Genomic DNA, 56,760 nt, shown 5'->3' with positions numbered 1-56,760 from the left:
TAATATTCTTTGAGGAAAGATATGAAAATGTAGGAATGAATTCTATCATTATAGATAGAAAATATTTATCTTATTTGGTATTGAAACAAACAAATATTATTCTAATATTTGATAGTACAAAATTAGTTGAAAGCTCCAGAAGAGCTACTATATCAGTATCTAAAAAGCACAAAATTTGTGATGGTTAACGCATTACTTTTAAAAGTTATTTGTAATGGATCTCATATTGAGATTGTGAATAAGGAAATGATTATATTTCATATGAATAAAAAAAGGGGATTGAGTTATTAATTTATAATATTTATGATATTCTTTTGTCATCATCCTTATTAAAGGGTTAAAAGCAAAATATTTGACTGTGAAAGATATACTTATGAGCAATAGAATATGATAATTCTATCTAAAACTTATTATGGTTGGATGCACCTAAAGTTGCAAGTTTTTTTTTTAAAAACTGTGAGTATAACTCTACAATATTCAAAATAAGTTCTCAATTAAAATTATGTAGTAAAATATTACTGATGGGAACTTGTAAGAGAGAAGACTTATATATGAAAAGTTATTGGTTATGTACCTGTTGTACACCTGGAAAATAGATTTTTGGGCATTTGAAGATTTTGGCATATGAATAAAAAAAAGAGGATTGAATTATTAATTTATAATATTTATGATATTCTTTTGTCATTATCCCTATTAAAGGGTTGAAAGCAAAATATTTGATTGTAAAAGATCTGCTCATAAGCAATAGAATATGATAATTCTATCGAAAGCTTATTATGGTTGGATAAATCTAAAGTTACAAGTATTTTTTAAAAACTGTGAGTATAACTCTACAATATTTAGAATAAGTTATCAATTAAAATTATGTGGTAAAATATTACTGATGAGAACTTGCAAGAGAGAAAACTTATGTATGAAAAGCCATTGGTTATGTACATATTATACACATGGAAAATAAGATTCACTCTCAAAGTTTGCTATTAATAGATTTTTGGGCATTTGAAGATTTTGGCATATTCCCTGAAGCGAATATTGCATACAATTATTTGGAAATTATATTTATTAACTTGGTGGCATTATAGACTTCACATTAATTTAGACATTTCCAGTAGTAAATGTCACAATAGTACTTATATGTGGATACAAATTAAAAGGACTGATAATAAAATTATCATTTTGTTACAATTTAGTACAATTGAAACATATGTTAAAGCAAACCAGAAGTTTACTAATACAAATGTGTTTACTACTTTGCATGACCATTTAAACCATCCTGGATTGTATATGATGCGAAAATTAATTGAGAATTCATATAAACATTCAATTAAAGAATCAGAAGATTCTTTAATTTAAAGAATTCTCATTTGTTGTTTGTTCTCAATGAAAATTGATTATTAGAAAGTCACTAGCTAAAGTTGAGATTTAATGTCTTGCATTTTTGAAATGAATATGGGCCCATTCATCCACCATGTGGATGATTTTGATATTATATGATTTTGGCAGATGCATCTACAAAATAATCACATGCGTTATCAACTCGCAACCTGTCGTTTGCGAGATTACTTGTTTAAATGATTAATTTCAGATTATTCAATTAAAACAATTCATCTTGCTAATGTTGGTGAGTTTACATCCCAAGTTTTCAATGATTATTACATGTCAGTTGGGATAAAAGTTGAACATCCTGCAGCTTATGTTCATACACAAAATGATTTAGCTAAATTGTTTATCAAATGCCTCCAACTAATAGCTAAATCATTACTTATGAGAACAAACTTTCTATTTCAACATGAGATTTTATTGATTTACATGTTGTACGCGTCAAGCTAATAAATTATAAATATTCCCCATTACAATTTATTTTTGGTTAAGAGCCAAATATTTCCCATCTTAAAATTTTTGGATGTGCGGTATATGTTCCAACTGCTCCACTACAATGCACAGGTCATAATAAGAGATTGGGAATGTATATTTATATGAGTCTCCTTACAATACTTTTGACCAATTAATTCGATATTTAATTGTGACATTAGTTGTCAGTTTTCCCAACATTAGGGGGAGGGAAACAATAACTTGTAATGAGTTAGGGGGAGAGTAATTGAACCAGAAGTTCAATAAGGATAACTCATTACAAGTTAACTGTTAGATGTATTTACAACCTTAATGAGAATAAACAAGTGTTATATACTATCTAATATTTTAATTTGAATCAAAGTCCTAGTAAGACAATCAGTTAGAATAAATAATAGATTGATCGGTTCCAAAGATGAAAATTATTCTAGATGGTCATATAGTGGAGGCGAGTGCTCCAGAAGAAACCTAAGACATAACTAATAAGTAAAACCTCAGAAGATATTCCGGTACCTGAAACTGAATTTTAAAATAATGAAAATAAGAGATCTCAATAAGTTATGTCAATTCGAGAAAATGTGGAACCGAATAATAAAAGTGGTCGACAATGATTTTGTATGCAGTATTATTATAATGAAATAAAAGGAGGATCCTGAATAAACCTGTTGAGAAATATAGATATAGAATAAATTGATCAAAATAGAAAGACGCAACTCAAGTACAATTAAATTTGTGGAGTTTTTGGACCAATAGTCCAAATATCTAAAGGTATAAAGCCAGTGAAAGTGCAATTAAAGTAGTTTTGCAAAAGCGGAATAAAAATATGAATTTTTTCCCTAAGTCCTGGCATTGATTATGAAAAGATATAATATTCTTTTGTGGTAGATGCAATAATCTTTAGATATATTATTAAATTGACAATTCATAAAAGATTTAACTTGCGTCTAATGGATATTGTTACAAACTTTTATGAATCACTATATAGTAAAGTTTATATTAAAATCCTTGAAGGATTTAAAATGCTAGAAGCATATTGAATTTCTTAGGAAATTTATCATTTATATGAATTGAAATAATTGAACATATGTGGTAAATTTGACTTAGTCAATAGAAGTTGAAAGAGGATTATAAAATGATTCAAAATTCCTATTTGTATTTTTATAGAAAGATCATGATTAAAGTTTGCTATGATTATTGTTGAAATTCCTGAAGAGATCAAAATATGTTTCCCCAAAATTTTCCCTCACTCATGATTTTCAAAAGAATGGTGTTATAAATGCTTAGCAATACATTCAAATAGTCATTTAAAAAACTAGTATTCAAGATTGAATACGTAGAATATGAGAAAGTATGTTATGTTTTCATGAGGGGGAGTAAATACGCGTTGTACTCTTTTTCCTTTAACAGAGGTTTTGTCCCATTGGGTTTTCCTGATAAGGTTTTTAATGAGGCAGCATATTATGCGTATTATAGATTGTGTACTCTTTTTCCTTTATTAGGTTTTTATCTCACAGGATTTTTCCTAATAAGGTTTTAACGAGGCACATTATCTACCAATGGACATCCAAGGGGGAGTGTTATGAATATCCTATTAAGTGGATGTCCATCATGATCAAGATAAAATTTTAATGTACTTTAAATTCTAATAGTTATTAGAATTAGATCTCTACTTCTTTTATACTTCTTATGCCTATAAATAGAGACTCTGATCAAACATTGTAATCATCCCTTTTGATCAATAGAGTTCATTCTCTATTGCTCTCATATTTTTTTGTTTTTTAATCTCCCCATCTTTCCTTATTTTATAACAGTTAGATCATTTTAGATTTGTGTATTTTAAAATTTTAATTATTTTTTATTTACGTCAAATTTTCACTAGTTATTTTTTGATTTCAATCAAAAAGAAAATCAAATTACTAATTTTTTATAATAAATTAAATTGTACCAAAATCAAATCCGATGAAATGATAAAAACATAATAAAAGAAGTCAAACTTTTCAGCTAAATTGGTAGATTTCTACACAAATACTCACTCCCACTTCCATTGGTTGGAATGATTGGGATTTGAAGCACTCAAAAAGAAAAAGAAAAAAAACAAAACCTATAGTTGGGAACAATTGGACCATTACACATATATAATCAATACTCATGCAATGGACATCAAAATACAACATATTATAAAATTAATAAGTTGAAGTTTTGGGTCTTAAAAATTTAGGTGTAAGTTTTCCATTGCAAGTAAATATGTGTGGATTTTTAATTTTATCATATGTTATTATGTATATGTAGTTTTCTTTAAATTATCTTTTATTCTTCATCCACCTTGTATTATAATAATTTGATTCAATTTTAGGCACTGTACTTCCATTGTATGCAAGGCGAATTTGAGAAGACAAGTCATAAAATTATCATACAAATCCTTATTAAATAATTAAATTAAAAATAAAAAAATTATGTTTAATTTCTTTGAAAAAGATAAAATCATAAATTAATATATTATAAAAATAAATTTTAATCTCATAAAAATTTATCATTTAATTTCAACCCATAATTTTTTTTTGTATTCGCACCCAATTGTATATACACTTGTAAAATATTCTTCCTTTAAAGAAAAATAGATTACAAAAGGTGGATCGCAATTTCCTGCCACTACTAAAATACACCAATGCACGCACATTCTCACCTCTCTGCCTTTTTTTTTTTGTTTAAATATTCTCTGTCTATTTTTTGTTATTAGTTTTTTTTCCCTATTTTATTTCGAAGAACATCGTTTATGCCATTTTTAAATCCAATTAATGTGATACATACGATTGAGTTTTTCAATTTAATTAATTATTACTTTAATTTAATGGTAAGGATGAGATATTGAAAATATTAAGATTTCGAGTTTAACTTTCATCATGTAAGGGTGAAGTTAGTTTTTTTTGTCACGAATTTGAATTATAAAATTTTTAGAAAGTTAAAATATAATTTTATTATTATATTAATGTAAAATTTCGCCATATTAAATTATAAATTTTCTTTTCTGAAATGAAAAAAATGCAATTTTATAATTAAATTAGTTTAAACTTTTACAATGTTTAAAGTGACCATTGGGACAAGGTCCTACTTGTTACCCTTAGCTCTATCCCTACACAAGTGGATGTTTGTAGATGAGGAAATGAGGAAAATATTCTCAAGGGATGGTTTTTAGGAAATGAGGAGAATAAAGTAATGTTTGTAGATGATTGTTTTGGTTATTAACTGTCCAATCAAAAGTAATTTCGTGAAATATTATTCCTTGCATGAGTACCTTTGGAAATAACTTCAGTAGGAATGATTTTTTGGAAATAACTATAGAAAGTTGGCGGGATTTATGAGTTATTCTATTCTTAAGATGTTTTAGAGAGCATGACTTTGAGGTTTAAATACGGAAATTGTTAAGAATTTTTTTTTTATCTTTTTTTTGAGAATGCAAGTACTTCCTTCTTATTTCTTTAATGAACAAACGCTGTACTGTCACTTTAAAGTCTTTCATTGCTAAAGTATTTCAAGTGAGTGCAACTTTCATTAACCATCATTATACCTATCATCTATATAAGTTACTTTCTATTTTTTCACGTTCAAGTAACTACTTTCAATCCTGTTACCCACCATTTTAGCAGGTTCATGCTCACTCACATTCTCTTTATAACTTTCCTTTTCAAGGTTTATAAATAGAAGTTTGAACGTCACATTCAAGACTTTTTTTATCTTTTAGCAAATTTAGCTCTCTAAATATTATCTCTATAACTTTTATTTTCTACAATCACAACCACCACTGTAGTTTTCATTCTTCTCAAACCCTTATTACTTTCACCACCACCGCTTGCCACCGCACTTATTTCTCAGAATTTGCTTTGATCTTCCTCTGCACTATCTCTCCACAACATCTTATTTTGTTAAATTGTTACGGCCCTTCACCTTACCAAAAGAACCCTAAACAATGTTTAACACAAATTGTTCATAAATTTCAATTTTTTGTTCATTTATATTAAATTAAATTAAATCAATGATTATAAACATGATTGCAAGATTTGTTTGCTAAGCCCAAATTGAGTGAAGTTGTTATCCATAGATCCACTTTCATTTATTTTATATAATAGACAAACAGCATTAGTCAGCAAATTGTGGCTTTTTCTTTGACAAATAGGCTAGGCTACAAGATACTATTCATAATTTTATATTTCATTGTAGAAACTCTGTATAGACTAATAAATTATAATTGCAAGTTCAAGTTGAAAATATCATAAGATTGGGTGGAGAAGAATGGATCTAAAAAAGTAGACAAAGTGCATTAATCTCAAAATGGAAAGAGCTTATATTTCTTTGCTTTCAAGTGGCACATTTCTCATAAACTAGCTATTGAATCTGATTGCGATCTTGCTGTCAAGTGATGCACTCATCCTTATCTAGCACAAGATATTAGTGGGAATTTTTTAAGAAGATTCACTAGGAAGGATTACCCCAGATTTTGGTTAATTTGTCATATATCTCACATTGCTTATATAGATGCTGATAACCTTGCCAAAGTAGGGGCTAGCATAGACTCTGATCTTTGCAATATTTTGCTTAATCCATTTTGTTAACTTTCTTGCTTTTGCTACCCGAGTGTGTTTTTTGTGTTTATGATAGGCGTGTGGTTGTTTTCCTTGAGCCCTCGTGATTAATGGGCTAGACAATGTACTTAGTTTCTGCGAATCAATAAATTTAAAATACCTTTACTCAGAAAAAAGAAGTGAGTGCACTACACATTTGATCATATTTATAGTTTTTGGAAAGAGAGTAATGACTTGTCACAAAAACTCCTACATGTCTGATTGGCTTCCATAGTTGTACCAAAAAATAGATGAAAAGCATTTTCTACACAGGCTTCAATGTTTCATCTTGTCAATTAGCTCAATCTATAGAAAATTAGACAAAGGTGGAGCAGTGTCTAACATATATAGCTATTGGAACATGGGTCAAAGTGACTCTTTAACCAAGATGTGAAACATAGAATTTTTTTTATTAAAAAGTTTCAAGCGAAGTAAAATTGATTACCGATCATCCCCCTATAATAAGCCTAAAGACTGCACAAACTATAACCCAAAACTATGGAAACAAAGTCACAGCAGACAACACCATTTGTATTTTTGTGGATCTCATAGGAAAAGGGTGGTAAAAGTTGTGTTGGATTTTGTATTAATAGTTGAATTGCATTTTATCCTTTCTACTTAAAAAATGGTAAATGAGTTCTTGTAATTTGAATCAAAGAGCAAATTGGTTCATTCTTTTAAAAAATAGAAAATGAGTTCTAGTTATATTTTTAGCTATGCCAGTTTTTAATAGTAAAAATATATAAAACTTTTAGTAGAATAAATTACTTTGATCCAATGTATAAAGATTAATTAATCTATTTTTTGAGTAAATGGGCCAAAATGTAAACTCTAAAATGCAAACTAACTCTTAGTATAGGGCCTACATAATACTCTTACCGGAAATTGTAAAAGAAATGTGTTACAAGCACAATCATGAACAATAAACAGCTGAAAAATCTAAACCAATATTTGCAAGTACAACAAGAGCAACATTAGAAGCAGTGCTAGTGATTAGTGTCAACTGCTTCAGACACTAAGTATGAACAAAGTAGAAAAAACAATGAACATTCAATATGTTTACGCAATTTGGTTTCCTTACATCAGCAGAGTCTTGCCCAAAGAGATAAATCCACTATCATAGCAACATGTAAAACAAGTGATTACAATCTTTAATACTCATCAAATTAGAATTCTCAATTTTGTACATAAGATCTAAGCAATTCTCCTCTATATTTCCTCTAAAAACTTATAACATTAACCAAGAAAAACACTTAATTTTTCACTCAACAAGCTCAAATGAAACATTCATCAATAAACAAGATTAATTGCTCTCAATTTAATATATAACCCATATATGTCTTCACAATTGATAAGAAATTAAAACTTGCTAACATACTACATTAATTACAATCAATCTTCCATGAAACTAGAAAGATAATAAGTAAAAAAAAAAATTCTTTGTTTAGCTCAGAATAAGTCTTAAATCTCTTGTCTATACTTTCAAATTTTACCTAATTTGATCCGACCAATTAAACTTGAAAAGTTCATAACTTTGATTCAAATCTGAATCAATCTCTAAGATATGTTATTATGAGTAGTTAATCATAACTGAAACATCACAAGACAAACCAATCACCAATTGACATCTGTCTTTGGTACAGCTAAAAAACTGCGTAAACAACAAATTTTCTACAAAGAGCCAAACCAGCAGAGATCAGAAGTGAAATCCGAAATCGCACTACCGGGAATACGGGTGAGCGTGGAATTGACCACTTCAGATGAAATGGTAATGGCACGAGACAAGAAGCCCCTTAGCTGTGTGAAGGTTTCTTGGCTAGCATGCTTGCCTTTGTTTCCCGGTTAGTGTGCAAATGGTTTTGTAAGCATACAATTATGTTTAATAGATTCATATCTAAATTAACTAAATAAATAAAAGAAACAAACTACAATTCTTCACTATTATAGCTAAGAAATGAAGTAATATCATGAAGAACATCACACCCATGAGGCCTATCTTCTATTCCAACATACCCTTTTCCCTCTTCTTCTCCAAACTCAGTTAAACCCACTTTCCCTTTCCTCTCCCAAAGCCTTTCCCCAAAGCTCCTATGGGCGAAATACGCCTCAGCAGCAACCAAAACCCCTTCTTTCCCCTCTTCATACAGTTCAATAGGCAACCCCTCATAATGCCCTATGCTGATTCCTTCCAGTTCGTCGAGTCGGACCAGTCCACGAGTTGACACGGAGTATAACTCGCCTTTGACTTGGTGGCCATGTCCAGGGAGGTTGATGAGGTAGGGGATGCCGTGTGGGCCTATGACGAGTGGGTGGGGTTGATGAGTGACGTGAAAGCCTAAAAAGATAGCGTCTTGTTGGAGGATAAGGTCTTGTATTAGATGGTGGTTACCATGGCCTTGTTTCAATGTCCCGTAGGTAAAGATGAGGGCTTGGGTGGTGGCTTCAGCCATGGTGGTTTGCGACGGACATTGGGAGAGTTAAAGCTGAGTAGCAAACACCAAAGCTACACAAAATAAAAATAAAGGAACAGTTTGTGGGAGTGCAATTATTGAGGATAAAAAGTGAGAATGGGTAAAGCCAAAAATATTCACCTAATCTATTTCTCACGTTGGTTAATTATTGGTTATTAGAATTAAAAAATTAATTTTTTAAGTGGTACAAATTTATTTTGCTTCACCTGTATAAATATCACTTTCAATATTAATATTTTTGTGTATTTTATAAGCCAAAAAAATAAATTTTGAGAGTAGAAGGTAGTTATGTCATTCTTAATAGCACCACTAAAGTGGTTATACCAAAAAAAATTACACCACCAAAATAAAAAAAAAATTCTTTTAAAAATATAATTTAAAAATTTCAAAAAAAATGTCGACAGCATGATGATTACATCATTTTGTATGGCACCACTAAATAAAAAAAATAATTGAGTTTTAAAAAAATAAAAATCACTTAAAAAAAAGTCTGATCCAATAAAAGAGGTGACGCCAATCTATTTGGCCCCACCATTATTCTACCATTGGTCGTACTAAATAGAATGACACCTCCCCAAAATTTATTTTTTGGCCTATGAAAATATTAGTATTGGAGGTGATATTTATATAGGTGACATCAAATAAATTGATAGTATCTAAAAAATTAATTTTTTAATTCTAACAGCTAATGATTGGCTGACGTGATAAGTGAGTGACATCGACCTCTTTAGCTCCACCTATTTTCATTATTCATTTCAAGTCATATACATACATAATAAAAAATAGGTATTTTTGTAATTAATAAAAAAATTGAAGTTATTTTTTATAATAAAAAAGCCAATAATTGCCGTATTTGAATTGGTTGCAGAAAAACAATATTTTTTATAACATTTAAATTTAAAGTAGAATTAATTATAATACATTTTTTATTAAATTAACTCTTTATAATAACATATTATTTAAAATTTTAAGTAAAATTATAACTATTTTATATAAGCAAATCTATTAATTATAATTTATTAAATAAAATTGATCTTAATTAAATTATTATTTCAATAAAATGTTTAAATTTCACTTAGAAATCTATTAATCATATTTTATTAAATAAAAATAATTTTCAATGAATGGAAATAGAATTAAAGATATTAATTTAGTAAACTATTAAGTTTCCTAATTAAATATTTTACTATGAATTTAGAACATTGTAAACTTATAAATTGATTTCTTAAATTTATTAACTCATGAAAAATTAATTAATTAATTAAATTTAATAACCTATATTGATTAATTGAATTTATTAAATTTATGAACTTTATAATTAATTATTTGAAAGAATGTAAAATAGAAAGATGCATAAAAGCAATAATGCATGTACCTGCTATACATTATTCAATTTTGTTGATTTGATTTTCACTTTTTTTAATTTATTTTTTTATTTGATGAAAATTCATGATATTAATTCTATTTTAGGTTTACAATAATTATCTCTTTAAGTTATAGGAGTATAACAATCTCCTTTCTATAATAGACAAAATTTTGATAGAGAAATAGGGTTGTTATAGAAAGGGTTAACTTCAAGTACTTTCGGTTCATATCCAAGATTTATATGTTAGGCTTGTTCATATATATTAAGAATGATGAAAATTGAACTTCCCAATAAATTTCAAATTGGTTCATTCTGAATGGAACGAAGTTTTTTTTATTTAACAGTAAATATGAAGCTATTATAGTAATTGTTGTCTCACATCATTGTGTTCCGTTAAATGAAATTATCTTGCCCTTATATATAACTATTAAAATGGTAAAAAATGAAAAAAAAATAGATGTGTTTGATTTTTTTTATGAAATTTTATGTTTTGTGTTTAGAAAATTGTGGAGGATGTTTTATGTTAATTTTTTTTTTGTAAAATCATACTTAAATATTTGTTTGTCTTTAAATAGATTGAAAGTATCAATAATAATTGACATAAATCAAATTGAGATGGGGTGAAGTGGGATGGAGATGAATATCTTTAACATAAAGATGATAATAATTTTTAAAATTATATATCTATAGTGAAATGAAGCGAACAATAGACAAAACATACCAACTACAAGGCTGATGAGAGATTTGGTAACATTTGAACATGCCTCACTCCATTATTATCTCTAATATATATTCACTCGCAGGCACATATGTTTGGTAAGGTTTGTTGGCGTAGACATTTGCATAGATATTTTCTTTAATTGACAGTACTTAAATAACCTCCAATATGAATCATTTACTATTATCTATTTTTGGATAAACATATAATTTATTTTTAAAATAAAAATTTGGGGACTGCACTGGAGACTTAGAAGGTTAATCCAAGAACATAGTGTGGAGTTAGTTTTTATCTTTTGTTTTGAATGTGAACTTTATTTGATTATGGTGTTTTGATAGGTTGGTGTAATAGCTTTGTTAAGGTTGAAAACTAGGCAGAGGCGATGGGAGAAGCGGGATTGGGAGCGTTTAATATCATTAGGATATCTGGGTTGATGGTTCTACTGGTCTTTACTAGTATCGAATGTACCCTGAAAGATGATAAAGAAATACTGGATAAATGGGTTTGAAAGAATCCAGGTATGGTCCGAATCCATCATAGTAGAGCAAGGAAGAGTATGGCTATCATGTTTCGGTATTCCAATACATGCGTGGAATATCTTAAACTTTTTAAAACATGGCTGAAAAAAACAAAAGAGCCCAGCTCGTTTATGAGAGGAAATATACAGATTGTTACAGATCGTTCCAAACGTATTGATGAGGTTCTAGACTTGCATGAACGGTGTCTCATCCATGTTCTCGATTGAGAGAACCAGTAGAGGTCCAATCTGAATGTGAAGAGTCAGCTTCACCCAGGAAGAAAGCAGTCGATAATGGGAGTAAGAATCAAGACAATGATGCATGGGAAAAAAAAGGGAATGTCGGGATAAATGTACATGACATAAATATTAAATGTGTTAAAGCTCTATAAAAAATAATCATTAATATGTCAAAATTTATTTAAATTTGTACTACTTAGAATATAAAAATGATAATATGAATATACATATTGAATCAGTATGAAAAATTATGTAAAATATGAGATAAATTAAGAAATAATACCATTACAACCAACAAGTGTTGGTTGCAATAGTAAGTCACATTATATTCCTAAGTAGGAGGTTCAAACTTTGGAGACGATATTGTTAGGAGGGTAACTACAATCTTCAAATATGAACAGCAAAATATATGTATTCTTTAAATGAATTCTAAATATGAAATGAATTATGACCTAATATATACAATTTAAAATAATTAAAACAAACGACTTGAACACAATATCAAATTTAAAAATACATTAAAAACTATATATAACTAATTTGTAACATGTATAAACTCAAAAAATAACATAAATATAAAAAAATGCAAATATATATTAATTAACTCTTAATATATTTTTCTTAATTTTTTGAAAATATTATTTTGGATTCTTGCCCTTTTGAGTAGGGATATTTTCGATTCGAATTATTTAAATTTTTTAGAATCAAATCATCTTCAATTCAAGTCATTTATGATTACTTGTTCGAAATCATTTTATGCTTGGATAATTTTACTTTTAGGTTATTTGGAGATGAAGTTATTTTAAATTATGATATTTCTTATTTAAGTCAATTATAAGTTCCATTTGAAAAAAAATTAGATTATTAACTTTCTATAATCAAATTTAAATCCAGATTAATTAAAATTTATTGATCCAAATGAAACCAATGGGCCTACTCTCATCTGTTCCTACTTGTCTCTTTGAGCATTGCCAACAACTAACCCATGGGCAATTTTGATTTCTAGTTTAAGAAACCCATGGGCCTATTCTCATTATGTTAAAGCCTAACTCATTGATTATTCTTTTAAGAAACATTTGCTAACACAAAATCTTGAATCTATCTAGGCAATTTAGATTTTAAGTAATTGAACTTAACATATATGCATTTTGAATGAACTTTTTCATAAGATACTTAATAGAGCGAGTATAAGTGAATTAATTAGTAATAGAAACTCAATGATGTCAATTTGAGTAAATTAGAGTTTGTAATTTGTTTAGTAATTTTGTGTAACTTATTAAAGAAATATTCAGGTATTTATATATATTATCACTGTTCATGATTTGACTTCACTATTCATGACTTAACTTCACTATTCATAGGACTGACACTCTGAGCAGGCCTCGGACATGTTGGACATGTGTATCGTTCCGAGTAGCATGCTGGAGCTCGCCGTCCTCTCCATGCGAACTCCTTGGGTGTATGCAAGCTGGGACTGCAAACTCCCTTCGACTCTTACGAGCTAATATCGCGAGCTCCCCTAATTGTCCTCTCGTTGTACATCTCGTGTGCATCCATCTGGTTGGGTCTTGTAGGGTTGCAGGTCAGCGACCCGAAGCTTATTTGGGTCTCGAGTTGGTGATTATTACTGTATGACAAACTTATATCTATATTATCTATATTATTATTGTGTTACAAGTCAATAAGACATCAACTCAATTAGGAAATGATTAAAAGCTTATTAATTTATTAAGTAAATTTATAATGTAACAAACATTATGCTTTTTTTTTTGGTACAATAAGACATTATGTTCTTTTGAAGCTTCAATTTAATATTTCAATTAAAGCCACACTTGATTTTATATATTTTATAAATACAATAGTTTACATAATATTTTTCACTCAAGTCGTGGTTGTGCCATAATTTAATAAAAAATTTTATGTTAAATTAAGTGATTTAAAATATAAATGGCCCAATTTATCATATTGAAAGTTTATTATTCCAGGATTCATGACTACCGCTTATAATAATATTGTTTTCAAGATTCGAATATAAACTCTTTTATTGAAAATGTAATATATTTTACTACTATATCTATTTTCGATTAGAAACCCAAACTAATAAAAAACCAAACCTTAAAACTATTTCAAATTATCTGAAAGACTTTTAAGTCTAAAAATTGACATTAATATTCATAACTTCAATTTTATAAAATTTATTCCCTATTCCGAATCTCAATGTACGAAAAAACATATCGCCATGGGACCCTTAATTTGGGTAAGCTTCAAATAAGAAGACAAGGTCAAAGCTAGGCCACAATATTTAAATCAATGGCACTAACATGTTTAGTCCAAGTCAAATTCTACACACAATTATATGAGATAACCTCATTGGGTAGAACCCAAACCTACAAAAACTTGGTAGATTAATTAGCTATTGTGGAATGGAGTGGAGTGATAAGGATTTAACAGATTTATAGATAAAAGAAACTAATGCTTTATCGATTTAATCAAAATTCAAAATAAAATAGTGAAAGAAATTAGAGTAGATGATTTTTTATGTTGGTAATGCCGGCCATTAGATTTCTCATTTCTCAAATTATCAAGATGGTGAACCCTTGGAAGAAAGAAAGAAACAAAAAAACTATGGCAATTGTGAGTTCCACAAGAAGAATGGTAAAAGTGGATACCAAGCTTTCACAATGTCCTATGGAGATCACTATTAAAACCAAAAGATCATAACTTCTTGTTTGGATCAAAGCGAGGGAGAGGAAAGAAACGAAAATTATCAAGAAATACATCATTTTTTTATTCAAGCTAAGACAATTGAATATCCTTTGCATTCCTAAGTTATCATTATTAAATAAAATATAATATTCATGTTGTTTAATATTTTACAATAATCTTCATTACTAAAAAAATATTTACAGAAAACATAATTAAATAAAGTTAATTTTGTTTTAATACATTCTCTTACACTTATCTTTTGTATGGGAAAGTAATTTTTCGATCTTTTATTATAAAAATCATATTGTCATGTTTATGAGAAAGGAGCTTCAAAGGATAAAAGACTTTCAAAGAAAGTAAATAGATTTTAGCATACAATTATTGGAATCATATCCCAACTGATTAAATTCATTAGAAATTAATTACATAAAACTCATAAATAGATTCATTTTTACACATTCTTAAAACTTAAACCTAGTAGTGAGCATATGATGTTTAGACATTTTAATTCTATAGGTTCCTTCATAGGTAGTTTACAAAATGTTATAGGCTTCTTGTGCTGAGGCCCATTTTAGAAATTATCGTGTGTTTCCACCATTAAATATAACATACAAAGCTTTAGAGTTATAGTTTGCAGTCTTATCTTTTTTGACAGTTCAATTTGCTTCGGGTTTCTTTGCAGTTTTTTTAGCAATTTGGGCAGGATCTCATCCATTCAACACTATTTTTCATGCTTTAATTTCTATAATGATTTGATAAAAGCATTGATTTGAGATTTATGGTAGACATAATTGTATCTACCCAAGAGTGGTAGCTATATAGTCGAACTACCTTCTTTCATAAACTTCATTACTGATTGCTATCTCATCAATTACTTTATGTGGGAGGCTCTGATACCAATTAAAAGTTCATCTAACTAGACTGTTATATAAGTTGTGGTACACGAAGCTTTGGCTCTAGTATTGGCACAACTGTATGAACAAAGCAATAAATAATGGAATAAACACAAGTAAATTGGTAAGTAATTTAGTGCATCACCTATCTCTTTAGGGTTTTGCTCAAAGAAGAAATTCACTATTAAATTCACGACACAAGCAATGATTCAAGCCCAATCTACCATAACCCTTGGATAATTGTGGTCCCACCCTAATACATTTAATATGAACTCTCCCAAAAATATATTTTTAAAAGGTTTGTTAACTAATCAATCAAAGGTGAATAAAGTAATAAAATTTTCTAACATAACAGTTATTAATAATGAACATATCTACTCTCCCAAACTTCATCAACCTTACATCCAATGAACCATTCATATATATATATATAGGCTTCAAATATTCTTAAAATTGCCTCATGTAAAATGGGATAAAAATCATTTAAATTCAAGAGGTTTATCTAGATATTTTATCGTCTGAAGGTTTCAAATAGAATTTGTCTAAGAATTATCTTCTATCTTTAAAAATTATCTTCAATTACAAATTTCATACTTAGACTAAGACTCTTCAAAATTTAATATCTGAATTCAATTTGATTTAATTCAAACTTTTTTTCAAAATTCTACTAATAAATCAAAATTTATTCATTCCTATATACATATACAATATCAATGGGATTTGGTGGAGGGGATTTTTTTTTTTTGTACAAGAAGAAGGATAAAATCACAACTAAACTAGGCAAGACCAAGTTATGCCAGATTTATCATCATGCAGCAATAGTAGAAATTCATCTAGTGATTGCATAAAAATATACCTACTTAAAGGCCTTGAAGACGCTATTGATGTCAATTCATTAATTACCTTGTTGTCTTCTCTAAAAACATATGTAATTTGAATCATCCAAGTTGAAGTAGCCTTAATTGTGTAATCAATGTGGCAAAATGGAGAGGATTTTTTTTACTAACAATTAAAATGAGAAAGATTCTATGACAGGCCTAACTTGACCCTAGTCGGAATGTGGTTTCGGGACCACAAAATTGAGTCATAAAAATTTATTTTAAATTTAATTGCATATATTTTATGTATGATAGTGTATGTGTGAAAAATTTAATGTTTCAATTTAATCTTAGGAATGTGAATTTTCTTGAAATGACTTAGTTGAGAAACTTGGAAAATATGATAGGAAAATTACAAAGATCGAATAACTACAAAGTGTGAAAGCTTGGGTTTGCATGTCAAAATGCCCATAATGCATGAAGTGGCTGGCCAAGTAATGATGTTCCTCCACTAAGTCCAATTAAATAAACTTTTATGTTAGCAAATGATTAAATAATCCAAATAAAAATGAATTAATAAGAAAATATGTGTAAAATAATTTATTTAGTAAAGTTATTAATATTATAAAGAAATAAGAAAAAGGTTTGCATGTCTTCATCCAAGATATTACCGAAAAAAAAAAAAGAAGAAAGAAAGAGCTTCAAACTTTCGGTTATATGTAAGCCTAATCTAAGGTATGTTGGAGTTGGTTTTCTTATAATTTTTGCATATTTTTAATTGATGTTAAGCAGTTTATCTAGCCCAAGTGATAATTTTTGAAATGGTTATAGATTTTGCAATCGGCCATTGATAGAATTTATGAAATCCTTGAGTTTGATAGTACAAATTTAATTATAAGTGTTAGATGAATATATTTTGGGTTGAAATTTTATATGATTTTTAGCATTTAAGGATTAATTGTAAATTAATTAATAGTGTAACTAAATTTCAAAAAAAAAAATTTGGGAGGACTCTTATGAACTAGAAGAGCATTCGGCCTAAGTGTGTCTTGGAAAATAATAATAATAATAATAATTGCTTGATGTTTTAAATGTTTTGGACCGATTTGTTTAAAGCATAAAATGAGAGGGGCAATTGCATAAATTAACCAATTAAGTATTTCTTTAGTGTATTGAGTTAGATAATTAATTAAATAAGTTTAAATTTCTTTTAACTAGCTTAAAATCAAAAGAGAGTTGATTTGGATCGGGGGAAGTCGAAGCTAGTTGAGTAATCGTTTTTATCAAAAGTTAATACCCAAGGTAAGTTTTTAAGCAATTAAGTCAAATTAAATTTATCATTAATGAGGTTTATGAATTTATTGAAAGTATATATATGTATATAAAGGCTATTATTATAGTTGAATGTGATATTTAGGTGAATGTCTTATAACCGAATGTGATAGATACATGGATTGATATAGTTGAATATGAGATATTTATATATGTAAGTAATTAGCAAGGGGTGGTTACCGTATATACGTACATATATATATAGGTGTTTTATTGAAATATTGATTGGATTATAGAGAGTAATGTGGTCTTAGGTGATCAATAGCCGAATGGCTTAAAAGCCTAAGGTGAAAAAAAAATAAAAAATCAAGTTTTAGCCGTGTGATTCTTGTGATATGAAATCATTAATGTTATGGGATATAACTAACTAGCCATGTAATTAAATTAGTTAATTTATTTATTTTAGCTCAAGAACCCAAAGGAGGGGAATCAAGCAAGGGCAAAGCAAAGAACATCGAGTAGACGATTGGAACTGTTTCATCCAACACAAAGTAAGTCTAAAATCCATTAAGCTTGGTTATTATATACATAATTGGTATGCATATCGTGAAAGAATTTCTCTCGTTTACGTATTCTTTTGATTGAAAGGCATGCGACCGATTATACTTAGTTAATTAAATAAATCACTTTGTTAAAAACGAATTGACTTCGGCACTATGTGTGCGAATTTGAATAGCACTATGTGTGCGAAATTGTATGGCACTATGTGTGCGGACTTTTATAGCACTATGTGTGTGGATTTAAATGTCAATACGTATGTGAATTACTAAGGCACTATGTGTACGGGTTAACATGGCACTATGGGTGCGAATTTCCTTGTTTGAGCATTACATGAGCGAAATTAGTTGTTGATAAAAATAAGAGATTGGAGACATGAAAATTGAATCATAGGTACTTGGATGCATCTATTTCATCGTTGTTAAATATTATAGGAAGGAATTAAGGTATTCGGTTATATGATACTTTGAGTTAATGGTAAGACTTGACTAGTAGTTGAATTGATAATTTCTGTAATCTATGGACCTTTCTAGTTTCTAGATCGACATATTCAGTTAATTGTTTGCATTATATGGCTTACGACTTACTGAGTTGAAAACTCATTTGGTGTGCTTACTTGTCTCTTGTTTAGATTTCTTTTGATCTGCTTCATGCTCGGAACCATCCTCGGAGTCATCACACCTGTCTGCAACGTTTTGATACCCCTTCTTAGTAATCTTAAGTTAACATTATGGCATGTATAGGATAATAGTTTGGGAGATTTTGTTGTTTTGAAAGCATTGTACATAAAGGCCATGAGAAAATGGCTTAATTGCTATGCTTGAGTTCGATGTTGGTTGAATATTAGTTTAAGTTTATTTTGATTATTATGTCGAATACCATGGTTGATTATAAGTTATGTTATGTGCTTGTATTCGGAAATGATATGGATTAATAGGTTATGTTATGTTTGAATGAATGAAATTTGGTTTGATTATTGATGGTTTAAAAATGTTAACGAGATACGTGGATGTTCGAATATGAATTGATTTTGTTGGTATGGTTTGCATGGTAAATGTATGTATACTTAAAGTGATTTAATGTTTATGAAAGTTGTATAATGTATATGTTAGTACTTTAATTACAATTATAAAAATTGATTGTACATGTTATAATGTACAAATGCCGAATATAAGTTGATCAAATTGAGTGATTATGTGTATATGATTTGTGGGTTCTATTAATGTATAATTTTGGTATGCTTTTGTTCATTGCGTGGCAATGATATATATATATAAGTGCATGACTTCTAGATATATATTGTAAGGCCCAAATTTTGCCCGGGGCCCAATAAACCAAATAAATAAATACAATACCCAATTACAGCCCAAATATTAAAACCCTAAAACCCCAATTAGCCCACAACCTTAACTAATTTTCAGTAAAAAAAAAAACCTAGCCACCTCCACTTGCTCCACTTACACCTGCAAAAGCCAAAAGAAGAAAAAACAAAAAGGGGCAGAAAAGAAGCAAGAAAACAAGAAAATAGATAATAGCAAATCCATGGTATTTCGGCTATAAAGCCTGAAATCCCGGATTTTTTTTGGATACAAAAACAAGAATATTGTAAAAGGAGGGGGGATTTTTTTTAAAAAAAAAAGAGATTGAAGAAAAAAAAGTGTAATCTCTTTATAGATTTTTCTTTAAAAAAACAGCAAGCAATACAAAAAAAAAAGATAATAACAAAGCCATCAAAAAAAGAATAAGTACAAACCGGCTTAAGGTTTTTTCTTTTCTTTTTTTTTCTTTTTTATTTTATTATTCGAATCCATCTCTTCTCATTCATGTATTAAAATATATCAAGGTATATATATAAGAAATATATATAATAAAAAAAACCTTTTTGAAATTTCCGGCCACCGGGCGCGGTGGCCGGCGACGGTGGCCGGTGGCAGCAGATGGCGGCGGACGGAGCTGGAGTTTGGTCGGAGGGAGACGCCTTGAGAGAGTTTGAGAGAAAGGGGTTAGTTTTTTTTTATGAAATGGGAAAAATGAGTTTTTTTTAGGAACTTTGACTTATATAGCCCCATCAAAACGACGTCGTTTTGGGTTTAAGCCACTAATGCCAAAACGACGTCGTTTTGGCTCTTAACCCATGGCCGACCCGCGACCCGACCCGCTCCAACCTCAGGGTCCGTGTGTTTTCATTGGAGGGGCTATTTGCGCGTTTAGCCCCTCCGTTTTTTATTACTTTGCAATTAAATTATTTTTTATTTTTAATTTGGCACCAAAATTTGTCGCAATTTTCAATTTAATCCTAGCTGATGCTGTGCATTTTATAAAGGGCGTTATTGCACTTTAGGCCCTCTGTTGTTTCACGCGCATTTAAATAGGCCCTTTTCCTTTTTTTATTTTTAAATTTGCCCCAAAACTTCGTTTTTAATTCGAATTTAGTCTCTTTTTTAATTTAAGTTGATTTTTATATTATCTTTGCTACTTTAATTTTTAATATTAGTTCCAATAATATTATATATATGCTTTTAAATACACTCTTTTATTTTCTTTTATTATAAATATTATTATTTTATTTTCTTTACGTTATTATTATATCGTATCGTTTTTTTTATCATATCATTATTATTTTTCATGTACACATTATTTTCATGATTATTATTGTGTTTATTTTTACGACTATTATTGTATTTATTATTAGTATTAGTATTATAATTACTATTATCATACTTATATGTATATATATTTATATGTAAAGTTATCAATGGTTATTTTAATATTATCATCATCTTAATATTAATATGTACTTATTTTTAACATATATATATATGTATATATTTATGAAGTATTATTAATAATTGTTTTCTAACATTGTTATTATTATTTTCTACGTTGTTATTGTTATTGTTATTATTATTATTATTATTATTATTATTATTATTATTGTCATTTTCATTGTCATTGCCATTTTTGTTGTTCCATGTTTTATTCATTTTCATTTATTCGTTAATTTGCTTATGTCTTCGATCATTTCATTTTCCTCATGCATTTGTTTATATTTACATATTACTAGTCTTGCTATTACTTCATCTTTTATAATTACTCATATTATCGTTTTTGACACTGTCCCACCTATTATTTTATTATTCATATTAATATTATAATTTGCTTTTATGTTTTACTATAAATCACGTTGTTTTTCTTACTCAATATATTAAAACAATTCTTTCATAAAAGTAATATTCCGTATTAGGTAATTCGAGATAATTGTACCCTAACTTACTGGGTTTCGAATTTTCTTATTTAACCTAAATAATGGAATATTCCTTTTAATCACAATGTGAGTTTAAAAAAATGTTTATTTTTGGAGATACGAGGTGTGGTAACCTAACTTACTGGGTATGACATGTTGTTACCTCGAAATAAGATTTTTAGCAAATAAAGGCAATACTCGATGTTTGATGATTCGAGAATCATACCTTATCGTGCTGGGTTGTGATCTCTCGTTTGCTCAAAAACAATCGAATATTCCTTTAGGTTTTCACCCATGCTTATTAAAAACCTTTCAAAACAAAGGATGTTCGATGATTGGATATTTGAGAATCGTGCCCTATCGTGTTGGGTTGCGCTTTTTTATTTATTCTAAGCAATCGAAGATCCCTTTGAAGTTTCATCCACGTTTTCTAAAAACCCTTTAAAACGAAAGAAGTATTTGATGTTTGGGCAGTTCGGGGAATAGTGCCCTATCGTGCTAGGTTGCAATCTCCCGTCTGACCGAAATAATCAAATATCTCTCCGGGATTCCACTCGTAATTTCCAAAGTGAGGCAATGATCAATGTTTGGGAATTCGAAGAATCGTGCCCTACTGTATTGGGTTTCGATTTTTCGTTGGACTAAATAGTTGAGCATTCTTTCGTGATTTTCGAATTATAAATTTCCGGACATCGAAACAAGAAGATTTTTGACGATTAACTCGGGTTATTCAACTTTTATTAAAAAAGTCACATTTCAAAAACATTTTTAATTTTAGACATAAGGACAGTATTTAATCGATTTGGTACCAATTTTGGGCGTAGTGAGGGTGCTAATCCTTCCTCATGCGTAACCGACTCCCGAGCTCGTTTTCTAAAATTTTTGTAGACCAAAATTGTTGTTTTAGTAAATCATAAATGTTTTATTAAAATAACCAAACTTTTAGGTGATCCGATCACACCAAAACAAAAGATCGGTGGCGACTCCATGCATTTGTTTTTCAAAAGTCGATTACCCTTTTTTTAAAATTTTAAAATTTTTAAATCGAGGAATGGTTTCGACAGCTTGGCGACTCCACTGGGGAATTTGAGAGTCGAGCCATAAAAATCAATTATTTACTGTCTTTTTTTCGAAAATCAAAAATTCATTTTTAAAAAAAATCATGTATCTTTCGATTGCATTTGATTGCGTGATTGTTTTAGTCTGGGTCTTGTAAAAAAGCACTGCATTTCATTGCATGACCACTGTGGTCACACCTTCTAAGTAGGAGTAAGAAACTACACTTTCGTGAGGTTTTCACCTCCGCATGGGATAGTAGATTGCTTCCGGGGTACATCCGTACCTATGATTTCGTGAGATTTTCATCTCCACATGGTCATAGGGAAATGTATCCCCCTGAACCGAACTCGACCTATATGAGCCTATAATGGGTGAGGATTGAGGAATCTGCTGGTTCGGGTACCTTATCTCTAGAACTAAACCGCATATAGTAAACCTTAGGAACCATCCTTGGATGAAGCCGCGTCGAGCCTTAGTACTTACCCCTATATGCGTCATAATTATCGTTTATCTGCTTGCATTCTATCGCTATTATTTGACACTAATCGGTGTCATTAATATGAAATCCTTAAAAGCCTAAGGTGAAAAAAAAATAAAAAATCAAGTTTTAGCCGTGTGATTCTTGTGATATGAAATCATTAATGTTATGGGATATAACTAACTAGCCATGTAATTAAATTAGTTAATTTATTTATTTTAGCTCAAGAACCCAAAGGAGGGGAATCAAGCAAGGGCAAAGCAAAGAACATCGAGTAGACGATTGGAACTGTTTCATCCAACACAAAGTAAGTCTAAAATCCATTAAGCTTGGTTATTATATACATAATTGGTATGCATATCGTGAAAGAATTTCTCTCGTTTACGTATTCTTTTGATTGAAAGGCATGCGACCGATTATACTTAGTTAATTAAATAAATCACTTTGTTAAAAACGAATTGACTTCGGCACTATGTGTGCAAATTTGAATAGCACTATGTGTGCGAAATTGTATGGCACTATGTGTGCGGACTTTTATAGCACTATGTGTGTGGATTTAAATGTCAATACGTATGTGAATTACTAAGGCACTATGTGTACGGGTTAACATGGCACTATGGGTGCGAATTTCCTTGTTTGAGCATTACATGAGCGAAATTAGTTGTTGATAAAAATAAGAGATTGGAGACATGAAAATTGAATCATAGGTACTTGGATGCATCTATTTCATCGTTGTTAAATATTATAGGAAGGAATTAAGGTATTCGGTTATATGATACTTTGAGTTAATGGTAAGACTTGACTAGTAGTTGAATTGATAATTTCTGTAATCTATGGACCTTTCTAGTTTCTAGATCGACATATTCAGTTAATTGTTTGCATTATATGGCTTACGACTTACTGAGTTGAAAACTCATTTGGTGTGCTTACTTGTCTCTTGTTTAGATTTCTTTTGATCTGCTTCATGCTCGGAACCATCCTCGGAGTCATCACACCTGTCTGCAACGTTTTGATACCCCTTCTTAGTAATCTTAAGTTAACATTATGGCATGTATAGGATAATAGTTTGGGAGATTTTGTTGTTTTGAAAGCATTGTGCATAAAGGCCATGAGAAAATGGCTTAATTGCTATGCTTGAGTTCGATGTTGGTTGAATATTAGTTTAAGTTTATTTTGATTATTATGTCGAATACCATGGTTGATTATAAGTTATGTGCTTGTATTCGGAAATGATATGGATTAATAGGTTATGTTATGTTTGAATGAATGAAATTTGGTTTGATTATTGATGGTTTAAAAATGTTAACGAGATACGTGGATGTTCGAATATGAATTGATTTTGTTGGTATGGTTTGCATGGTAAATGTATGTATACTTAAAGTGATTTAATGTTTATGAAAGTTGTATAATGTATATGTTAGTACTTTAATTACAATTATAAAAATTGATTGTACATGTTATAATGTACAAATGCCGAATATAAGTTGATCAAATTGAGTGATTATGTGTATATGATTTGTGGGTTCTATTAATGTATAATTTTGGTATGCTTTTGTTCATTGCGTGGCAATGATATATATATATAAGTGCATGACTTCTAGATATATATTGTAAGGCCCAAATTTTGCCCGGGGCCCAATAAACCAAATAAATAAATACAGTACCCAATTACAGCCCAAATATTAAAACCCTAAAACCCCAATTAGCCCACAACCTTAACTAATTTTCAGTAAAAAAAAAACCTAGCCACCTCAACTTGCTCCACTTACACCTGCAAAAGCCAAAAGAAGAAAAAACAAAAAGGGGCAGAAAAGAAGCAAGAAAACAAGAAAATAGATAATAGCAAATCCATGGTATTTCGGCTATAAAGCCTGAAATCCCGGATTTTTTTTGGATACAAAAACAAGAATATTGTAAAAGGAGGGGGGATTTTTTTTAAAAAAAAAGAGATTGAAGAAAAAAAAGTGTAATCTCTTTATAGATTTTTCTTTAAAAAAACAGCAAGCAATACAAAAAAAAAAGATAATAACAAAGCCATCAAAAAAAGAATAAGTACAAACCGGCTTAAGGTTTTTTCTTTTCTTTTTTTTTCTTTTTTATTTTATTATTCGAATCCATCTCTTCTCATTCATGTATTAAAATATATCAAGGTATATATATAAGAAATATATATAATAAAAAAAACCTTTTTGAAATTTCCGGCCACCGGGCGCGGTGGCCGGCGACGGTGGCCGGTGGCAGCAGATGGCGGCGGACGGAGCTGGAGTTTGGTCGGAGGGAGACGCCTTGAGAGAGTTTGAGAGAAAGGGGTTAGTTTTTTTTATGAAATGGGAAAAATGAGTTTTTTTTAGGAACTTTGACTTATATAGCCCCATCAAAACGACGTCGTTTTGGGTTTAAGCCACTAATGCCAAAACGACGTCGTTTTGGCTCTTAACCCATGGCCGACCCGCGACCCGACCCGCTCCAACCTCAGGGTCCGTGTGTTTTCATTGGAGGGGCTATTTGCGCGTTTAGCCCCTCCGTTTTTTATTACTTTGCAATTAAATTATTTTTTATTTTTAATTTGGCACCAAAATTTGTCGCAATTTTCAATTTAATCCTAGCTGATGCTGTGCATTTTATAAAGGGCGTTATTGCACTTTAGGCCCTCTGTTGTTTCACGCGCATTTAAATAGGCCCTTTTCCTTTTTTTATTTTTAAATTTGTCCCAAAACTTCGTTTTTAATTCGAATTTAGTCTCTTTTTTAATTTAAGTTGATTTTTATATTATCTTTGCTACTTTAATTTTTAATATTAGTTCCAATAATATTATATATATGCTTTTAAATACACTCTTTTATTTTCTTTTATTATAAATATTATTATTTTATTTTCTTTACGTTATTATTATATCGTATCGTTTTTTTTATCATATCATTATTATTTTTCATGTACACATTATTTTCATGATTATTATTGTGTTTATTTTTACGACTATTATTGTATTTATTATTAGTATTAGTATTATAATTACTATTATCATACTTATATGTATATAGATTTATATGTAAAGTTATCAATGGTTATTTTAATATTATCATCATCTTAATATTAATATGTACTTATTTTTAACATATATATATGTATATATTTATGAAGTATTATTAATAATTGTTTTCTAACATTGTTATTATTATTTTCTACGTTGTTATTGTTATTGTTATTATTATTATTATTATTATTATTATTATTATTATTATTGTCATTTTCATTGTCATTGCCATTTTTGTTGTTCCATGTTTTATTCATTTTCATTTATTCGTTAATTTACTTATGTCTTCGATCATTTCATTTTCCTCATGCATTTGTTTATATTTACATATTACTAGTCTTGCTATTACTTCATCTTTTATAATTACTCATATTATCGTTTTTGACACTGTCCCACCTATTATTTTATTATTCATATTAATATTATAATTTGCTTTTATGTTTTACTATAAATCACGTTGTTTTTCTTACTCAATATATTAAAACAATTCTTTCATAAAAGTAATATTCCGTATTAGGTAATTCGAGATAATCGTACCCTAACTTACTGGGTTTCGAATTTTCTTATTTAACCTAAATAATGGAATATTCCTTTTAATCACAATGTGAGTTTAAAAAAATGTTTATTTTTGGAGATACGAGGTGTGGTAACCTAACTTACTGGGTATGACATGTTGTTACCTCGAAATAAGATTTTTAGCAAATAAAGGCAATACTCGATGTTTGATGATTCGAGAATCATACCTTATCGTGCTGGGTTGTGATCTCTCGTTTGCTCAAAAACAATCGAATATTCCTTTAGGTTTTCACCCATGCTTATTAAAAACCTTTCAAAACAAAGGATGTTCGATGATTGGATATTTGAGAATCGTGCCCTATCGTGTTGGGTTGCGCTTTTTTATTTATTCTAAGCAATCGAAGATCCCTTTGAAGTTTCATCCACGTTTTCTAAAAACCCTTTAAAACGAAAGAAGTATTTGATGTTTGGGCAGTTCGGGGAATAGTGCCCTATCGTGCTAGGTTGCAATCTCCCGTCTGACCGAAATAATCAAATATCTCTCCGGGATTCCACTCGTAATTTCCAAAGTGAGGCAATGATCAATGTTTGGGAATTCGAAGAATCGTGCCCTACTGTATTGGGTTTCGATTTTTCGTTGGACTAAATAGTTGAGCATTCTTTCGTGATTTTCGAATTATAAATTTCCGGACATCGAAACAAGAAGATTTTTGACGATTAACTCGGGTTATTCAACTTTTATTAAAAAAGCCACATTTCAAAAACATTTTTAATTTTAGACATAAGGACAGTATTTAATCGATTTGGTACCAATTTTGGGCGTAGTGAGGGTGCTAATCCTTCCTCATGCGTAACCGACTCCCGAGCTCGTTTTCTAAAATTTTTGTAGACCAAAATTGTTGTTTTAGTAAATCATAAATGTTTTATTAAAATAACCAAATTTTTAGGTGATCCGATCACACCAAAACAAAAGATCGGTGGCGACTCCATGCATTTGTTTTTCAAAAGTCGATTACCCCTTTTTTTAAAATTTTAAAATTTTTAAATCGAGGAATGGTTTCGACAGCTTGGCGACTCCACTGGGGAATTTGAGAGTCGAGCCCTAAAAATCAATTATTTACTGTCTTTTTTTCGAAAATCAAAAATTCATTTTTAAAAAAAATCATGTATCTTTCGATTGCATTTGATTGCGTGATTGTTTTAGTCTGGGTCTTGTAAAAAAGCACTGCATTTCATTGCATGACCACTGTGATCACACCTTCTAAGTAGGAGTAAGAAACTACACTTTCGTGAGGTTTTCACCTCCGCATGGGATAGTAGATTGCTTCCGGGGTACATCCGTACCTATGATTTCGTGAGATTTTCATCTCCACATGGTCATAGGGAAATGTATCCCCCTGAACCGAACTCGATCTATATGAGCCTATAATGGGTGAGGATTGAGGAATCTGCTGGTTCGGGTACCTTATCTCTAGAACTAAACCGCATATAGTAAACCTTAGGAACCATCCTTGGATGAAGCCGCGTCGAGCCTTAGTACTTACCCCTATATGCGTCATAATTATCGTTTATGTGCTTGCATTCTATCGCTATTATTTGACACTAATCGGTGTTTTGTTTGGTTTTGTCTTTTTTGCATAATATTGCATACTAAAGGAGGCGTTAATCCGTATTCAATTACTAAGTTAGAAAATTTGACATGGAGAATGAATTTCTTAGTAAAGTCGAGGATAATGCGGCTGTTCGTGCATGGTCGGAGAGGCTACAATCAGAGAGAGGGGATAGCTTGGCAGAAGGGTATGTATCGGAGTTGCAAGATTTCACTCGCGTCAATGTAGTACAGAACGAGCTGCAAGAGTTGAGAGACATTTGGGCTAGTTGGAATAAAGGAATCAAGCAATTGTTTTACCAAAATTATGGTGACGTATCCTACCTGCTAGACATTAGAGTGGATAAGAATTTGTTCCGAGCCTTGGTGCAGTTTTGGAATTCTGCGTACAAGTGTTTCACTTTTGGAGAAGTGGATTTGGTACCTACCATGGAGGAATACACTACTTTGCTCAGGTGTCCCAAAATTCAGGTCCGGAAGACTTATGCTCGGGTTTTTAGTAGTCAGACTTTCGTGAAGAAACTGATGAGCATTTCTGGGATGAGCGAGCCTTGGGTCATTACTCGGATTCAGCAAAAAGGAGATAGCAAATGTATCCCTTGGGAGAATTTGCAAGATTTTATCTTGACACATCCAGATGAAAGAAAGAGGGTTGATATATTTGCCTTAAACGTCTACAGATTAGTGATCTTTCCTAAGGCTTTGAGGCACGTAGACGAGGCAGTCATTGACTTGTTTGATCGCCTTGAAAAGGGAATCACACCAGTACTGGTAATATTGGCAGAAACGTTCAGATCTTTGAGCTCATGTAGGAAGACAGGCAAGGGGCGATTCATTGGATGTGCACAATTATTTATGGCATGGTTCCACGGGCACTTTTGGAAGGTAGACAAAGTTTCCTATCGAGTCTTCTCCAAGGGTTATTTCCCATTGAAAGAATAAGCAGCTATACAGAGGAGAGAGGATATCTCAGAGGAGAAGTGGATGGACATTCTTCAGAACCTCAAGTAGGTGGATATCGAGTGGAGAGCTTATTGGATGGTTCCTGACGAGATCATGTACCGATGTGGTAACTTCGATTGAGTGCCATTGTTAGGAATTTGGGGAGCTATCGGGTATACTCCACTGTTAGCCTTGAGGCAATATAAGTCGAGGCAATTTGTACCCACGACCTATGGGCTTGCTCAAAGTGAATTCTCATTTACAGGTGCTCATTATAAGAAGAGAGTTCGGGAGTTATCGGATGCTTGGAAGCAAACTTGTTGGATGAAGAGGTTAGCCGTCAGTTCCATAGTAACGCCCGAGTATAGCGAGTGGTTTAGGAAGAGGATTAAGGATAATATTGCTAGGCCAAGCTTGGAGAATACTCGACCTATCGGGGAACAATTACAAATTGCCCCATCAGAATTGGAAATTATAAGGCAAGATTTTGATAAGAAGAGTTCGGAGCTCAGGAAGAAGATCGAACAGTTAAAAGAAGAGAAGATGCATCTAAGGTTAGACGCTGATGTTCAGAGGTCAGAGGCTGAGAAATGGAGAAAAGGAAAAACTAAGGCCGAAGAAGACCTAAACAGCTTGAAGATAGACTACAAGAAGCTGCGCCTATCTATGAGGACTGCGGGTTTAGGTAAGACTTTTGAACAATAGCGCCACGAAATTCGAGAAGAAAAAGCCAATACCTATCGGTGGGAAAAAAAATTTCGAGAAGCTCAGGCACGAAACGAAGATTTGGAGAAGAGTCTGTCGAAGAGCAGAAACGAGCGAGGTGAACTAAGGGCTAGGGTGGCAGAACTCGAGAAGTCTCTGCATCAGTACCGAAACTGCAACACCGCAATAGAGCTGAGGGCAAGCTTGAGCCAGATAGAAGAGATGAAAGGAAGAATAGGAGAGTTAGAGGCATCACTGTAGAACTGTGAGATGCGGATCCAGTTTTTCGAGGCAAACGAGGATGCTTCACCATGTGCAAGACCAAGTCAGAAACAGAGATTACCTTATGGGGGAAGCCAAAACCCAAATTCGGGAGGTAGCAGACTACTTGCAAACTTTAGCGGTTCAAGCAAACATACTGAGCGTGAAGTATGAGTTGGAGTCGGATCGCGAACAAGAGCTGGCCTCGTTGCTTAGAAAAATTAGGACTCTAAGTGTTAGAGCGAAATTTTATTTGTAATTCGACTTTATGTAAAATATTTTACTTTCGAGTGAAATTTTCTAAGGGCAATTGAATCAAAATTGATGCCTCCTTTACATTCATGCATTTGCATTACATCGTATCATTATGCATTAAAGGCCATAAGAGTTTTCTAATTAATTAATTAAAAATTATTTCAGTAACCTGGAAACTAACGAAAACTAACCAGCTACGCACTCCTACGGTACAAGAAAAAAATCAATGGATAAGAGACTCGAGAAATTGGAGCAAATGCAAAAGGACATGCAAGAACAAATGTAGTCTCAGATGGAAGAGCAGCTAGCCAAGATTCAACGAGAGATGAAGGAGCAAATGATGGAGTCCCAGAGAGAAATGATGTCCCAGTTATCCAAATTGCTGTTGGAAGGAATGGATAAGAGAAAGGGCCCCATGGACCAAGTTAAGGAAACGAATGAAGATCTCCAATACCCCCCTGGCTTTACTCCGACGCATGTATCGATGAAGCCCGAGATTAACCTACAAAAACCATCGGTCACAATCATACCCCAGCAAGTTTAGGCTGGAGCTTCAATTCCGATGAACTTCCAAGCCGGCTCAGGCTCTAACTTTGTCAACAACCCGAACTATCCGCCCGTTCCCGACTTGGATGAAGCTGCTGAAGAGGAAAAGGTGAGGATGGATTCGCAAAAACAATTGGAAGAACATTGTAGATGGCTCGAGGAAAAATTCAAAGCCATGGAGAGCGCAGATCATCATCAAGGGATTGATGCCAAGGATCTGAGTCTGGTCCCAAATTTAGTCCTCCCCCCTAAATTCAAAATGCCTGAATTCGAGAAATACAATGAAACAAGTTGCCCTGAAGCACACATCACAATGTTCTGCAGGCGAATGACGGGATATGTTAACAATAACCAGCTACTAATCCACTGCTTTCAAGATAGTCTGGTTGGAGCGGCGTCTAAGTGGTATAATCAATTGAGCCGAGCCAAGATTAACTCATGGAAAGACCTGGCTCAGGCCTTTATGAAGCAATACAATCATGTGACGGACATGACCCCCGACAGAATCACTCTCTAAAATATGGAAAAAAAGTCAAATGAAAGCTTCAGACAGTATGCACAAAGGTGAAGAGAGGTGGCCATACAAGTTCAGCCGCCACTTCTAGAAAAGGAGACGACAATGCTCTTTATCAACACCTTGAAAGCCCCTTTTATCACCCATATGTTAGGAAGCACCACAAAAAGCTTCTCTGACATAGTGATGACGGGGGAAATGATCGAGAATGCTGTGAGGAGTGCCAAAATAGAGTCGGGAGAGAGTGCCAGAAAGTCAGCCCCAAGGAAAAGGGACAATGCAGTGAACAACACGAACACATTCAACAAGGGGCAGTCCAAGTCAATTACCGTGAATCAACCCAAAACGGTGACTACCAATCAACAAAGCTCTATAAGACAAGAATCTAATTCGATGAAGAACACAGAAAGGCCACAATTCACCCCTATATCCAAGACATATAGGGAGTTGTACCAGAACCTGTTCAACGCTCATGTAGTATCCCCTTTCTACCTAGAGCCACTGCAGCCCCTGTATCCCAAATAGTATGACACAAACACCCAATGTGAATACCACGCGGGAATTACCGGGCACTCAATCGAGAATTGCACTGCGTTCAAGAAAGTAGTCGAAAGACTCATTAAGGTGGGGATTGTGAGATTTGACGACCCAGCCACGCCCAATGTAGTAGGAAAACCACTCCCCAATCATACCAACCAAGGAGTGAATGGGATAAGTGAAGGCTTGAATAAGAAGACCAAGTATGAGGTGGCAGAAGTCAGGACCCCGTTGAGGCGGGTATGGAAGGAGATGGCCAAGAGAGGATTCATTGTGTTAGACTCGAGGGAAGAATACAAAGAAAAGAAAACTATTGTGAGTTTCACGACAAGGTGAGGCATGAAATCCAAGATTGCATGGAGTTCAGAGCCCTAGTACAAAACATGATGAACAATAAAAAAATTGAATTCTATGAAGAGACCGAAAACCCCGTAGAGGGAGATATATGTGCAACGGGGAGAGAATCGACGTCACAAAATCGAACACCTAACTATCTCGTGGTGATAATTTCGAGACCCAAAAATAATGAAGCTGGAGTACAAATGCCACCGAGGGTCATAATCCAAAAACCTGCAGTTTTCCCTTATAAAGACAGCAAAAAGGTCCCATAGAATTATGATTACAGTGTAATGATGCCGGGAAAGGAGAGCCCGGTTGACGCTTCAAGAGGGGACCAAGGCAAGGGTTTCTATACACGTAGCGGGAGGCGTTACGATACGGCGAATGAGGAGGTGCAGCCCACAAAAAGAAAAGCCCAGTGGTTGAGGAAATGAAGGGAAAAGCAACCAAACCTATTAATGAGCCAGTTAACGAAGAGGAGGCCAAGGAGTTTTTAAAATTCCTAAAACATAGCGAATACAGCGTGGTGGAACAGCTACGTAAACAACCAGCCCGTATTTCGGTGTTGGCCTTACTTCTAAGCTTGAAAGTTCATCGTAGCGCACTAATGAAGGTCTTAAACAAGACATACGTTGCCAATGACATCTCCGTTAACAAGCTGGACCGTTTGGTGAACAACATAAGTGCTGACAATTATATCTTCTTTAATGACGACGAGATACCACCCGGGGGCATGGGGTCGACTAAAGCTCTACATATCACCACGCGCTGTAAAGGGTACATGCTACCAGGCGTACTGATTAACAATGGGTCGGCTTTGAACGTCCTGCCTTTGACCATGCTGAATAGATTACCTATAGACAGCTCTCACATGAAGGAGTGCCAGAACATCGTAAAAGCATTTGATGGTATGGAGAGAAAGGTGATGGGTAGAATTGAGGTACCTCTTCAGATTGGGCCAAACACATATGAGGTGGATTTCCTCGTAATAGACATCAAGCCCTCATACAATTGCTTGTTGGGAATGCCCTGGATACATTCGGCTGGGGCAGTGCCTTCCTCGTTGCATCAAAAATTGAAGCTAGTATCGGAAGGGAGATTGATAACGAACAAGGCTGAGGAGGATATTATTGCAACTGTGAGCAATAATGCACCCTATTTGGAGACAGATGACGAAGCAATCGAATGCTCATTTCGATCTTTGGAATTTGTTAATGCGATGTTCATCGCCGAGGGAAGTAAAATTTCGGTGCCAAAATTGTCCAAAACCACGAGGATGAGCCTCCAGCTGACGATCGGAAGAGGGGCCCTACCCGGAAGGGGACTTGGGAGACATCTGCAAGGAAGGGTTGAAACGCCAATGTTGAAAGACAAGAGAGACTGCTTCGATTTAGGATCTAAGCCGGATGCGAAACAAAGGAGAAGGGAGCTGGAAAAGAAGCAAGAAAGAAGAAGAGCTCGATTAACGGAGGAGGAAATCAAGTGGGAACCAATGACATTCCCCCATATATCGAAAACATTTATGTCTGGAGGAATCATTCATCCCGAGAGAGACACACCAATGACGGGAGCTATAGAAGAAAGGCTGGAGAGCTTGGACATTAACGTCATATGCGAAGAGGAGACTGAAAGAGAGAATTTGTCGGGCATTTGCCTCTGCACGCCTGGAAGTGTTCTGGACAATTGGACTGCGGAAGAGATTCCTGTAGTTTTTAGAATGGATTCAGAGTACTATCCAAAACACACTTATTGCTCTAGGCCTAGGAGTAATAAGAATCTTTTGTAAAATAGGCCGATGTTTAAAAATGACATTTCAGTAAAATGCACGGTTATTATCATTTTTGAGCAAATGTTATCTCGTCCTTTCAATTCCATTCATAACCATACAAATGATTACTTTCGAATTCTTTTATTCTTGAAACATTCTTTTAAATATTCTTTCATTCTTTCATTCGTCATTCATAATCATATCACGCAAATAAATGTTTCGAATTCTTTTGATTCTTTGTATCTGCCTTCGTCCTCATAACAGGTCCCCAGATATTAATGATACGAGTGACACTGCTAGCGACTCAGAATTTCCTTTCGAGCAAGATGTGTGTATGGATGATTATCAGGATTTTGAAGATGACCAAGGTTGTAACCTATCTCCTGATTTGTTGAGGATGGTAGAACAAGACGAGAAACAAATCCTACCTCACAAAGAATCAGTCGAAATTGTGAGCTTAGGAGGAGGACAAGAGGTGAAGATCGGAACATGTATCACTGCGGAGATGAAGCGAGACCTCATTGAATTACTTCAAGAATTCAAAGATGTCTTCGCATGGTCATACCAAGATATGCCCGGGTTGGACACTGACATTGTGGTGCACCGACTCCCCATAAAAGAAGAGTGTAAGCCTGTTCAGTAAAAACTCCGAAGAATGAGGCCCGACGTCTTGCTAAAAATAAAGGAAGAAGTTCGAAAGCAGTTTGATGCTGGATTCCTGAAGGTGGTAAAATACTCAGATTGGGTAGCCAACATCATCCCTGTCCCTAAGAAAGATGGAAAAGTGCGAATGTGTGTGGACTACAGAGATTTGAATAAAGCCAGCCCAAAAGACAATTTCCCACTACCTCATATCGACACCCTAGTGGACAACACGGCGAGACACTCACTGTTTTCATTCATGGACGGTTTTTCGGGATATAACCAGATTAAGATGCATCCTGAAGATACGGAGAAAACCATATTTGTAACTATGTGGGGCACGTTCTGCTACAAGGTGATGCCGTTTGGACTGAAAAATGCGGGGGCAACTTAAGAGCCATGGTAACCCTTTTTCACGACATGATGCATAAAGAAATCGAGGTCTATGTTGATGACATGATAGCTAAGTCTCGAACAGAGAAGGAGCACATACAAGTCCTGGGGAAATTGCTCTTGAGGTTGAGGAAGTTTCAGCTAAAACTCAACCCCGCCAAATGTACCTTTGGAGCCAAGTCTAGAAAGTTGCTCGGATTCGTGGTTAGTGAGGAAGGGATCGAGATTGATCCAGACAAAGTTAAAGCCATACAAGAGCTATCCCCGTCGCGCACTCAGAAAGAAGTTCGAGGCTTTCTAGGAAGATTCAATTACATTGCTCGGTTCATTTCACAACTGACCGAGAAATGTGACCCTGTCTTTTGCCTCCTCAAGAAACATAACCCAGGTGAATGGAATAAAGAATGCCAAAGGGCTTTCGACAAGGTCAAACAGTATTTATCCAACACCCCGGTACTGATGCCACCTAACCTCGATAAGCCGTTGATACTATATTTGGCAGTATTCGAGAACTCCATGGGATGCGTATTGGGTCAGCATGACGAGTCAGGGAGGAAAGAAAAAATATTTACTATCTCAGTAAAAAGTTCACGGAATGTGAGGTAAGGTACCCGCCGATAGAGAAGTTGTGTTTTGCCCTAATTTGGACAACCCGAAGACTGAGGCAGTATATGTTATATCACACTACTTGGCTTATCTCAAAATTGGACCCTTTAAAGTACATGATGGAGTCAACAGCTTTGAATGGAAGGATGGCCCGATGGCAGATTCTACTTTCTGAATTCGACATAGTCTATGTGAACCAGAAAGCAGTAAAAGGAAGTGCAATAGCAGATTTTCTGGCCAGTAGAGCCTTGGAAGACTACGAGCCTTTGAACTTTAACTTCCCGAATGAAGACCTAATGTGTGTTGCTACCACTGAAGAAGGTGCCCTGGAAGAACTTCCTTGGAAATTGAACTTCGATGGGGCGTCAAATGCTGTGGGCAATGGAATCGGGGCCGTCTTGGTATCCCCAAATGGAGATCATTACCCATTCACTAGTAAATTGGATTTTGATTGTACGAATAACATGGCGGAATACGAGACATGCATCATGAGAGTCCGTGCAGCTATAGAACGCAAGATTAAAGTGCTAGAGGTGTATGGAGATTCTGCACTAGTGATTTATCAACTCAAGGGAGAATGGGAGACCAGAGACCCCAAGTTAATCGATTATCGAAAGCTGGTCTTGGAATTGGTTAAAGAGTTTGATGACATTACCTTCCACTACCTTCCACGAGACGAAAATCAGATGGCTGATACTTTGACTACCTTAGCCTCCATGATCAAGGTGAACAAACAAGAAGATGTCAAACCTATCCGGATAAGCATTTATGGAACTCCGACCCACTGTTATAATATTGAAGAAGATGAAGAGAGAGATGATCACCCTTGGTATCACGATATATTGCAATACATGAAGAATCGTGAATACCCGGACCAGGAAAGCGAGAATGACAAAAGAACGCTAAGAAGATTGGCCATCGACTATGTCTTAGATGAAGATATCCTATACAAAAGAAGAAAGGATCAAGTGCTACTAAGATGTGTAGATACTGTAGAGGCTAAGAAAATCTTGGAAGAAGTCTATGAAGGCGTCTGTGGGACACATGCTAATGGCTTTACAATGGCCAGGCAAATTATGAGATTCGGGTACTATTGGTCCACCATGGAAGGAGACTGTGTCAATTACGCTAAGAGATGTCATAAGTGTCAAATCTGCGGAAACAAAGTTCATGTGCCTCCTTCACCGCTGCATGTCATAGTTTCTCCATGGCCATTCTCTATGTGGGGCATGGATGTGATTGGACCAATATTGCCGAAAGCTTCCAATGGGCATCGGTTCATCTTCGCGATTATCGACTACTTCACCAAATGGGTAGAAGCCGCTTTGTATGCTAGTGTGACCAAGTCGGCAGTGAGCAAGTTTCTGAAAAAGGAGATTATATGTCAATATGGAATGTCAGAGAAGATTATATCTGACAATGCATTAAACTTGAACAATAGTACGATAGCGGAAGTCTGCAGTCAATTCAAGATCAAACATCACAACTCGTCACCATATCGCCCAAAGATGAATGGGGCAGTGGAAGCGGCCAATAAAAACATTAAGAAAATTGTGGGGAAGATGACCGAAACCTACTGAGACTGGCATGAGAAGTTACCATTTGCCCTCTTTACTTATCGAACGTCAGTCAGAACCTCAACTGGGGCAACCCCTTTCTCTTTGGTCTACAGAATGGAAGCGGTGTTGCCAATCGAAGTTGAGATCCCGTCTCTTCGAGTGTTGTCAGAGTTAAAGTTAGAAGAAGCTGAATGGATCTAGTCTCGATATGATCAATTGAACCTAATTGAGGAAAAGAGGTTAAGAGCTATCCGTCATGGTCAGATGTACCAAAAGCGAATGATGCGGGCTTATGACAAAAAGGTTCGCCCTAGAGAATTCCACGAGGGAGACCTGGTTTTGAAAAAGATCCTTCCCATACAGAAGGACTTTCGAGTGAAATGGATGCCTAATTGGGAAGGGCCTTACGTGGTGAAGAAAGCTTTCTCTGGAGGAGCATTGATTCTAGCCAAGATGGATGGTAGAAACTTGCCCAATCCTGTAAACTCGGATTCGGTCAAGAAGTATTTCACCTGAAGAAAGGGCAGCCAGAGTGAAAACCCGCAAAGGGCTCTCTGAATTCGCAGAAAAAAAAGGAAAGGTGAAAACCCGCAAAGGGTACTTTGGAACCAAAAGGGCCTTTGAGTTGAAAACCCGAAATCGGGTAGCTCAAATTTTGAATATGGGGCATATGATAGTCTTGTCCTCTCGAAATTAGCAAGACAGAAGAATGTTACATCTTGGAGCATCAACAAAAGACACGGGATCTCCTGAACACACATTTGGTACGAATGAGCCTTTGAGAAACTAGAATAGTGAAGCTCGTGCTGCAATATCTAGGGCACCTTTCCTCATTTTATTTTGAGCCTTACCAGATTTGTTGTCCTGTTTAATGTATTCACTTCAAGTTTTGCTCAATAAAATTCCATCTTGTCCATTATGATAATCTCTTTCGAGCATTTTTTTTGTCGAAATCACGATTTTTGGACTTATAACATTCACATAAAAGAGGTTACGCATATTACTCTGGAAAGTTTCTAAACAGTACAAGGACCTGAAGCAGGGCCACTAGGCAGAATTAACCAGACTCAAAAGCGGGAAACATTGGAGAAAGAATAGTCCAAGTTGTGACTATTTCTTTGAATCTTCTATCAAAGATAACGACTAAGTAGGAAGACACGATAGTGCATCGATGATAGAACACGGATGAACTATTAGCAACGATACCTTAAACGTTTAAAAAGAAACCACTCTCATGATATTTATACATTCGTAATCATTCATTTAGTTAGGAGCATTTGGCTCATTCGAGTCATGACATCCTAATCATTAGGCATGAACTAATATGCATTATACAGGTTAAGTCCTTCAAGGGACAATGAAGATCGATGTGCCTTTATCCCCTAAACAGTAGGGTAACATGCTAAAGCATAGTAGATCTGACTTTCCTTGAAACAGATAACAGATTTGGCGTCTCTGTAGTGGCGGAGAGCAGATCGAAGATGATTTGGCATCTCTGTAGCGGCGGATAGCAGATCGAAGATAACAGATTTGGCATTTCTGTAGCGGCGGAGAGCAGATCGAAGATAACAGATTTGGGCAGATCGAAGATAACAGATTTGGCGTCTCTGTAGCGGCGGAGAGCAGATCGAAGATAATAGATTTGGCGTCTCTGTAGCGGTGGAGAGCAAATCGAAGATAACAGATTTGGCGTCTCTGTAGCGGCGGAGAGTAGATCGAAGATAATAGATTTGGCGTCTCTGTAGCGGTGGAGAGCAGATCGAAGATAACAGATTTGGCGTCTCTGTAGTGGCGGAGAGCAGATCGAAGATGATTTGGCATCTCTGTAGCGGCGGAGAACAGATCGAAGATAACAGATTTGGCGTCTCTGTAGCAGCGGAGAGCAGATCGAAGATAACAGATTTGGTGTCTCTGTAGCGGCAGAGAGCAGATCGAAAATAACAGATCGGTGTTCCTGAGTTTTCAAGAATCAAGTTGAAGATAGCAAATTTGACACTCTTGAAGACATCAGAATACCTTTAGGGAAGATGAAGAGCAAGATTTTGAGATTTAACCAGACCGGGCAAATTTGGTCCTTTTTATAGTCTTTGCTCTATTCTCATTACACGACAATGAGCAAAGAGGGGCAGCTGTAAGGCCCAAATTTTGCTCGGGGCCCAATAAACCAAATAAATAAATACAGTACCCAATTACAGCCCAAATATTAAAACCCTAAAAGCCCAATTAGCCCACAACCTTAACTAATTTTCAGTAAAAAAAAAAGAAAAAACCTAGCCACCTCCATTTGCTCCACTTACACCTGCAAAAGCCAAAAGAAGAAAAAACAAAAAGAGGCAGAAAAGAAGCAAGAAAACAAGGAAATAGATAATAGCAAATCCATGGTATTTCGGCTATAAAGCCTGAAATCTCGGATTTTTTTTGGGTACAAAAACAAGAATATTGTAAAAGGAGGGGGATTTTTAAAAAAAAGAGATTGAAGAAAAAAAAAGTGTAATCTCTCTGAAGATTTTTCTTTAAAAAAAAGAAGTGCAAACCGGCTTAAGGTTTTTTCTTTTCTTTTTTTTCTTTTTTATTTTATTATTCGAATCCATCTCTTCTCATTCATGTATTAAAATATATCAAGGTATATATATAAGAAATGTATAAAAAAAAACCTTTTTGAAATTTTCGACCACTGGGTGCGGTGGCCGGCGACGGTGGCCGGCGGCGGACGGAGCCAGAGTTTAGTCGGAGGGAGAAGGCCTTGAGAGAGTTTGAGAGAAATGGGTTAGTTTTTTTTTTTTTATGAAATGGGAAAAATGAGTTTTTTTTTAGGAATTTTGACTTATATAGCCCCATCAAAACGACGTCGTTTTGGGTTTAAGCCACTAATGCCAAAACGATGTCGTTTTGGCTCTTAACCCATGGCCGACCCGGGACCCAACCCGCTCCAACTTCAGGATCCGCGTGTTTTCATTGGAGGGGCTATTTGCGTGTTTAGCCCCTCCGCTTTTTATTACTTTGCAATTAAATTATTTTTTATTTTTAATTTGACACCAAAATTTGTCGCAATTTTCAATTTAATCCTAGCTGATGCTGTGCATTTTATAAAGGGGGTTATTGCACTTTAGGCCCTCTGTTGTTTCACGCGCATTTAAATAGGCCCTTTTCTTTTTTTTATTTTTAAATTTGCCCCAAAACTTCGTTTTTAATTCGAATTTAGTCTCTTTTTTAATTTAAGTTGATTTTTATATTATCTTTGCTACTTTAATTTTTAATATTAGTTCCAATAATATTATATATATGCTTTTAAATACACTCTTTTATTTTCTTTTATTATAAATATTATTATTTTATTTTCTTTACGTTATTATTATATCGTATCATTTTTTTTATCATATCATTATTATTTTTCATGTACACATTATTTTCATGATTATTATTGTGTTTATTTTTACTACTATTATTGTATTTATTATTAGTATTAGTATTATAATTACTATTATCATACTTATATGTATATATATTTATATGTAAAGTTATCAATGGTTATTTTAATACTATCATCATCTTAATATTAATATGTACTTATTTTTAACATATATATATATGTATGTATATATTTATGAAGTATTATTAATAATTGTTTTGTAACATTATTATTATTTCTAATGTGTATGTATTATATATATTTTTAATACTATATTATGTATATATTATATTATATATATTTATTATATTTTTATGTATATATTTTTAATATCACATTATTCATATGTTTTTTTATATATATTATCCCATGTAAATACTTTCAATACTACATTATGCATATATTTTTGTCTCTATTATATATATACTTTTAATATTCAATACTATTATTATGAATATGTTTTTTGGTATAAGTATGTATATTTTTTTTATTCATATATTATTATCATTATTTTCTACATTATATTATTATTATTATTATTATTATCATTTTCATTGTCATTGCCATTTTTGTTGTTCGATGTTTTATTCATTTTCATTTATTCGTTAATTTGCTTATGTCTTCGATCATTTCATTTTCCTCATGCATTTGTTTATATTTACATATTACTAGTCTTGCTATTACTTCATCTTTTATAATTACTCATATTATCGTTTTTGACATTGTCGCACCTATTATGTTATTATTCATATTAATATTATAATTTGCTTTTATGTTTTACTATAAATCACGTTATTTTTCTTACTCAATATATTAAAACAATTCTTTCATAAAAGTAATATTCCGTATTAGGTAATTCGAGATAATTGTACCCTAACTTACTGGGTTTCGACTTTTCTTATTTAACCTAAATAATGGAATATTCCTTTTAATCACAATGTGAGTTTAAAAAAATGTTTATTTTTGGAGATACGAGGTGTGGTGCCCTAACTTACCGGGTATGACATGTTGTTACCTCGAAGTAAGATTTTTCGCAAATAAAGGCAATACTCGGTGTTTGATGATTCGAGAATCATACCTTATCATGCTGGGTTGTGATCTCTCGTTTGCTCAAAAACAATCGAATATTCCTTTAGGTTTTCACTCATGCTTATTAAAAACCTTTCAAAACAAAGGATGTTCGATGATTGGATATTTGAGAATCGTGCCCTATCGTGTTGGGTTGCGCTTTTTCATTTATTCTAAGCAATCGAAGATCCCTTTGAAGTTTCATCCATGTTTTCTAAAAACCCTTTAAAACGAAAGAAGTGTTTGATGTTTGGGCAGTTCGGGGAATAGTGCCCTATTGTGCTGGGTTGCAATCTCCCGTCTGACCGAAATAATCAAATATCTCTCCGGGATTTCACTCGTATTTTCCAAAGTGAGGCAATGGTCAATGTTTGGGAATTCGAAGAATCGTGCCTTACTGTGCTGGGTTTCGATTTTTCGTTGGACTAAATAGTTGAGCATCCTTTCGTGATTTTCGAATTATAAATTTCCGGACATCGAAACAAGAAGATTTTTGACGATTAACTCGGGTTATTCAAATTTTATTAAAAAAGCCACATTTCAAAAACATTTTTAATTTTAGACATAAGGGCAATATTTAATCGATTTGGTACCAATTTTGGGCGTAGTGAGGGTGCTAATCCTTCCTCATGCGTAACCGACTCCCGAGCCCGTTTTCTAAAATTTTTGTAGACCAAAATTGTTGTTTTAGTAAATCATAAATGTTTTATTAAAATAACCAAATTTTTAGGTGATCCGATCACACCAAAACAAAAGATCGGTGGCAACTCCATGCATTTGTTTTTCAAAAGTCGATTACCCCTTTTTTTAAAATTTTAAAATTTTTAAATCGAGGAATGGTTTCGACATATATATATGTATATAATATTCTTTGCACATATGTTTTGGTTATAAAATAAAAATATGCTTAATTATGTGGCTTGTTAATTATCCGAAATCAGTAAGTTTGTATAGGTAATTGCACAATCGAATAAGTAAAAGATTAATGTGATTTTTGTTTTAGTTTAAAATATTACATTATTTGTAAATTTTGTTTTAAGCATTGAATAGCTTAATTAGTTACTTTAATGATATATATATATATATATATATGAGTATGAACTGTGTTAACATGAGGATGTTCGGAATTGTATTTATGTTCAAGTAATACTCTGTAACCCCAATCTGGCGACGGATACGGGTTAGGGGTGTTACAGATTCCCATTTTCCTTATTTAAATTTTTTTTTCTTATTTTCTTTTTAAATATTAATTTTCTCCATTTTCAGCCGTTGTTTATTTCATTTCATTTTATTTTTTAGGAAGAAAATGCTTACTTTGCTTGATTTGCTTTCCGATTTCATTGAAAAAAATTTGGGAAATTAATTAGAGGATAATGTAGAGAGTTTTTGTTGGTTAGCATGACGGCTATAATTGAGTTTAGTTTGTCTTTATTTTTGGTCAAATGAAGGGTTGCAATGATATAATGCTACTTTTGTTCATATCCTATATATATACAAACTTACTAAGTAATTTCGAAAGAATCTATCTCGTATTTTAATATTTGATTAAATCGGTATCATTGATTAATTAAATTTTATTTTAATTATAAAACTAAATAAAAGTCTTTTTTTTTACAAAGTAATAAATATTATATTGAAGGTATGTTTGTCCTTTTATACTTTGATAAATGTAGAAAAAAAACACATAACATGGTTAGAATGATGGGATTTCTTTTTGTATGGTTCATTTTATTATTCATGTTTGGGGTTTGTAATTGTTCCTTTCAACACTGTCATCTTCAAGTTTTAAATCTATGTTCTCCCTCAAGAGTTTAATGTTCCTTACCATTGCACTCAACACTTGTTACTTAAAATTATGATATTTGAACTCAAAATATTTTAATAAAAACCACATTTAATTTCTGCATCAATTTCTTTTTATGAATTTGATACATAATATTTTCACCCACATCGTATGTATACCATAATCGAATTACCATTTAAAAATTTGATTGAATTGACATTACTGATTAACCTAATCACATTTACTTTTATAAATTTATTACTTTACACATCATATAAACTTCCTTTCTCAAAGAAAAGGTTGATAGCAGTTTAGAATAAGTTGTATTTAAGCAAAGAAGATAAAATAAAACATGTTTTCCAACATACATATAACCATGTTATTTTTATGTTCATGCATTTAAATTGTTTATTCTCTGTTCTTATCTCTTCGGAAAACATGAACCAACATAAGATTATCCAAACAATTAAGTCATACATGCATAAATAATCAAACAATTGCTTTTAAAATTTTATGTTTAATACAATATGTGAGTTTGATTGGTCACTCTTATTTTTTAAATTTAAAATGGCAATTATATTTAGTGAAAATTATATATTTCGATATAAAAAATAATCACACTAATTTTTTAGAATTTAATTTGAATTTTAAAATTAATTTAGTGAAAATTAATTACTAATATTATTAGATTTGAACTTGATTAATACAATTAATTTTCATGAAAATAAAAAATTAATAGTTAATATTATAATTTTGGTTTAATAGAAATTTCATGAAATTAATTGTTTTCCAAACACGTGGCTATCTTGTTTACACGTGTTTATCGTCTTACTTCTTTAGTTATAAGAAAATGATCATATTCCAATTTCAACCTTTTATTATGTTTCGATTTGAGATTTAATCTTATAATTTAACTTTTAATATAATATAATTTTTATATTTTTATAATATTATTAGTTAGTTTAAATAATTAATATTTTTAATTATTTAAATTAAAATATTAACGCGACTTTTATTTAAAAACCATTATGGATTATATTATAATTTATGAGTTGGAATAAGTGTCTTAAAAAATTCACATCAACCACTAAAATGATTAATGATATTAATTATTTGGACCAACCACTAATATTATAAATAATAGAGGGAGAAAATTAGATAAAATAAAAATATACAAATTAATCATAATTTTAAATATAGTAAAGTGATCAATACCATCATATGACTTAAAGATAATTTATACCTAATACAATCTCTATTTATATATAATCATTAAATGTATAATAGAAAATTAAATATTCTACACTTTTTAATCTATATTTTTATCGATATCTATATTACATATTTGAGTATTCATTCTAAATATTCTATTTATATCGAGATGTTAACACCAAAATTGAAATTTAAAATTTAAATTATCGGTAAAATTTAAGTCAATATATAGAAATTGTATGTTAAGTTTGAACTTGTTCAACGGCCGCAGTATCTGTCAATTTCCAAAGACTTACTCAAAATTTTGAGAGAATTTGAACAATAATATTAAATTTAAAAAATGAATTTAGATAAAAAAAATTTTAACCCGTTTCAAATATGAATCGAGCTTGTATTTGCATATTAAATCAAAAATCTAATCTTACCCATTTTCAAGTTTATAATATGTTTGTTTTATCATATATATTTTGGAAATTATATTATATGAAAAATTAAATATACCATATTGAAATGAAAATATTAAAAATATGTTTGATTGTTTATGTTTAAAATTTTAATAAAAAGAAAAAAACATGTATTGTAATAAAAATAAATAATAATTTTTTTAAAAAAAATGGATGGGTTTAAACGGGATTGGATTTGTTGGGACGAATTCGAACCTGATGAAATATTGTGAAAGCACAATTGATATTCTTTTGTTCTTGGAAAATCAATTTGATAATTATTATAAATCTAATAACACAATATATATCAACAATCGAAGCAAATAAATCACAATATCGCAAGGAAAAGTAGTAAATCGAGGCACATAATTTTTACATGAAAAAATCCTTTAAAGCAAAGGGTAAAAATCACAGTATTTTGAAAGTTCAAAAATTCTACTATAATCAAAGTCTTGCAAGATTACAACTAAGCCACAATAAAAAGTATAGAACTCAAACAAAACTATTAACAAATAATCTCAAGCAAACTTCAAGAGAAAAATTGAGAATATCATCGTAATGGAATTGACTTTGAAGGCTGAAAACTCGAAGCTACAGCACCCCAAACGAAAATCGAACCGTACACATTAAATATCCTCAAGTCTTTTACCTACCGTAAAAAATCAACTCCAATAGATATCAAGTGGAGCTTTGATCAAAGAAAATACAAAGGCCAGTCTATGTAAAAAAAAAGATTGTTTTTTCTCCCGCTTTTCTTTTTTACTTGCAGCACACACATATTCTTGTTTTTTTTCATCAACCCCACAAATTATATATGTACACACTTATGGAAGTAGGCTCCCACAAAATGAGACTACCCACGACCCAACAAGATTTACTATTTATAAATATAGATGAATATGGATAAAATTTAAAATTTATATTTAAAATCTAATCAAACTTAAGTAATTATACATAATATTAATACTAAATATGAACTAACTCAAATATGTAGAACCCATAAACACCTTTGGTAAGGTTGATAGTTATAAATTTCATGTGCATGTTAAAAGAAATTTCATACCCAACATTAAAAAATATAAATAGTTGGGTGATTTTTTTATTTGGAAGAAAAAATAATTACATCCCTTCTTTCACAAGAAATCTCATAAAAGATTTGTGAAATTTTATTGTATTAATTTTACTATAAACATATTGTATCGACGTAAAAATTTTGGTTTTGGGGTCGCTAATTGTGGCGATTTATTAGAAAATTAGAAATTGAAATTTGATTTTAAAATAAACCGGGAGTCGCCACCGATCCTTTTTCTAGGTGTGATCGGACACCTATTAGATTTCTTTTTCTTTAAAACGAGAAAAAAAGGCCGAGTTAAGGTCTACGTTAAAATCCAGAGAAAAAAAAATAGGGTTCGAGAGTCGGTTACGCGCGAGGAAGGTATTAGCACCCTCACGACGCCCAAAATTGGTATCTCATGAACACATGTTGTCTTAATTTTCAAAAATGCGAATTCAATGTAAAGTTTAGTTGTGATCTGAAAAAACGAGAAATTTTAGTTTATTCCGGTTTTTGAGAAGGGTATATCGCTTTAACACGAGTCAATTGACGTTCACCCAACGTAGCGATGAACTCGATGACTTAATGTTAAATCGATATGTTGCCTTGATTATTGAAATTAATTAGCAAAACAAGAATACGATTTTTGAAATAATGCAAAGTAAAATCATATGAAATAAAAATCAATAAATGAAAGAGCTAGGGATATATTGAAACAAATAATCGAGGTGACAATAATATTAGAAAAGATGAAGGTATAATGTAATAATAGAATTGAACACGAAATTAAAATAATGAATGTATACACATAATAATAATATTAAGAATGCGTGTGTAAGATGAAATATATATTTAGCGATATTAAAAATCCATACAACATACATAGAACATATATAGTATATGCATACCTTAGAAATGATAAGAATAATAATAAAACTATTTTGTACACTACACAAATACATACACACATATATATATAGATATATAAACAATAGTATTAAGAATCTACAATATAATATTAGAAACATGTATATAATAGTGTAAAAGAAAAATATGACAAGTAAGATTAAAATATATATAATAATATATAAAATATAGTGTTAAAATCTTATATACATAACGTATGTGCAAAACACATATAAGATTAAAACATTTATATAATATATACATATACAACGAAAATACATATATAAAATAACATGAGAAGTATACGTAGGAATTTAGTATACAAAACTAACAATTAAATAAAATCATATATATACACGAAATAATGCGTATAAAAATATAACCAACAATATAAGAATATGTACATGAAACGGTATAAGTATATATTATTAACATTTAAATGCATACATAATATATAAAATATACGTAATATATATTAGAGACGATCATAATAATATAATATATAATAAAAAACTGTTCACATATTACATAAGTATGTACATAAATATATATAATAATGGTACTAGGAATATACCTATAATAGCATAAAAGATAATATTAAAACAGATATATGGGGCAATATGCAAACTATATACATAACATAATTATAAAATGCATGGCCTTAAACATACATATAACGTATGCATATGTAATAACATAAACACAAACATAATAAAATAAGATAACGATAATATTAAAATGAAGTAATCAAAAAATTATATAAAGGCTATATGTACATAAAAATATATATATGTATATATAAGTAAAGATAAACCATAGTAATAAAAATAATATAATAATAATAATATAAAAAGTGGATAAAATATAATGATATAAAAATAAAATAAGAATAAAGTAATAGGTAATAATAAATACAATAACATTAAAAATGAGAAAAGGTAAGAAAAAGGACTAAAATTAAAATAAAATCGAAGTTATGGGGCCAATTTAAAATAAAAACAAAGAAAAGGGACTTAATTGTAACACACGTGCAACTTGGAGGGTCAAAAGCGCAATAAACCCAGGTATTAAAACGCTGCGCAGCGTGGGGGACCAGAATGAATTCGGGGCAAAACCATGGGGCCAAATTAAAAATAAAAAAACATTGATTGTAAACTCCCAGAAAAGCGGAAGGGCTAAAAGTGCAATTAGCCCTTCCAAAGAAAAACACGCGGATCCTCCCTGGTGCGGGTCGGGTCGACCCGACCCTGGGCCTAAACGGCGCTGTTTTAAGGGTTAAGGGGGGAGGACCAAAACGATGCGTTTTGGTCCCCTATATAAGACAAAAAATTTTAAAAAAAATCATTTGGGCATAGCAGAGAAGAAAAAAAAGAAAGAGAAGGGAGAAAAGAGAGAAGGGAGGAAGGAGAGGGGGGAAAAGGGGAGAGCTCCGGCCATGGGTCCAGTCGCCGAACGGTCGCCGGAAGCTCGCCAACGCCGGCGCCGGCCACCGCACGCGGTGGCCTGAAAGGTAAAAATTTGATTTTTTTTATTTTTTTTATTTTTTTATATTTTTATATGTTTTATATTTTTGTACTATATATGTGTATAAATATGAGTAGAAAAGGAAAAAGGAAAGAAAATAGAAAAATATGAAGCCGATTCAATAAAAATTTAAAGTCACCTTCTTTTTTGATTTTGATTTTCGCTCTTGAAGATATCAGTTCTGGTGTAGTTCCTCTATTATTTTATCACTGCTTGTGTATTGAAATTATCTCTCTTTTTTCACTCAAAAATTCCCACCCTTACATCTGTTTTTCTTCGGGCTTTTATAGCCTTTATAAAATTTATTTAATATTGTTGTCCATCTTCTTTCTGGTCTTGCAGGGAATGGGCAAACGGCGATGGCAGAGGCATGATGGTACAGAGGAGCAGGTGGCCGACATGGTGGCATGGAGAGCTGGTGTCAGAAGGTTAGTGGGCAAGTGGGAGACTCGATCAGTGGCAGCTGCTGAGTCAGAGGCCAAGTGGGGCTAGGGTTTCCCGATTCTGGTCTTGGGCTAGGGATATGGTATTGGTTTGGGCTTGTTTTGTTTACTGGGCTTATTGGGTTAGGGGTTTTTGGATTAGGGTAGGTTAGTTTAGGGTATTGGGCTAATAGTATTTGGGTTTGTAAAAGTGTGAATGGGTTTGGGTTTTAAGGGGTTTAGTGTTTTGTAAATGGAGTTTTAATTTGTAAATGAGATTAGGCCGAAATTGGCCTAGTACAGCTGCCCCTCTTTGCTCATTGTCGTGTAACGAGAATAGAGCAAAGACTAAGTGAAAGGCCAATTTTGCCCTGTCCTGCCGAGTCTTGACTTCATTGGTGCTCTTCTTGTTCAGATGGTCTCCTTCCAGTCCACCGTATCTTGTAGCTTAGGTTCAATCCACTGCATATTCTAATATGTGCCTTGTAACTTCCATCTACTCCTCTATCGCTTTAGTGAGACGAGGTTTGTGATCTTTTCTTTTGTAACTCTAGCGAGACAAGATTTGATATCCTCGATCAGTTCCACTGCGACCTCAGGGAGACAAGACTTGCAACTTTTGACCGGTTCCACTATAGCTTCAGGGAGACCAAGTCTGGTGTCTTTCATCAACTTCAATCTTTATTCTTACTCGGCATGTGATCTTGAGCCCAACTCATTTCTCGCAATATGAATTGACTCTTTAAAAACAGACATTAAAAACAAAAACTAAAGATATCTCAACATGTGAACTGAGGCTCAACTCACTTTTCGCAATATGAGTTGATTTTTTTGACAACAGAAATTGAAATTACCTCAGCGTGTCCTGAGGCTCAACTCATTTCTCGCAATATGAGTTGAATTTTGAAAAGCAGAAATTGAAAATACCTCAACGTGTCTTGAGGCTCAACTCATTTCTCGCAATATGAGTTGAATTTTGAAAACAGAAATTGAAATTACCTCAATGTGTCTTGAGGCTCAACTTATTTCTCGCAATATGAGTTGATTCTTTCAAAAACATAATAATGAAAACAGAAATGGAAAATACCTCGGTGTGACCTGAGGCTCAACTCACCTCTCGCAATACGAGTTGATTTTTTTGAAAAACAGAAATCAAAAGGCTTAATTGAAAATACCTCGGCGTGTGTCCTGAGGCTCAACTCACCTCTCGCAATATGAGTTGAAATTAAAACACAAAAATTGAAAATACCTCAGCGTGCCCCGAGGCTCAACTCACCTCTTACAATATGAGCTGATTTTGAAAAAGTAGAAATTAAAAGGTTCAACCCACCTCTCGTAATATGAGTTGATTCTTGACAAACAGAAATTGAAATCACCTCATCATGTCCTGAGGCTCAACTCACCTCTCGCAATATGAATTGAAAAAAATACCACAGTGTGTAATCTGAAGCTCAACTCACCTCTCGCAATATGAGTTGATTTTTTTAAAAACATAAATTGAAAATACCTCAGCATGTGAACCGAGGCTCAACTCACCTCTAGCAATATAAGTTGATTTTTTTTTTGAAAACAGAAATTGAAAATACCTCAACGTGTCTTGAGGCTCAACTCATTTCTCGCAATATAAGTTGAATTTTGAAAACAAAAATTGAAATTACCTCAGCGTGTCCTAAGGCTCAATTCATTTCTCGCAATATGAGTTAATTTTTTTTAACAACAGAAATTGAAATTACCTCAGCGTGTCCTGAGGCTCAACTCACCTCTAGCAATATGAGTTGATTTTGAAAAACAAAAATTAAAAGGCTTAACTCACCTCTCGCAATATGAGTCAATTTAAAACATAAACTAAAAATACCTCGGCGTGCCCCGAGGCTCAACTCACTTCTCGCAATATGAGTTGATTTTGAAAAAAAAATTAAAAATACCTCAACGTGTCTTGAGGCTCAACTCATCTCTCGCAATATGAGTTGATTTTCCTTGGAAAGCATGAATATTAAACATCAAAATACCAAAACCAGTCCTTTGGTAGAACTCGGGTATCTTTTCCTTTGATTTAGTGCGACTCTCATTCAAGATTTCTTGCTTTACTGGATTACCTGTATATGCCATGCATGATGTCATCATGATATGCACATGTTTGTCTTAAATGCCTTTATGCCTACATGATTATGCAGTGCTCCTTAAGCATATTGGTCGTATGTCATTTTCGCCATGATTGTTGAGGATCTGCGTTCATCGCTTTGATTCTCGACCTTCTCTTCAGGCCTCATACCTGTCTTCGAGCTTTACGAGTAATCGACGTTTCTCAGATATCACCCTTTTGCCCTTGGTTAAACTTTGTTCTTGCTTTGAAGATCTTGCACTTATCAAATTCTTATCCGGGTAATGCTTGACATTTCTTTTGTTTAGAGTATGTCATTTCACTATTTATCATTAAATAAACACATAATGAGATGCATGAAAATGGTCAGGTAGGGACAAAAAGGATATCTTATATTCCTTTATTTCAAATGTGGCAAACAAAGAAAGTTAACCAATGAGAGTAAAAATGTCAAAAAGAAAGAAAATGTCGTATTCAACGGATACAAATGCTCTAGATATTCAACACATGAACTCTTCCACGTTCCTCAATCAATAATCTTTTCGAGCATGGCTTCTTGCGTAGAAAATTTCGAGCTTTCAGAAATGCTTCAAATACTGTAGTCTCACTACTTGACCTATCGTTCGACCGCCAGGTTTGTTTCATTAGGACGCCCTCTCGGGTTTTCATCCTAATCTTTTTGTACTAATCAAGACGCCCTTTTCAGGTTTTCGCCCTGATCCCTTTTTTTTTTAAGATGCCCTTTTCGGGTTTTCATCTTAAGCATAATATTTCTTCACCGCATCTGAATTCACCGGATTCGGTAACTCCTTCCCATCCATCTCGGTAAGGATTAAAGCTCCTCCTGAGAATGCCTTTTTTACAACGTATGGTCCTTCCCAATTTGGTGCCCATTTTCCTCGCAGGTCTTTTTGTATTGGGAGAATCTTTCTCAGAACGAGTTCTCCTTCATGGAACTTTCTTGGTCGTACCTTCTTGTCATGGGCTGCGATCATTCTCTTTTGGTACATTTGCCCATGAAAATTGCCCTTAGACGTTTTTCTTCAATGAGGTTCAACTGATCATATCGAGCTCGAACCCATTCTGCTTCTTCTAACTTTGATTCCATCAATACTCGCAGAGAGGGGATCTCAACCTCGATAGGTAGCACAGCTTCCATTCCATAGACTAGAGAGAAAGGAGTTGCTCCCGTAGATGTTCGCACAGATGTGCGATATGCAAACAAAGCAAATGGAAGTTTCTCGTGCCAGTCTTTATATGTCTCAGTCATTTTCCCAATGATCCTCTTAATGTTCTTGTTAGATGCTTCAACAGCCCCGTTCATCTTTGGGCGATAGGGCGAGGAATTATGATGCTTTATTTGGAACTGCTCGGACACTTCTTTCATCATCTTATTGTTCAGATTCGTGGCATTATCTGAGATGATTCTTTCAGGCAAACCATATCGGCAAATGATTTCCTTTTTCAAAAACTTGCACACTGCAGTCTTCGTCACATTGGCAAACGAAGCGGCTTCAATCCATTTTGTGAAGTAATCGATAACCACAAAAATGAATCGATGTCCATTTGAAGCTTTTGGAGAAATTGGCCCTATGACATCCATGCCCCACATAGAAAAAGGCCACGGAGAAGTCATGACATGAAGGGGTGAAGGGGCTACATGAATTTTATCGCCGTAGATTTGACATTTGTGGCATTTTCTGGCGAAATTGATGCAGTCACTTTCCATTGTCAGCCAATAATAACCGAGTCTCATGATCTTTCTGGCCATATTGAAACCATTGGCATGCGTTCTGCAAACTCCCTCATGGACCTCTTCAAGTATTTTTCTGGCTTCAACATCATCCACACATCTCAAAAGCATCTGATCCTTTCCTCTTTTATACAGGATATCCCCATCAAGAACAAATCCCGCTGCCATTCTTCTAATTGTTCTTTTATCGTTCTCATTCGCTTGTTCGGGATACCTTTGATTCTTGATATATTCTAAGATATCATGGAACCAAGGCCGTCCGTCTACTTCTTTCTCAATGCTACAACAGTGTGCAGGGACCTCGTATATGCTCATTTTGAGGGGCATTATTTCTGCTTCTCTACTTGCTTTGAACATTGAAGCCAAAGTGGCTAGGGCATCAGCCAGTTGGTTCTCTTCTCGTGGGAAGTAATGAAAAGTTATTTCTTTGAATTCCTTGATCAATCCAGCCACTAAATCGCTGTACTTAATCAATTTTGAGTCCCTCACTTCCCATTCTTCACGGATTTGGTAAATCACTAGGGCTGAGTCCCCGTACACCTCCAAGATCTCGATGTTTCGTTCGATAGCTGGACAAAGCCCCATGATACAGGCCTCATATTCTGCGATATTATTGGTACAGAAGAAGTTCAGTCTTGCAGTGAACGGATAATGATTCCCGTCTGGTGATACCAGGATTGCTCCAATTCTATGCCCTAAAGCATTTGACGCACCATCAAAGCACATCTTCCATGACTTCTCTTTTGATGACTCAGATTCTATTTTTGTGATGCACATTAAGTCTTCGTCTGGGAAATCGAATCTTAAAGGCTCATATTCCTCTGTCGTTCGAGTTGCTAAGAAGTCAGCTATTGCGCTCCCTTTTATTGACTTCTGACTTACATAGGCAATGTCATATTCCGAAAGGTGGAGCTGCCATCGTGCCATTGTTCCTGATAGTGCCGGCGATTCCATCATGTATTTTATTGGGTCCAGCTTTGAAATTAGCCATGTCGTGTGATACAACATATATTGTCTGAGTCTCCGAGCTACCAAAACCAGAGCGCAACAATATTTCTCAATGGACGAATATTTTGCCTCATATTCAGTGAACTTTTTGCTGAGGTAGTAGATCGCCTTTTCTTTCTTTCCTGACTCGTCATGTTGTCCCAGTACGCAACCCATTGAATTTTCGAACACTGTCAGATACAAAATTAATGGTCTTCTCGGAGTTGGCGGTACTAGCACTGGAGGACTGGACAAATATTGTTTTATCTTATCGAAGGCCACTTGGCACTCCTCGTTCCATTCTCCCAGGTTATGTTTTCGAAGGAGTCGAAAAATTGGGTCGCACTGATTGGTAAGTTGAGCAATGAATCGAGCAATGTAATTCAACCTCCCTAAAAATCCCCTGACTTCCTTTTGTGTGCGCGGGGGAGGTAATTCTTGGATGGCTTTTATTTTATCTAGATCAACTTCGATACCTCTTTCACTGACAATGAAGCCTAGCAATTTTCCCAAGGTAGCCCCGAATGTACATTTGGCTGGATTAAGCTTTAGCTAAAACTTTCTCAGCCTTTCGAACAACTTCTTGAGGTTCACTACATGTTCTTCTTCTCCTTGAGATTTAGCAATCATATCATCGACGTAGACCTCTATTTCCTTATGCATCATGTCATGGAATAATGTCACCATAGCCCTCTGATATGTTGCCCCAGCATTCTTTAACCCGAATGGCATCACCTTGTAGCAGAACGTTCCCCACATTGTTATGAAGGTAGTTTTCTCCATATCCTCAGGAGCCATCTTGATCTGATTATACCTCGAGAATCCATCCATGAAAGAAAACAATGAATGTTTTGCTGTGTTGTCCACCAACGTGTCAATATGTGGCAAGGGAAAATTATCTTTTGGGCTTGCTCGATTCAGGTCACGGTAATCCATGCACATTCGTACTTTTCCATCTTTCTTTGGTACCGGGACTATGTTAGCCACCCATTCTGGATATTTGGAGGCTTGTAGGAAGCCAGCGTCAAATTGCTTCTTGACTTCCTCTTTTATTTTCAACAGCATTTCGGGCCTCATCCGTCTTAATTTTTGCTGGATGGGATTGCATTCTGGCTTTAATGGGAGCTTATGGACCACTAAATCTTCATCTAGCCCTGGCATGTCCTGGTATGACCACGCGAAAACATCTTTGTATTCGCGGAGTAAAGTGATCAAACTATGCCTGGTACTTTCTGAAATAGAAGTCCCAATCTTCACTTCTTGTTTCCTCTCTTCAGTGCCCAAATTTACTGTTTCCACAGATTCTTCATGAGGTAGAACCTGTTTATCCTCTTGTTCCACCATTCTTAACAATTCAGGAGACGAGACATAATCTTCAGCATTTTCTTCTGCTTCAAATTCTCCTAAGCAAACAGCCTTCTCAAAATCAATTTCAAGATTCGTAACGGGCTTATTCATGTCGTCAATATCTGAGCACCTGAAAGTTGAATGGAAAAGGAAGCTATCGGGGGACATCCAAGTATTGGAAACAACAAACAAAATGTTATGTCATGGCAATGAGGCAAATGTAAGGATAGGCTATGAAATGAGAAAATGATTATGAAATTAGTGATAATGCGAAAAATCGTGACAAAATGCATCTTCATTGATATTCACTTAAATGATAAAGAGCGAATGCAAGCTCCTACAAAAGAATTCCATTATGTCTAAGGACAAAATAGAAGGTTGATGTTTAGCATTACTCTGAAGGCTTATAAACTACAAGAAGCTCCTCAGCAATCCAATTGTTCAACATGAAACTAGGAGGGCAAGGGCGTATCCTCGAGACATCTTTACTTGCACCAGCTTCTTTGTCAATGACATTTATACTGACATTCTGAATCCCTTTCAACTAATCCCAGCATGTTTCGTGGATCATCTTGTCCAGGGTACATCATTCCCGCAGATGTAAATGTTTTTGACAAAGGAGGGTACTCTATTGGTTCCCATTCTGGTTCTCGGCCCAAAGTTCTTGCAATTCTTCTCTCTTGATCCTTCTTCCACTGTCTTCTTCTTTGGCGCATGTCAGGCTGGAACCCCAAACCGTATCGGGCCTTATGGTGCACTGGCTTTAAAGCCCTCACTATTCCTTGTAGATGTCTCCCTAAACCTCTTCTCGCACGAGCTCCCCTTCATACGGTCAACTTGACACCCATTCTGGTATTTCTCGACAGTTTTGGCATCGGAATTCTATTTCCCTCAGCGACGAAAGTGGCATTGATGAATTCAAGGGATCGAAGGAACATTCCACTGCGTCCTTGCTTACTTCCAGGTATGGCGCATCAGCAGAGATAGATGCGACGATGTCTTCTTCGCCCTCGACTGTGACCAAACAGCCATCCATGATGAATTTTACCTTTTGATGGAGGGATGATGGGACTGCTCCAGCAGAATGAATCCAAGGTCTTCCCAAAAGGCAGTTATAAGAGGGTGTAATGTCCATGACTTGGAATTCGACCTCATAGATGTAGGGCCCACTTCCAAAGGGATTTCGATCTTTCCCATGACTTCGCGCTTCGTCCCGTCGAATGCCCTTACCATGGAATGACAGGGCTTTAAGTAGGACAAATCCATCGGTATTCTGGAAAGCGTAGCCAATGGCATAACATTTAACGCTGACCCATTATCGATGAGTACGTCGTATTAGTAGCCCTGCAGCGGTCGTGATATGCAGCCTTTCCCGACCTCTACCATTAGCGGTATCTCATCATCACTAAAAGAGATAAGTGTCGCATCAGATGTTACCACCTATCAGCTTTTGACAGATATGTTGGCCAGTAAGCTTGATTAACACCTCAATAAGCGTTCCGGGTGGCTCTGAATTTAACAGTAGAGATAGAACTGAGATTCGTGCTGGCTGGCTTGCTCAATGTTTTCCACCACACTATATCGCTCGTGCTTAATAAATTTCAAGAATTCTTGAGGCTTCCTATACAGGCTTTTTAGTTTCTGCCGGGTGGAATTTTTGCTCGACTTCGCCTCGTGTATCACTGCGTTTCCCTTTTGTCAGAGTCGCTACTTTCACT

The 56,760-nt window shown here is 33.5% G+C and overlaps 2 protein-coding genes and 1 long non-coding RNA gene across 3 annotated transcripts; 2 read left to right on the top strand and 1 right to left on the bottom strand.

The window, feature by feature from the left end:
* Positions 1–8,013: 8,013 nt before the first annotated feature.
* On the bottom strand, positions 8,014–9,041 carry LOC107943694 (putative gamma-glutamylcyclotransferase At3g02910). The gene has a single exon (XM_016877477.2). The coding sequence runs from the start codon at positions 8,915–8,917 to the stop codon at positions 8,393–8,395; it is 525 nt and encodes a 174-aa protein (XP_016732966.1). The 5' UTR covers positions 8,918–9,041; the 3' UTR covers positions 8,014–8,392.
* Positions 9,042–16,856: 7,815 nt separating this feature from the next.
* On the top strand, positions 16,857–18,996 carry LOC121223329 (uncharacterized). Its single transcript, XR_005920663.1, has 3 exons — positions 16,857–16,931; positions 17,935–18,019; positions 18,658–18,996. It is a non-coding gene; the product is annotated as an uncharacterized lncRNA (long non-coding RNA).
* A 9,094-nt stretch (positions 18,997–28,090) lies between these two features.
* LOC107942199 (uncharacterized) lies at positions 28,091–29,874 on the top strand. The gene is made up of 5 exons (XM_041103989.1): positions 28,091–28,154; positions 28,298–28,737; positions 28,779–29,007; positions 29,063–29,593; positions 29,675–29,874. The coding sequence occupies exons 1-5, from the start codon at positions 28,091–28,093 to the stop codon at positions 29,872–29,874; spliced, it is 1,464 nt and encodes a 487-aa protein (XP_040959923.1).
* Positions 29,875–56,760: the final 26,886 nt, after the last annotated feature.

This window comes from Gossypium hirsutum, chromosome A03 (genome assembly GCF_007990345.1).
Source record: "Gossypium hirsutum isolate 1008001.06 chromosome A03, Gossypium_hirsutum_v2.1, whole genome shotgun sequence".
Lineage (NCBI taxonomy): Eukaryota > Viridiplantae > Streptophyta > Magnoliopsida > Malvales > Malvaceae > Gossypium > Gossypium hirsutum.
This window is presented reverse-complemented; position numbering and strand designations above follow the sequence as displayed.

Bases quoted from the DNA above. Each gene is read 5' to 3' on its own strand.
- LOC107943694 (XM_016877477.2), bottom strand. From the start codon at position 8,917: ATGGCTGAAGCCACCACCCAAGCCCTCATCTTTACCTACGGGACATTG.
- LOC107942199 (XM_041103989.1), top strand. From the start codon at position 28,091: ATGCGGCTGTTCGTGCATGGTCGGAGAGGCTACAATCAGAGAGAGGGG. The intron at 28,155-28,297 runs GTATGTATCGGA...CCTACCTGCTAG, and splicing joins GGGGATAGCTTGGCAGAAGG to ACATTAGAGTGGATAAGAAT. The intron at 28,738-28,778 runs GTAATATTGGCA...GAGCTCATGTAG, and splicing joins AGGGAATCACACCAGTACTG to GAAGACAGGCAAGGGGCGAT.